Source organism: Hordeum vulgare, chromosome 5H (genome assembly GCF_904849725.1).
Source record: "Hordeum vulgare subsp. vulgare chromosome 5H, MorexV3_pseudomolecules_assembly, whole genome shotgun sequence".
NCBI lineage: Eukaryota > Viridiplantae > Streptophyta > Magnoliopsida > Poales > Poaceae > Hordeum > Hordeum vulgare.
Genome location: NC_058522.1, coordinates 28911626 through 28983155, shown reverse-complemented (window position 1 = coordinate 28983155; position 71530 = coordinate 28911626). Strand labels below are relative to the sequence as shown.

General features: G+C 46.7%; 4 protein-coding genes across 5 annotated transcripts; 1 reads left to right on the top strand and 3 right to left on the bottom strand.

The window, feature by feature from the left end:
• Window positions 1–15472: 15472 nt before the first annotated feature.
• On the bottom strand, window positions 15473–16185 carry LOC123395605. The gene has a single exon (XM_045090630.1). It carries the CDS (start codon window positions 15989–15991, stop codon window positions 15740–15742), a length of 252 nt encoding a protein of 83 aa, XP_044946565.1. The 5' UTR covers window positions 15992–16185; the 3' UTR covers window positions 15473–15739.
• A 25774-nt stretch (window positions 16186–41959) lies between these two features.
• Window positions 41960–53524, top strand: LOC123398006 (vacuolar-sorting receptor 1-like). The gene is made up of 7 exons (XM_045092515.1): window positions 41960–42542; window positions 49359–50054; window positions 50148–50236; window positions 50391–50460; window positions 50556–50639; window positions 51260–51336; window positions 51436–53524. The coding sequence occupies exons 1-7, from the start codon at window positions 42251–42253 to the stop codon at window positions 51691–51693; spliced, it is 1566 nt and encodes a 521-aa protein (XP_044948450.1). The 5' UTR covers window positions 41960–42250; the 3' UTR covers window positions 51694–53524.
• On the bottom strand, window positions 53363–55216 carry LOC123398007 (C-factor). Its single transcript, XM_045092516.1, has 6 exons — window positions 54899–55216; window positions 54646–54798; window positions 54453–54546; window positions 54276–54358; window positions 54042–54195; window positions 53363–53828 (listed from the first exon to the last, which is right to left on the bottom strand). The coding sequence occupies exons 1-6, from the start codon at window positions 55052–55054 to the stop codon at window positions 53596–53598; spliced, it is 873 nt and encodes a 290-aa protein (XP_044948451.1). The 5' UTR covers window positions 55055–55216; the 3' UTR covers window positions 53363–53595.
• A 4993-nt stretch (window positions 55217–60209) lies between these two features.
• On the bottom strand, window positions 60210–67663 carry LOC123452348 (serine/threonine-protein kinase tricornered-like). Of its 2 annotated transcripts, XM_045128989.1 has the most exons (16): window positions 67022–67663; window positions 65118–65292; window positions 64944–65027; window positions 64625–64866; window positions 64317–64554; window positions 63637–63716; window positions 63475–63559; window positions 63235–63366; window positions 63049–63162; window positions 62702–62749; window positions 62445–62529; window positions 62271–62327; window positions 61922–61935; window positions 61731–61792; window positions 61593–61681; window positions 60210–61055 (listed from the first exon to the last, which is right to left on the bottom strand). In XM_045128989.1, exons 1-16 carry the CDS (start codon window positions 67228–67230, stop codon window positions 60577–60579), a joined length of 2193 nt encoding a protein of 730 aa, XP_044984924.1. In that variant the 5' UTR covers window positions 67231–67663; the 3' UTR covers window positions 60210–60576. The 2 variants fall into 2 exon arrangements, with proteins under 2 accessions (XP_044984924.1, XP_044984923.1); XM_045128988.1 differs by lacking the exon at window positions 60210–61055 and having other exon boundaries at window positions 61498–62183.
• Window positions 67664–71530: the final 3867 nt, after the last annotated feature.

Sequence of the window (71530 nt, the reverse complement as noted above, 5' to 3'; positions counted from 1 at the left end):
CGATAAAAGGCAAAGGGTAATGATCTTTCCTAGTGGCTTTATTCAATTTCCTAAAATCAATCACCATCCTATAGCCAGTAATAATCCTCTGTGGGATCAATTCATCCTTATCATTAGGGACAACGGTAATGCATCCCTTCTTAGGGACGCAATGCACGGGACTCACCCAATCGCTATGAGCAACAGGATAGATAATACCCGCTTCCTGGAGCTTTAGTATTTATTTTCTTACTACTTCTTTATCTTAGGATTCAATCTCCTTTGATGATCAGCAACTGGTTTAAAGTCAGGATCGGTTTTAATCTTGTGCTGGCATAGAGTGGGACTAATGCCCTTTAGATCATCAAGAGTATATCCAATAGCAGCACGGTGCTTCCTCAGAGTTTTTAGTAACTTCTTTTCTTCATGCTCTGAGAGGCTAGCACTAATTATGACAGGATATATCTCCTTTTCATCAAGATAGGCATACTTAAGAGTATCAGGCAACTGTTTAAGCTCGAACACAGGATCACCCTTTGGTGGGGGTGGATCCCCAAGCAGTTCAACATGCAAGTTATTCTTAAGGATAGTATATTGTTCTAAGACAACTCTATCTATCTCATCCCTTTCATCCATATGCATATCATTTTCATGCTCAAGCAAGTATTGCTCTAAGGGATCAGTAGGAGGCACGGCAATAGAAGCTAAGGCAATAGTTTCATCCTTACTAGGCAACTCCTTTTCATGAGGTTGTCTACCAAACTTGGAGAAATTGAACTCATGTGACACGCCTTCAAAGCCAACAGTGACAGTTTGCTTCTCACAATCAATATGAGCATTGACAGTATTGAGAAAAGGTCTGCCAAATATGATGGGACAAAAGCTATCTTGTGCGGTAGCAAGAACGAGGAAATCAGCAGGATACTTTGTTTTACCACATAAGACTTCAACATCCCTAACAATTCCCACAGGGCAGATAGTATCTCTATTGGCAAGCTGAATAGTGACATCAATAGGCTCTATCTCAACAGGTGCAATCTCGTCTTTGATTTCATCATATAAGGATTGACGTATTGCACTAACACTAGCACCCACGTCACATAAACCATGATAACAATGATCTTCTATCTTAACAGAAACAACAGGCGTGCCAAAAACAGGACTATGTTTGTCTCTAGCATGAGGTTTAGCAATTCTAGCAGCATCTTCACAGAAGTGAATATCATGTCCCTCAACATCGTCGGATAGAAGATCTTTGATAATAGCAATGCTAGGTTCAACTCTAATTTGCTCAGGGGGTGTATGTGTTCTAATGTAGCCTCTACATATCACAGTTGAAGCTTTAGAATGATCCTTTATCCTAACACGGAAAGGTGGTTTCTCAATGTAAGCACTGGAAACAAAAGGATCATTATAGGCAATGACTTTCTCTTCAACTGGACTGGGTTTAACTGCATTGACTTCTAAAGGAGGATGATATTTAAACCACTTCTCTTTGGGGAGATCAATATGAGCAGCAAAGGATTCACACAATGAAGCTACTATCTCAGAGTTAAGTCCATACTTAGCGCTAAAGTCACAAAAAGTATTTGTCTCAACAAAGGATTTAATGCAATCAAACGTGAAATTCATACCCGACTCCTTACCTTCTTCAAGCTCCCAATCTTCAGAGTTGCGTTTAATTCTCACCAATAAATTCCATTTGAAGTCAATATCTCTCTTCATAAAAGAACCGGTACAAGAAGTGTCAACACTGGTGCGATCATCATGAGAAGGCCGAGCATAGAAGTTCTGAATGATAATTTCTCTCGAGAGCTCATGATTGGGGAATGAATATAACATTGATTTAAGCCTCCCCCAAGCTTGAGCGATGCTTTCTCTGTCACGAGGCCAAAAATTATAAATATAATTCCGATCACGATGTACTAAATGCATAGGATAAAACTTTTGATGAAATTCCAATTTCAACCGATTGTAGTCCCATGATCCAGTATCATCACATAGCCTATACCATGTCAATGCCTTATCCTTAAAATATAAAGGAAAGACCTTCTTCTTGACCTCATCCTCGGGCAAACCTGCAAGCTTAAATAAACCACAAACTTCATCTACATAGATTAGATGCAAGTATGGATATGATGTTCCATCTCCTGTAAAAGGATTAGCCAGCAGTTTCTCAAGCATACCCGAAGGAAATTCAAAGAAAATATTTTCAGTAGGTGCAGCAGGTTGAGGAGAAACTCTTTGTGGTTCCGTTCGAGGTGAAGATACCCCGAACAAGCCCCTCAAAGGATTAGTATCCATAGTGACAAGTGACAACAAATTTCAGCACACTATGTGAATGTTTCCTTACCAAGTTCCACTTACCAAAGGCGCTTCACTCACCGACAACGGTGCCAGAAAAGAGTCTTGATGACCCACAAGTATAGGGGATCTATCGTAGTCCTTTCCATAAGTAAGAGTGCCGAACCCAATGAGGAGCAGAAGGATCTGACAAGTGGTTTTCAGCAAGGTCATATCTGCAAGCACTGAAATTGTCGGTAACAAGTGATTGTGTGGTGAGATGATTCGTAGCAAGCAACAAGTAACATAAGTAGCAACGGTGCAGAAAAGTGGCCCAATCCCTTTTGTATAAAGGGACAAGCCTGGACAAAGTCTTATAGGAGGAAAAACACTCCTGAGGACACACAGGAATTTCTGTCATGCTAGTTTCATCATGTTCATATGATTCGCGTTCGTTACTTTGATAGTTTGATATGTGGGTGGACCAGCGCTTGGGTACTGCCCTTAGTTGGACAAGCATCCCACTTATGATTAACCCCTCTCACAAGCATCCGCAACTACGAAAGAAGAATTAAGACAAAGTCTAACCATAGCATTAAACTAGTGGATCCAAATCAGCCCCTTACGAAGCAACGCATGAACTAGGGTTTAAGCTTATGTCACTCTAGCAACCCATCATCTACTTATACTTCCCAATGCCTTCCTCTAGGCCCAAATAATGGTGAAGTGTTATGTAGTCGACGTTCACATAACACCACTAGAGGAAAAACAACATACAACATATCAAATTACCGAACAAATACCAAATTCACATGACTACTATTAGCATGACTTATCCCATGTCCTCAGGAACAAAAGTGACTACTCACAAAGCATAATCATAATCATGACCAGAGAGGTAATGAGTAGCATCAAGGATCTGAACATAAACTCTTCCACCAAGTGATCCAACTAGCATCAACTACAAAGAGTAATCAACACTACTAGCAACCTTACAAGTACCAATCGGAGTCGCGAGACGGAGATTGGTTACAAGTGATGAACTAGGGTTTGGAGATGAGATGGTGCTGATGAAGATGTTGATGGTGACGAGTCCCCTCTGATGAGATGAGTGTTGGTGTTGACGATGGCGATGATTTCCCCTTCCGAGAGGGGAGTTTCCCCGGCATGATCGTCCTGTCGGAGCTCTAGATTGGTTCTGCTCAAGTTCTGCCTCGTGGCGGCGGCGAATCCACGAAAAAGCTCATCCCTGATTTTTTTCTAGAAGAAACCCTTCATATAGCAGAAGAAGGGGGTAGTGGGCCAGCAAGCTGCCCACAAGCCCTCATGGCGCGGCCTGGGGGGTGGTCGCGTCGTGCAGGCTTATGGCCACCTGCACGCCCCCCCCCCCCCCCCCGGCGCTTCTTCGGCCGAGTATTTTTTATAAATCCGGAAAAAAAATCCTTGTTGATTTTTATGCTGTTTGGAGTTGCGCGGAATAGGTATCTCAACTTTGCTCCACTTTCAGGCCAGAATTCCCGCTGCCGGCATTCTCCCTCTTCATGTAAACCTTGTAAAATAAGAGAGAAAAGACATAAGAATTGTACCGTGAAGTGAAATAATAGCCCAAGAAGCGATAAATATCAACATGAAAACATGATGCAAAATGGACGTATCACCGGGCCGCCCGTTTTCCCTCTTGTCTCCGGATAACTACTCTACACGGCCACTTAACCGTCCCCGTGTTCGAGATTGTCCGATTCCAACCGCGCGGTTGGATCCGGGACGAAATTTCGCTAACCCTAGCCCCTGTCTATAAATATACAGCCATACCTACCTAAATTCGGACCAAACCCTAGCCATCTACCTCGTTTTCCACACCCCACCAACCCCAGCCATAGCTCCTCTCTCCCGTGTCTCCTTCTGAGCCGCCAGGCCGCCCGAGCCCACGCGCGGACCGCCAAGCCCATCTGGAGCCGCCGCTGGCCCGTGCAAGCCGGATCGGCCCCCGTCGCCCTGTTCTGCCCCAAGCCAAGCTTCTCCCGAGCTCCTCACGAGGCCCCGCTCCTCTGCATCGCCCCGCCGGAGCCCCGGATCTCCTCGCACCCGCAGCTCCTGCCGGTGGCCCCGCTCGCCTGCCAGACCTCCTGCCGCCTCCCCTGACACCCGCAGGGAGCCGCCGCGCCGCCGCCAGCCGAACCCGTCGCCACCTGATCTCCTCGCCTCGCCGTCGCCTCGACCCTTCGTTGCCGGGATCGGGTTCCCCAGGGTCGGATCCGCCCAATCTCGGGCTCACAGGGCCTCGCCCTCGCCTCCGTCCTCGTCGGTCCTCGCTCGAACCTCGTCGCCGCCGCCGCCGCTCTGTTGTGGGAGGACGACGAGGCCAGAAGCGCTCGTTCGCCCCCCGCGTTGACCGTGTCAGCCCCGTGGGCTTGCTGCTCGCCAGCAACCTAGGCCCCCAGACGGCCCAGCTGGCCAGCGCCAGATCCCGGCCAGGCGCGCCCCAGGCCCAGGCCGGCATCCTCCACCGCAGCCCCGCGAGGCCCAGCTCCACCAACCTCCGCCTCAGCCCACTGCCTCCTCCCTAAGCCCACGCCGAGCCAGGCCGGCCCAAGGTGAGCCCCGAGTCTATCCCTCGCCCGAGGCGCGATATATTAAGTTGTGCTCGAAGACTGTAGGCCATCTGTGTAGAATTCGTCCCGATAGGTTTATTAGAATTTTCGAATTAGTTATTTCAGGATTATATTAGATATTTCAAAGGCCCGTAACTTTTAATCCGTAAGTTGGATCGGAACGTATTGTATATGCACCTTGTGTAGAATTTCGTGTAGATTACGATTTTGCAATTTGCATAAATGTTTGAAGTAGTTTGACGTGCCGAATGCCTAGTTTTGCATGTTGTCCCAATAGGATTTGTTCCGTATTTATTTCTCGTGCGTATCCGGTTTGCTCGATTGCGTAGATAAAATGCACATGTTTTAGGAACCCTCTTGCCATGTATTTTAGAGTAGTTGATTGTATTTTTGCATGTAGGATTCAGTCACTAGTTTATTATATCGTGCTTAGGACATTATCTCGCATATATGTGTGGCGATACTATTGTTGTGCAACCCCTCATGTTATATATGTTTTCGGGGTAGAAAAGTCCATAGAATTTAACTGTGCTTGTAGTTTTAGCTTTTGAGCAAGTTAGTTCGCGTGATATTTTGCCATGTTGCCCTCTTGTCTATTTTGTGTTATTTAATCCGTGCATGATATGAAGGAGTTGTCAACTAGAGATTTTCCCTTGGATGTGTAGACTAGCCTCTAGTATTTTTGGTTGCAATAGAAATCCATGTTTAGGTATGGTTTGCTTGCTCTCAACTTGCTAGGAAATAGTGTTGTTTTGGAGGTGCTGAAATATTTCTAAGTCTAAAATCTGTTATATTTTGTTGCTGTCTTGTCTTGAGATTATCTGGTGATCTATAGCTCTTTTGAGGTTGGTGCAATGGAGTTATTTGTAGACTTTAGGATTCTATAGCATGCTGTAAATTTTCATGCCATTTGGAGTCCTGTAGCTATTGGTTTTGCTGCTATCAATACGCCTTCAGATCGAAAACTGCAGTTTCATAAACTGTTTGTGAGAAGCCATTTTGTAACTTCTTTTCCTAGTGTTCCATGCTTCCTTGCTAGGTGTTTTTAGTTGTTTGTTGTAGTGCTTCTTTCCCTCTATCGTCCCATGCCTTGGTTGAGCATATTGGAATTGTGTAGCTCGTAGTTGTGGGGTGTAGAAAATACTATGTGGCTGTTTTGGACAGATTTTGGTGATTTCTTGTTTAGCCCATAGTTGTTGAACCGTTGCCCCGTTTTGGACATGTCCTATATGAAACTTGCTTAGAATATCGTGTACTTTCATATTATCTTGCTGGTTGTATGTTTTGAAATGTTGTGGCTGTCATTTGCGCACATATTGCATTCATGCCATCATATCTTGCGGTGCTCGTATCTTTTAAACCGTAGCTCCGTTGGAGATGTTCTCTATGTGTAAATTGCTTGTAACGATGCTAAGAATCACGTGAACCTATTTGTTTTGCTGTTTAACAACTAATTAAACGTGTTAGTTCAGATATGGACAGAATTGTAAATTAATGTATGAGGTCATCTCGGAGATGCTATATGTCATTTCCAACCTCATTTAAAATGCCTAGATAGGTAGTTTAATTACACTTCACATTTTTCCATGTGTAACCACATTTAATATTGCCGTGTACCTAATCGGGATAGAATTAAATAATTCGTATGTGGAGTTTCGTCAATATGCAACTCGTTGCATATTGAACTTCACTTAATGTGTAGTGTTTGATTGTCGTGAATTGCCATGCCATGTCTTGCATGTATTCTCCGTTCATGCATCATATGTGATGTGCATCGTGTGGTGAATATCGTGTGTTGATTCTTGTTTCCGGTTTGCTTCGTCTCAATAGTGTTCCGCAAGCGTGTCAGAAAGTGAGGACCCGTTCGACTACACTGATTCGTCTGCTTCACGGAGTCATTCTTCTTCCAAGCGGGATCTCAGGCAAGATGACCATTTCCCCAGATACCATTACTATCATCGCCATGCTAGTATTATCGTTTCTATCGATTATGTCTCGTTGGCTACCACATGTTAAATATCAGCCTCTCAACAATGCCATGAAACCCTTCAACCTGTTCACAAGCAAACCACTGTTTGGCTATGTTACCGCTTGCTTAACCATGTGTTAGTGTTGCTAGTTGCAGGTGTAGTTTCTTCCATGTGACAACATGGGTTCCTTGTTATATCACCCTATTAAATGTTATTTAATTTAATGCACCTATATACTTGGTAAAAGGTGGAAGGCTCGGCCTTTCTAGCCTGGTGTTTTGTTCCACCTTTGCCCCCTTAGTTTCGGCTACCGGTGTTATGTTCCATAATTGAGCGATCGTAACACGATCGGGGTTGTTATGGGGACCCCCTCGATAATTCGTTTTAGATTAAGACTGGTCTGGCAAGGCCCAGCTTTGGTACTACATTTGCCTAAACACCTAATAAAATTGCATAGGGACTTTCCATACCCCGAGGATAAGTTAATCAACCCCCGGGCCAGTGCTCCTCATGAGTGTTGGTCCAAACTAGCAGACTATGGGGCCACCGCGGGGCACCCCGAGGTTTGGTTTCTCCTAGTGTGACCCATCCGTCGTGTCCTAAGAACGAGATACGCGACTCCTATCGGGTTCGTCGACACGTCGGGCGGCCTTGCTGGATTAGTTTTACCTTTGACGAAATATCTTGTGCATCGGGATTCCGTTGATGCTTTGGGTAATCTCAGAGTTGAGGTTTTCCACTAAGGAATCCAACGAGATCGCGAGCTTCGTGATCGAGGATTTCTATGCGGCTTGTGGTAATTTGTGATGGACTAGTTGGAGCACCCCTACAGGGTTAAATCTTTTCGAAAAGCCGTGCCCGCGGTTATGTGGCAACGTGGAAACTTTGTTTAACACTGGTTCTAGATAACTTGAAGTCAACTTAATTAAAATATGCCAACTGAGTGCGTAACCATGACTGTCTCTTTCGTGAGTTCCTTCTCCAATCGAGGACACGGTGGGGTTATGTCTGACATAAGTAGGTGTTCAGGATCATTCATTTGATCACCAGTAGTTCACGTCCGTTATGCGTAGATCATCCCCCTCTTAATTCTTGTACTCGTAAGTTAGCCACCTCATCTTATGCTTCGTCACTTGCTCCAGCCTCACCACTTAACCATACCTCGCCAATTAAGCTTTGCTAGTCTTGATACCTTTGGAAATGAGATTTCTGAGTCCCCTGTGGCTCACAGATTACTACAACACCAGTTGCAGGTACAGGTAAATGTTACTTGACGTGAGCGCGTTGATTGTTCATTTGGAGTTGCTTCTTATTCTTCTTCTTCATCGATCTAGGATGGGTTCCAGGCCGGCAGCCTGGGATAGCAAGGATGGACGTCGTTCTTCTTTTCACGTTTGTTTTCGTCCGTAGTCGGACCCTGCTCTTCTCCGTGATATTTACGTATTGTACTGCTGTGACTCTGATGTAGCTTGTGGCGAGTTTAAGCCAATTCTATGTATCTCATCTTTTAAGTACATGTACTTGTAACGATATCCATTCTTGCGAAACAACGAGATGCGCTTCTATCCCTAACGAGGCCCTCGTGCCAAATTGAGGATAGGGTCGCATCTTGGGTGTTACACACCCCTTATCCCTTTCTCTCTCTCCTCCCTCCTTCTTCTTCCTCTCGTCGGCTACAACGGCAGGGGCGAGACCACGCGCGCCGGCAAGGGCTCCTATGGCACAGGCCGTCTCCGGCCGAGGTCCGGCCACCGGCGTGACCGGGGCGACGACGCGGACCCGTCTTGGGGTGGCACGGTCGCCGAGAAGCTTGGAGACGACCGGCTTCGGGCACAGTGGATGGCGGCATCGGCCGGAGCTAGGGGCAGCACCATGGTTGCTCGGGGGACTAGGCGAAGGGGGGAAGGCTTGCGGCGATGGAGGGGGTTCTGTGGAAGGGGTTAGGCAGGGAAGAAGCGGTCGGGGACTCCAATTTGAGCCGACGCTGATGGCGGGCATGGCAGCCATTGGAGGGCAGAGAGCTCCTCGAGCTCGAGTGGGAGGGGGTTGGGCTGCTCGAGAAGAGGAGGGACTCGAGGAGGCTATTTAAAGGCTCGGGAGGAGGGTTCTGGGCGCATCTCGCTGGCAACCGAAGCTCCGAGATGCATGGCGAGGTGGCGGCACTCTGGTGGTCGGCAGATGCGTCCAGGGCGAGGAACGGCGGGGGGTAAAGACCGCACGATCACGGGCTAGCTACTGGACATGGAAAGGACTCGAGAGGAAGAGGAAGAGGACGAGGCCGAGGGCCCCAATGCACAGAGCTTGCATTTGGCACGCTCTGCCTGCGGTCACCGCGTGCACTACCATCTCTCGCACTTTCCCGCGTGCCCAATCGTGTCCAACAGATCAATCACTTCTCAAATGGATGAGACTTGGGTCTAGAATCAGCTGGGAGGCTCTAGGATAAGAGAAACTTGCACAAACAAGATCTGACAGCAACCTTTTTGTGATCTTTTCTGGAATATTGGCTAAAGAAATCTGCTGAATTTTGGTGTGTGGCAATGGTTTACTAATATGAGTGCCTTGGCAAAATTCCAGGACAAATAACCCATCCTAGCTAGCACTTCCTTCACACCATGACAAACTGGACAGAAATAAAGATGGAGAGGCTGGGGTCAAATGGATACATGGATTTGGCTCACATTTGGTGGAGAGGGTTTATTTGCATATATGGAGATGCTGGAAAAATTTCAACTCATTTGGGAATGCCTACATGGTACTTCCTTCACAAAGCTTTCAAATGGGCATAAACTTAGAAAAATTGCTGGGAAAATATTCATAACAGAGATTGAGCTGATTTCTTGTATTCATTAGTGATTTAGTAATGTAAACCACCATGAAACATTACAGCTCAAGGAGATAAAGGAATCAAGCACTTCCTTTGCAAATTGCCCAACTGGACAGAATTTGCAAATTGATGTTGTGCTCAAAATTTTAACTATGGGGCTTGGGATCTTGATGGAAATGGGGAATATAAGGATAGGAGAAGCTCCACAAATTATTTGGGATTTTTCCTGGCTACCAAAATGGTAGTTCTTTTAGAAAGTGCCCAAAATGCAATATTGGCATTAAATAGGAAAAGGCAATTTTCCTTTATTCAATGATGGCCAATATTTTATGGGAGCTCAATATGATCACAAATAATATCCACAAAAGTTTTCATAAGCTTTGGAGATGGATAGCTATTTTCCTGGATTTAATTCCTTAATTTGACAAAAAAATGAATCAATTATAAATGATAAATATTGCAAATGACTTAGCAATATTTTTGCATATCCAGGGTTTAAAGATGAGGGATGATCATTGGGAAAAGGTTTGGGAGGCAACAGGGCAAAAGAAATTGGGGTTCCTTTGAAACAGGAGAGATCAGGGTTTCCCTTTCGGCAATTCGGAAGGTAGGGTTTTGACGGAAAAACCCTAAGAAAAGATCTTGGGTGGAAAGGTTCGACTGAGGAGAATCTTTGGTTGGATGGGAAAGGCAAGGCTAGATGACCATCTTCACATACCTAGGGGTGAAAGAAATCCGATAACACCGAGAAAAAAGACGGGAGTCAAATCTTGCAAATGAAAAAAAACAGGGAGCGAAAACCAGGGTGTTACAAGCCGCGTATCTCGTTCTCGGGACACAACCGTTTATGCATAGTGGATGATAGCCAAATGACTCGAGTTGCCTTGAGGTGGCACCGCCGACTGCTTGGTGGGTGTGCCAACACTCATGAGGAGCACTGGCCCGGGGGTTGATTAATTATCCGCGGGTGCCCGCGGGTCCTTATGTTATTTATTAGTTATCAGGCAAATGTAAAACCAAAGTTGGGCCTCGCTAGACAAGCTTTAACTAAAATGAATTATCAAGGGGGTCCCATAACAACCTCGATCGTGTTAGGAGCGCTCAATTATGGAATATAATACGGGTAGCCGAAACTAAGGCGACAAAGGTGGAACAAAACACCAGGCTAGAAAGCCAAGCCTTCCACCTTTTACTAAGTATATAGGTGCATTGAATTAAATAGCAAGTATATGGTGATATAACAAGGAACCCATGTTCACACATGGAAGCAACTGCACCTGCAACTAGCAACGCTAACACATGGTTAAGCAGGCGGTAACATAGATAATCAGTGGTTTGCTAGGTTGTGAACAGGTTGAAGGTTTTCATGGCAATGTTGAGAGGCTGACATTTAAGTGGTAGGCAGCGAGACATAGCGAAAGCAACGAGACAACTAGCATGGCACTAATAGTAATAGTATCTAGGGAAATGATCATCTTGCCTGAGATCCCGCTTGGAAGAAGAACGACTCCGTGAAGCAGACGAACCGACGTAGTCGAACGGATCCTCACATTCTGACACGCTTGTGGGACTCCATCGAGACAAAGCAAACCGGAAACAAGAATCAACACACAATAACACCACGGCACATGCACGATATGATGCACACCCTAATATGATGCATGACCAGTTTCAAATATGCAAGGCATGGCATGGCAATTCACACAATCAAACACTACACATTAAGTGAAGCTCAATATGTAACGAGTTGCATATTGACGAAACTCCGCATTCAAATATTTAGTTCACTCTCGTTTAGGTACACGTCAATATTAAATGTTGTTAAGCCTGGCAAGAGGTGAAGCACAAATAATCTACCTATCTAGGCATTTTAAATGAGGCCGGAAACGACATATAGCATCTCCGGACTGACCCCACACGTTAACTTTGTAATATGTCCAGATTTGTCATAATCACATTTTAAGTTTGCTAAACAACAAAACAAAGTGGTTCACGTGATTCTACTCATTGTTCTAGTCCATTTATATATATGGCTCATCTCCCACGGAGCTACGATTAAATAACGACAAACTAAACCGTTTTTAACACATCGACACGCAAACCAATGCAAACAGCATACTAAACAGCTTTAACTATGCATGAGAGTTGGAAAATATTATTCTACACAAAATTCTACACGTTTTACACATCTAACTATGCACGGTTTTTAAACTACGAGCATTTTAAAATCAATGCCTTTTCTGAAATTCCTCGGTAAAAGATAAAATCGCACGACGTTAAAAAAACTACATGGGCCGAAACAAAACAGTGCATAGGGCGCAACATAATAAAAAACCGCTCACGTGAAGACTAGGGGCTGCTCACCCATGGGCCTCTTGGGCCGACAAATCTGGAGAGGAGGGCGACGGGCCGGCTCGGTTGGCGCGGGGAGCAGGCCGACTGGCTCGACTACTGCTGGGCCTCGCCCACGCGGGCGAGCGAGGCGCCCGCAGTGAGCGGTTTGTCCTCCTCCTCGATAGCCCGCACATGCAGGAATCGGCGGCGGAGGTCAATAGCTACGGCGATGCGACGACAGCGGGGCAGGCGCCGGGCGAAGCACGGGGCGGCCGGGAACGGGGAGATCTATGGGTCGGGGACCCGGATCCGGCATCCATCGGCGACGAGGCGGCATCCGGAGGCGCAAATCAGCGGCAGGGCATCTCCGGGCGACGGATCCTGGAGCGAGCGGCCCTGGCGGAGAGCGGGGTCGCGACGAGGACGACGGAGCACCAGCTTGCGGGGTCGCAAAGGGCGGGTTGCTCCGGCAGCGGCGGGGCACAGCTCGAGAGGAGCTCCGGCGGGGCACGAGTACCGCACGGGAGCTCGGGTCGGATCTGGAGACACGGGCGCACTCGGGCGCCTACGGGCTGTGACGTGTGCGGCTCGGGCCCGGGCGGGCCTGAGATCGGCCTGGTGGGTCGCGGCGGCGAGATGGAGTCCTGGGGCTACGTGGCAGCCCCTGGTTTGTTGCGGGCGGCGGCTACGGTGACGCTGGGTCAATCTGGATTTCAAGGCACAGGTGGGAGAAGGCCATTTCTAGACGTGGGGTGTCCATTTATAGAAGGGAAGGGCTAGGCTTAGGGTTTTCAGGGCCGATTTCGACCGCATGATCGTAATCGGATGGCTTCGGTAGCAGAGTGTGGCTAGGTGGGTCCAGTGACTCTGTAGATGGGCTATGTAGAGATGAGAGGAAATGGTGCGGCCCGTGACAGAGTTTTAAAACACCAAACATGCCACAATTAAACCGGCTATAGTGCCACTATATAATAAACGGTACATGTATGAAACGAACTCCGATTGCGATAAAAATTGACACGCGGTCTACCTACACTATATTAAGACCGCACGCCAAGTTTCAACCCAATCCAACAAAGTTTTATACACAGTTTTCAAAACAAGATTTTAACAATGTCGCGGGCGCGTACGTGTGTGCTTGGTCTCAAAACGCTCAACGACGATAACAGAGAGAACCTGCAACTAATAATGGATGCAGGTTTTGAAAACTGGCGGCAACGGAGTACCGATGCAATGCAGATGATGCTAATGATGCGATGATGAATGCTACACCCAAACGAATCACACACGAGAACGGAAATAAAGGGGAATCTTCTGGAACATGGTTCTTGGGCTTTCACGGTAAGCACGGGGAGGGGGCGGCGCCGGAGAGGAGGCACGACTAGGTAGTGACATTGTTCTTTGTGGCTTTGCGCTTTACTCGAACAATTGCTGCATACAAGTTGTTGTTATTCGTGAGCTTGACATATAGGTTGTCCATCTACTTGCATATCTAGATAACCTATATCTTATTGTAGCCCTTACAGTTAGAAAAATGGTAAAGATTGCTAGTCGCCTATTCACCCCCATCTAAATGACCATCCCGATCCGTTCAACCATGTATACATGATCAACACTTATTTAAGATTGATAGTTGGCTCCCAACGCAGGATGTTAATTACGTCTATCTCTTTTGAAACAACTTCACCCACAACTTCTTCGACCCCTAAGAACATGCCTTCTACCGTGTTCTTGAATGAGAGATTATACTACAACCCGAGCATCCCAAAAAGGTGTATGCACAATGAGGAATGACTGAATCTCGGCAACCGTCGCCTAGGAGGGAGCTAACTCTTTGATAAGTCTGAAATGTATCTACCTTCTTTATTACTTTGCTTATGAGTTACCCGCTAATTTCTTACCTCATGAATAATGTTGTTGTTACTAGTGTCATTATTCACAAAAAACAAAGTTTAATCTATTAATATGCTTCAAATGAAATTTAGAAATAAAATATGATAGGAATCTGTTGGTGAAGTGGACCAAGCTTGCGAAAAGGGAAGCAGTGGGGCACCCATGGCCCCCACGGGCCAGGCATGCACATCTGGCTCGTGGGCGCCACTATCTGCGTTAGGGTCTCGCCACTTCAAACTATATATTGATCAAACAACATGTGTGTGTGGTATTTTCCTATCGGGGAAGTCTTTGTCGATCTCCGTGTTACACGGATAATGATTGGCATGTGGTTTCTTAGGTCCAAGCGGGGTTTTATGGCATCAAGTCAGGGATGCGATGTTTGAAAACTTAAGTATGAATGATGGGCGAGAAAATATGCGGGAGATAAAACGTTATGAGAGCAACAACCTCCCCTTCAGCTTCCTTACGGATTCCCTAGCCTAGAACTGCACACCTATTTGCCACCTGACCAATGGACTTCTGCAACACCGGGATAGGGGATGACAGGGGCGGACCCACGTTGGGCTGAGTGGGGGCCCTGGCCCCTAGTCATTTTCTATTTTTACTACTATAAAGCCCAATATTTTACTAGTTAGACCCTTAGTTAGCCAAATATTAGTGTCCTAGTCACTTAGGCCCCCACTGGATTCTTGGGCTGGGTCCGCCCGCAGTAATGCTACACGCACGGGAGGGTTATGGGGCTTTTACGGGCTGAGCAATAAAGAATCTAAAACGGTTGATTGTGGTTTTTTTGAAGTGGACCCACCCCTTAAAATTCAGGAGGGCGGTACACGCTGGGATAAATTGATTGGAAGAAAAGGAGGTGAGGGGCCCACACTCCCTGAAAATTGGAGGTGGAGATTTGTTAACGGAGGAATTCTGTAAAACGCCTGTATTATTGGGTTGGTCTAGAATTAGAATTTTCTGGTTTAATACGTGAGAGAGGGGGGTATGTAAGATTCCCGTAAAAAACTGGAAGCCTACCAGAGATTGCCACCTCAAATTTATCCCGTAATAGACCTGTAAGAGTCCGTAAACGTAGCATTGCTCTTTTCTGAGAAAAATGCTACATCTACGGCCTCATTACAGAGATTTTACGGACCTTTCAACCAACTAAACTTGCCCCCTCCCTGATTTTCAGGGGGTGGTACACTCCCTCCCCCTTTAATCCAATCACAGATTGCCACCTCAAATTTATCCCGTAATAGACGTGTAAGAGTCTGTAAACGTAGCATTGCTCTTTTCTGAGGATGGTGCATGCAATGCGCTCGGCTATCCATTCTGTTGCGCCTTGTGAAAACCGTTGGATCATTGCTAGCCGCCATGTGGTGTGACGGCATGTCGCTTGGTGGCTTACTGCCATGTTAGATTTGGTAGTTTGCATACGCATGGGGCATTTTTTTAATCATTTCTTGTGCATAGGGTCTTTTATGCAAAAAGCGAATCAGGTGATCATCCCCAGATTCTCCATTACTTAACACGGTGATCACTGAACATACTCAACACACACACACATTTACCACACCAGCTAGTAATTGTTAAGCACACGGTGAGAACAACGGTTCTATTTATATCCCCGTGATCAAACGAGCACATGCATATAATTCACTACTGGTTGACCCACCAAGAAAGGGGATCAACGGGCGGGAGATTCACACATCACAGTTATCTGGACACACACAGAGCACATACAGTAATTACCAGTAGCACATACGTACTCGATAGTTGAGAAAGCAATTAATTACGCTAGCTGACGATCGAGATCACCGGTGGGTAATCAGCATCGACATTCAACAACATCAGAGCGAGGAGGAGGGGGCGCAGACGACGCAGGCGAGCAGCAGCATGGCGGACGACGCGGCGTCCTCCTCCTCGCTGAAGCAGCTGCGCTTGAACCGGCACGCGCCCTTGCCCTTGCTGCCGCGCAGCCCCAGCAGCAGCTCCTGCTGGTAATGCCGCCTCCCCCCGCCGACCGACCCCGCCGCCGCCGCCGCCTGGTCGTGCTGCTGCCTGCCCCGCCGCGCTCCCTGGCCAGCCGACCGTTGAACCATCCTGTATCTGTGTATCAGTATATGAGTATATCCTCCCGGTCTATGTGTTGTGCGCTCTGAATTTCGCTGGAGGTGGAGGTGGAGCAGGCTATTCAAATGGCGAGCGAGCGAGCGGCGTTACTTATAGGGGACGGCGGGCGTTGCTTGCCCCCGCGGGCCGGCGATATTGCGAGAATGCCATATGGCATCATGCTATCACCTATCAGAACGAGCTTTATTTCGAATGCGTTTGGAGGCTGCCGTGCCCGGCGGAGGATTTTGAAACGGCGAGGAGGCAGAGGGGTGTGAGCTGAACGGCGCGCGTGAACGTGGTGGGGCACGCAGCAACCACTGTTCATTCAACGGATCTTAGCTACGTGCCTACGTACCTGCTATGGGCAGCCGCTGGCGCCTGTCATGGCGTTTAATAATGTTTAATCAAATACTCCTACTAGATTACAGTATTACTTTTTCTAGCTTGCACTAGCGGAGCTTAGAGATTCTTTGTGAAGATCTTTCATTTTTGCTGGTTTAGATTAAGAGAGAAAAAAGTCTTTAGGGCCTTGGGGAATTGGCATTTTGTCATTTGTTACCAATTCATCGTTCTATACCTCCACCACTTTTTCTTCTTCAGGGGCGATTATTGGACCGATGCTCTATCGACACTAGATGGTTTTTTTGGAGGGGGGGCAGAGTGTGTCTGTGACTGAACTTGTAGATGACCGTTGCTTTATCTATAAAATGAGGCGAAAGCTTATTTTAACAAATCAATCACACTCTTTCTAAACTCACAAACAGTTCAATCATCGGCGACCTTCCCGAACACCTGAACTCGTCAAACCTTCGACTCTTGTACGTTTGGGATGTCGTTGTAGCGTTGCCCCCTGTTCCGAACTGTTCTCGTCGGTAGCCTTGCCGCGGCGCCCCCTTCTCCACCCCAGGGCCTGCATCTCCTTCTCTCGAGATTCCGTTGACGCAGTGAAGAAAATTAGGCACCTGCTCAATGCAAACATGTTTTTCGTAATATTACTTGTTCTTGCTTGGATTCCTAAATTTATAAATCATGCGTTCAACTCTTTTAATAAATATATAAAAGAATCGTTCAGGCGGAGCAGAGACAGTAAGAGCATTGTATATACTGGTGTTGACGTAGATTTTCTACTAATCATAACATAGAGATTGAAGCAGCAGACGGATGAGCGCAGGGCGATGGCGCCGTTGGGCGTCGTGGTGGAGTGGACGGATGTTCGGACTGACAAAGATGATGCGGATCTCTCTTCTAAAGATGAGTCAGTGGTCCGATGATGATGACGACTTCAAAAACGTGTGCATGTGGTGTGTGTTTTAGGTTCGATACATTATGTGAATGAAATGTCGACGACAACGGTTTTAGATATGAGGAGTAAGAGCACTCCACATTATGAAATTTATAGGTGTGAATGATGGCTTCGGATGAATTGATATGTTTTTATCAGACATTTATGAGTAATTAATAAAGATGACGGCACGCATCGGTCGATGCAGAGAGGTCGGTGTTTAACATCATTTTCCAAAAAAAAAAAAAAAGGAAAAACCAGGTGACTATCTGTCGGCCCCAGAATTCATATTCACAAATTCTTGACGAATTCAGCACAAGATCATATATCAATAGCTGACAAAAACCAAATTATGGGAGGCACATGATTGGCACGTTACATGCATGGCGAGGACCACCCATGTGGCTCAGCTAATTAGGACAACCAATTTTTGTGCTAGCATGATACTAGATGCCTTTGCTTTCATCATGAGCCAATCTCATCCATAGCATAGGTGCAGCTAATTAATTATTGCACCGAGTTTACATAGGAAGATCACTGCGCTTAAGTTTATTGCAAGTGAGAGTAGTACAATCAAAATATTAAACCGCGATGTAGTTAGGTCCTGTTTGTTTCAGAAGTCTCAAGACCTTTCTGTTTGTTTCCATCGACTAAACAGGGACTAGAGGTCATTAAATGACATGCAAAAAGATCATGTTACCCCTAGTAATGTACTAGAAGTTATTAAATGACATGCTAAAAGTAGGGGCACTGTTGGATAAAGTGCCAAAAAGTCCCAAAACGACCTTCCCACATAGACTTCTTTCTTTAGTCCCAAATACCCTCCTTTAGTCCCTAAAAGTCCCTCATGTTTGCTTCACATGGGACTAAAAGGGACTTTTTTTAGTCCCTACACCAAAAAGTCCGTGGAAACAAACACCCCCTTAGACGATATGCTCATCTCTTCGCAATTACAAACAGTTTTCGTAGGGATAGATTTGCTCCTCCAACGGGATCAAAAAGTTCAAACATTTATATTGAGATTGAAAATCTTGTCACTGGAAAAAACACAAGCCCCCGGGCTCTTCCCTCCCGAGGCGCTCCCGCAGGCGCTCCCGGGAGGCAATCCTTGATCCGCCCCCTCCCCTCCCCTCCCCCCCCCCCCCCCCCGCCCGTGTGTCATCGACAGCGGCAGTCTCCTTCATCTCCTTGCTTGGGGGAGAGCAGCGCAGGCCGGCCCTCGCGGCCGGGATGCAGCGCTGGTGGCCGGGTGCGGCAGCGCATCTGCGTGGGCAGTCAACGGAGGCGTGGCAGTGGTGCGGCGGGTGGCTTGGTGGTGGTGCAGGCCAGCTGGCGGTGACGGCGGCGGCGACTCCGTGCGTCCGGATCCACCTCTCACGCTGTGGATCGCGGGCGACTTCTCTCGCCGTGGCATGATGGTGTGGGGCGGCGCGACAACAGTGGTGTGGGCGATCCCTTCAGGCGGGCCCTTACGGCTGGACGGTGGCGCTCGGCGCGAGAGGGACTCCCTGATGAGCTAACTCAGTTGCGGCGCCAAGTCGATCCGGTCTCACTCGTCGACGGGCACACATTTGCGGATGGCCTCGCGGAGAGTTGTGCCGCTACCATGATGGGGCGACACGAGGGTGCTCTCTTCCCCTTTTCCCCGTGCTCGGCGGGGAGCTCGGTTTGAGGGATGGGTGGCCTGGACGCGGTAGCGTCACGTGTCGCTGGTGTGGTGCCGGTCCGGATTCATCCGCCCCCTTTCTCCCTCGTTCCTCAGCCACAGTCGGGTTGGCGTGATTCTATCAACGGAGCGTCTGCGTGTGGCTCTGTTGGTTGAGGGTCGTTGGTTGATCCAAAGCCGTGGCCTTTGTGTAGGTCTCGAGGATGTCTGGATGTAGGGTTGTGGCTCTAGCGATGGGAGGTGCGACGTTTGTGGGCGGAGCGTGCGTCTCAGATGTAGGCGGACAACCATGGCCTCGCGGGTGGCGTGGTTGTGGGTGGTTGATGGAGTTGGGGTGCGAGTGCCGGGGTACACCACTTGCCCAGTCCTTTGACTGGCCGACGGTGGCGGCGGCCGTTGTCGCCATACCCTTCTTGAAGGCTCCGTCGCGACGCTCCACCTCATGTCGTCCTACTCCGGGTGAAAACCTGACCTTCGCGGATCGGACGGTGGCGGCTATCTTGGTCGTACCCTTCTTGAAGGTACCCATTTGGGGGCCTTGCTTCGTTATTGTCTCACTCACTTCTCTATTGTTGTTGATGAGATAGTGTGTCGGTGTGCGGCACATTTGTATCTTGCCTTGGATGTGTATGTTATGTGTGTTGTTTGGTCTCTCGGTTATATTCGTTGATGGTTGCTTTATAATATAAAGCTTTTAGCGGATCTTGTCATTCCTAGCTCGGCAATGTTAGTCGGCAAAAAAAAAAAATAAAGGCGGCAGCCAAACTGTAATTTTGACAATCAGAAATTATTTTACATACAGTGATTTATTAATGAACTATAACCTCAATATATTTAGTAGATGGTTACAATTGAAACTACAAATTGCAAATGGAACCTTATTTGGTCTTGTACAGAACTAGAACCATTCTTTCGTGAAATTCAATTTCGCCAAGCTAAATTAATTGAATGCTTCGGATGCATTAATAATTTGTGTGTCCAAAGTGGATAAAATGTGTATGTCACAAGGGGCCACGTTGTTGTGAACCGCCACATGGCTTGTTGCCCAAACCTAAGACCCTTCAACAGATGCAAATGATGTGGATAGAATCTTAATTGAGTCCTCTCCTATAAAAAAATCTTGAATAAGTCCATTTAGAAAACAAAAATCATGCGATGTCTTCCCTAGGGCCGGGCATCGCTGGACGCAGGCTTGGAGACAGTACTACACGCTGTAGGCCGCCATTTGTTGACAACTCGATCACATTTTTTTCTTTAAACACATTACAAACGCAATTACATACGTACATGAATTCATCCTTATAAATACATGTATGCACACATATTTTTATAATTATTTTAGAGAAACTGAGGCGGAATATCTTGAGATTAATGAAGTCGTCGCAAACATGTTTGCCTCAACAAAAACATTTCTCTCCATTGAATGCACATTGCCAAAAGTCTTGAAATAAATTTAAAAAATTTAAACGCCAGTGTCAAGTTTAGAACTTAAAACCTTCCTGGCATGAGAACACCACTATCTTTTTAGTCATCCAACCACACGTTGATTCGGACAAAGTTTAATTTCTGAGAGGATGAAACATTTGAAATGGAGTTTGCGCTTTGGAGCAAGTCCGAAACATTGTTATGTTGGTCAAATTATTAATCTAGAGATACATGCATGGAAAACTAATAGACTGTATTGAAGGTAGTACAAGATAAAACAATTTAATTTAAATTTGTTTTGATTGGTTAACATTTCAAATTAAGTTGGTGGAGACATGAACAACCCCAGACAGCCCGGACGGCAGCCTAGGGCATGAGGCCCATCTCCTTTGTACGCCGTAGTGTTTACTGTAGCTAGCTTGCTACAGTGAACTAAGGCTGCCTGGGCCTGGTCCAGTTCGTCTAGGGCCTGACCCATTTTTGAATCCGTCACTGGATCGAGACACACGTAACGTATGCAAGCTTACTGTAAATGAAGTCGGTAGTGATTATTTAAAAAAAGTCGGTGGTGATCGTTTGGGAGCAAATCCGCGAAGTTGAATAATGTTGTATGCGGGTTGCCGGTCACGTCTGCTCTCGTTAGTTGCATGGACGCATAGGTGCATGTTCGTACGTCCATCCTCCATCCACCATTGAACCTAAGCTAAGCTAACAAGAGACACAGGTCCCGCCCAGCCGTTCAGATGAAAGGGGCATGTTCACAAGTTCCAGACAAATAAGGGTAAACAGTATTACGAGCATGTAGATGTTGATCATGAGATCGTATAGACACATTTCCTTGAGAAGATGGGGTGTTTCTGGAAGCCAGGCTGGCAGAGGCACGATGCAGAGTAACGGGATGAACGATGATGGCCATTGATCCATCTCTGTATGCGTGGACTCTTTTGTGTCCGGCCCATACATTACACGAAGGGAGTAGACATTTATTATAACTGTTTCAACTTAGTACTAGCTTTAGTATATACTAGCAAAAGGGCACGTGCGTTGCAACGGAAGAAAAAATACCACATGCTTTTAATTTTTTATAATCATTTTGATTTATTAAAATAATAAGCTAAATAACTAATGTAGTCAGTCATATCCTATTTTGTTGAGAAATCAACCCGTTCATTGTTAATTCCACCATGATGAGAAATTGAGCGGGACAAGCAAAGCAAAACAAAGAGGCTACGTGAATTGATCAATGGACTGTTATCTTATTTCACTCATAGGGTAGAGAATGTGGGATCAGATGACAAACTGAAGATGGTGTTCCATTCTCTGTCTCTACAACAATACAACCTTACATCCAATGCATTCATTTATCAACAAACAAATCCTCACAAAACAAAATTTCTTGCCGGTGCTTGACACACGGTTGGAGGCATGGGGAGGGGATCTCACCAGATGATGAGTTCCTGCCGGAGGAGGGGATACGATGAGGGGAGCAAGGGTTAGGCGCCTCTATCTGGCCATAAGGAGTCGTCGTTGCCGCGTCATAACCTCGGAGTTCCCCGTGTGAGCCATGGAGGCCCGCCTCCACCTGCAAGTGCTTCGCTCCGCCGCGCCTTATCCGCGCGCCACCGCCGTTCTGCATCGAGCAGACGCATCATCCCCAGTCACTGTAGCTGTCGTGTTGGTTTGATCCAAAAGCTGTGCTCGAGCGCCGAAACGGGGGCATCAAGCGGGCAGAGGTACAGCCGCGGAGGCGGGTGGGTTGAGATCGACAACAGTGGTGGTTGAGGTCGGCCGCGGGGGCGAGTGGTGTGGCAGCGGCCTGGGCACAGGCCAGGGTGGACCAGGGTCGACGCGATGCGCTCGAGCGCCGCAACGGGGACAGTGAGCGGGGAGAGATACGGCCGCGGAGGCGGGTGGGTTGAGATCGGCAGCGGTGGCGATTGAGGTGGCGGCGGCCTTGGCACAGGCCAGGGTGGCCGAGGGTTGACGGGAGGAGACAATGCGTATGGGTATAATTTTTGCAGCGAATCATTTTTTCTTTTGCGTTCCAGATAAATGATGGAGCGCGGGTTGAATAACAAAAATTACAGGTTTTTTTTTTATAAAGATGCTACGGTGGTTTTTCGACGAAAGCAATAGCCGCTTTATTATTAGGTATAGATATAGAAATTTGTATTAAACTTAAGATATTTATTTTAAAACGGAGGGACTAGCATATACCCTTCAAGTTTGTGCGAGAGTTTTTTTTAAGGAAAAGCCTTCGTAGAGTCACCATCCCAAACTACTGAAATATTTGACTCTACATCATATCTAGCAAGGTTGTGCGTCACATAATTTGTCTTCCGTGGACAGTGTTCCAAGGAAACTTCTCCAATCCGAAAAGCAATTTGGAAACAATCAGCCAAAATCGCAATGTACGGACTCGAAACCTGAATAACCCCATTAAAAGCTTGGGTAAGCTCTTAAGAATCAGTTTCAATAATCACCGGTTCGCAGCCAAACCCCTCAATCAATTTCAGGCCCATTTGCAGAGCAATTGCCTCACATGTTGTTGCATCAAGAAGGTTTTGTAGTGGCCAGCAGGCACCCGCTACAGCCTCTCCCCTATGGTTCCATACAATAACTCCAGCACCACCCGTTCCATTAGTCAGAAAAGAAGCATCAATGTTCAGTTTGTAGGAGTGATTAGGCGGTTTCCTGCATGAACTCACATGTTGTTCAGCCTTTGTGCTTCCACCACCGTAGTTAGAAGCTAAAGCTTGCATGGCAAAAGCAGTACGCGTCGACAGGGCCACTTGGACGCCTTTAACAATTTCTCTGCGCTGCCACCAAACATACCAAGCTCCAACAATGAACAGACTGGACATTGCGGGTTCACTGGTATGTGTCTATTTGCAAGTATTGAGAACCCTGGAACAATTCCGCGTAATGCCTTCCATGCAAAGATTTTTACCTTACTCGGGACATGAAGTTTCCAAAGGACATCCCACACCGGATTGCATGACGAGGGACCTTGACCATCAGCCCTGCTCAACCTGTGTCTATGGGAGTGATCCCCCTCGATGTAGTATGCCGAACAAACCGAGAAACGATATGGTTTTGTATAGTTCCAAGCTACGAAATCTTCGACCATATGCTCATTGAGAGGAATCCAAAGGATGTAATTTGCGTCTACAGGATTGAAGATATCTCTGATTAGTTCTTCGTCCGAACCACCTGTATCCGGGTTTATCAATTCATCAACTGTTCTTAGCAGAATGTGTCCTCTTGGGGTCTGGATCATGCGGGATGGGATGTTTGGAACCCAAGGCTCATCCCAAATATTTATAAATTCTCCTGAGCCCACTCGCCAGATATATCCTTTCCTAAAAGTATTTAAGCCCGCAATAATGCTTTGCCACGTGAAGCACGACCCCTTCTTCGGTCGAGCTTTGAGCAAATGACGATTTGGATAATGGCCCTGTTTGGATCCTAGGGTTAGAGTTTGAGTGGGTTAGATTTGAGTCATCTAACCCTCAAAGATCCAAACAGGTGGGTTAGAGTTGGTTAGATGCATCTAATCCACCCAAAAACTCCAACCCACCCAAGAAGTGTTTTTTTTTGTTAGAGTAGGTGGGGTCCAGTGAAAGAGAGAGGTTCAAAATAGCCAAATGATTAAAAAAGGCATTTATTGTCTATCTAACCCTCTCATCCAAACACCTTTAAAGTTAGAGTTAGTTCAGGTTAGTTCAAGAGTTAGAATCTAACTCTAACTCTAACCAGGTTAGAGTATCCAAACAGGGTCAATAATTTGCTTGAAGTACTTGAGCAGAAAGTGTGTGCGGATTTAAGATTAGTATGCATGACTCCTTCGCCAGCATTGCCAAGTTGAAAGAATGAAGGTCCCGGAAACCCATACCCCAATCTTTTCTTAGAATGCACATCCTCCACTCTTGAGTAATTAGACATCATTTCCATGATTAATTCCAGAATATAAAGCATGACGATACTAGCTACTAACATGTGAAACTCTAACATACTAGATGCAGTAGACAACATGAATAACAGCAACACAGTATAACAAAACATGTACGCATCTAACATATTCATCAGGCCAACGGGAACACGACGCACGTATCGAATGTTTGCAGATGAAGCAGATGTGTTCGGTGCAGCTATGTTGTTGACGATGACGTTGGCGATGACGGGACGAAGTAGACGACGCTTGAGGCGGCGGTACGCAGCACCGTCTGACTTGCTAGGTAGACAACCTTGTGGAAGCAACGAGCAGAGCGCTTCCCAAAAACTTAATTCGCCCTCTCCCGTACAGGATCACAAAGGCGACTGGTTCCGGAGACCTGCTCTCCCATTCACCGGTGGACGCCGACGCTCGAGATGGAATAGACTACGGTAGCGGCGCAAGGAACAAGGAGTGGCAAAACCCTAGATTGGTTTCGGTGTTTGTACAGTGTCCACGGCGCGTGCCTTTTATAGTGCGGTTCGGAAAACCATAACGGGTGCGACGTGGCCGACACTGCACATCCGAGTCGGTTGCAGCACACGATTCGGGAGCGACCCGAACCGGCCTAGCTGTGACGCGTCTGTCACGACTACGAATTCAGTTTTTCCAAAACAACAAAATAAAAACAAATGTTGTCTCGACTCGAATTCACGAGCCGAGCGAGCGGCGGAGAAGGAGGAAGGAGGAGTGCGCGAGAGGCCCTCCTCTTCTCACTCACTTACAAGTGCTACAACACTCCACCTTATAAGGTGGTGTACATCTCCTCCAACTTTCCATGTGGGACTAAACTTTCCACTCCCACCACTTGCTTGTACACATGGGCCGCTTTCAGATTTCAAGATTTGCTAGTTGGGCTGCCCCAAATATGGGCCCAAATTCTAACAATCCCCCACCAGATCTCAAATGCCCATTTGAAGATTTTGCCAGACCCCACGTCTTGTTTATACACCAGTGTTTCAACAAAGACTGTTAAGTTGAACTTCCGCCTAGAACCTTGAGCTACATCTATTGGCAACTTGAACAATGGACGAACCTTGAATTGCAAGTTTGGTGCTTTTAGATTTCACTCAAAATCATAACTGGTACTTGGCTGCGAGTAGACTACCCCGCGGGTGTAGCAATACATCATACTACTTGGTCTCTTCATGAGTTTACTAGAGATCACCCAAATCTCATAGACTGTGACGTTTTAACAGTCAGACTCATATAGGTGTGTTCTTTCAAGGTCGCTCTGTAGGATAGCACCTTTGCTATGAATAGCCAACATAAACACATTAAGGCATGTTGCCAACCTGCCATACAGCTCTTTGAGAGTTATGCATCTTCACTTAGAGAGGGTTTACAAAATACTCTCCTCAGTTAAACCACTAGCTTGTTCTTCCCAGGTCCTAATTCACGGGATCTCCGATCACATAGGTTGGGTTACCACTAGGGTATAATACTCACGGGTTTCATACCCATCTCCCTCGATGCACTATCTATCACATTACGTGATAGTCCCTTCGTAAAGGGATCTGTCGGGTTTTTGTCTGTTTGAATATACGTAACAGTAATTACTCTGAAGTTTCTCAATTTCCTGGCAGACTTCAAACGTATTTTAACCTGTCTTGATGACTTCCCATTATTCTTAGAACTAGTCACCTTGGCAATCACCGTTTGATTGTCATAATTCATGAGGATGGCCGGTAATGGTTTTTCAACCACCGGCAAGTCCATCAAGAGCTCACGTAGCCATTCTGCCTCAACAATGGTTGTATCTAAAGCAGCAAGTTCTGCTTCCATGGTTGACCTCGTCAATATGGTCTGTTTGAAAGACCTTCATGAAATTGCGCCACCTTCAAGAAGGAATGCATATCCACTTGTGGCTTAGAGATCATCTACATCTGATATCCAGTTTGAGTCACTGTATCCCTCAAGCACGGCAAGGTGTCCTGAATAGTGAATCCCATAACTCATAGTACCGTTCAGATAGCGCATGACCCTTTCAAGTGCACGCCAATGATCATTACCCGGGTTTGACATGAACCTGTTCAACTTGCTCACAGCAAAAGAGATGTCAGGCCTCGTCGCGCTCGCCAGGTACATGAGTGAACTGATTATTTGAGAGTATCTCAATTGATCTCTCGCTATCCTCTTGTTCTTTCGAAGTGTCATGCTGGGATCATAAGGTGTTGGAGAAGGCTTGCTATCAGTAAAGCCGAAACGGCTCAAGATCTTCTCAACATAATGTGATTGTGTTAACGTAATCCCACTCTCATCCTTAATAAGCTTAACGTTCAGAACTACACTAGCTTCTCCCAGATCCTCCATATCAAAGCACTTTGATAGAAAATACTTGACCTCGTTTATCACACTCATGCTTGTACCGAAAATCAGTATGTCATCAACATACAAGCACAATATAACACTATCGCCCCCACCATGGCGGTAGTAAACGCACCTATCAGCCTCATTAATGACAAAGCACGCTGAAGTTAAAGTTCTGTCAAACTTCTCATGACATTCCTTAGGTGCTTGCTTCAGCACATACAAAGATTTTAACAATTTGCACACCTTTTTCTCTTCACCTTTTACCACAAACCTGTCGGGCTGATCCATATAGATTTCCTCTTCCAACTCTCCGTTAGGAAAAGCTGTCTCTACGTCCATTTGATGAACGATCAGACCATAAGAGGTAGCCACGGAAAGTAGTACATGAATGGTGGTCAGTCTAGCAATAGGTGAATATGTGTCAAAGTAATCTTCGCCTTCTCGCTGGGTGTAGCCCTTGGTTACAAGTCGTGCCTTGTACTTCTCAATAGTACCATCAGGCCTTAGCTTCTTCTTGAACACCCACTTACAGCCCACTGGCTTGCAACCATATGGTCGCTCAGATAATTCCCACGTTCCATTAGAAAGAATGGAGTCCATCTCGTTATGGACAGCTTCTTTCCAGTCATCTGCATCTTGAGATGCAAATGCCTCTGCAATGGACGTAGGAGTATTGTCCACAAGGTACACAATGAAGTCATCACCAAAGGATTTTTCAACCCTCTGTCTCTTACTCCATTTAGGAGCTTCATTGTCATCCTTCTCAAGGACTTTCTCAACATGTGGTTGTTCAGAGCATCTTCATACCTTTGACGATCGCTAAGTGGAAGCGTTACTATGAACGCGGTTGATGGAGTCATACTCGCAGCGATTCAGATCGCGGTGGATTCCGATCTATGTGTCGAACTACGGCACATCTACGTTCAACACACGTGTAGCCCGGTGACGTCTCCAACACCTTGAACCAGCAAGGAGGAAGGAGAGGTTGAGGGAGAGAGCTCCGGAAGCACGACGGCTTGGTGGCAGTGGAGCTACGTGGTTGTCCGGCAGGGCTTCGCCAAGCACTGCGGAGGATGAGGGGAGAGAGAGTAAGGGTTGCGCCGAGAGAGAGTTTTCGTGTCTCAAATCAGCCCCAATACCTTGGGTATTTATAGGAGGGAGGGAGAGAGGGTGTGCACCCCTAGGGTTCCCTCCCTAGGGGTGGCGGCAGCCCTAGATGGCCAGGGAGGGCGAAGCTCTAGGTGGGCCTTGGGCCCCTCCTGCGCCTAGGGTTTGCCACCTCCACCACTCCTTGCACCTTGGGTTGAGAGGGGAGGGTGCACCTATTGGAAATATGCCCTAGAGGCAATAATAAAATGGTTATTATCATATTTCCTTGTTCATGATAATCGTCTATTGTTCATGCTATAATTGTATTAACAGGAAACAGTAATACATGTGTGAATAAATAGATCACAATGTGTCCCTAGCAAGCCTCTAGTTGGCTAGCTCGTTAGTCAATAGATGATCATGGTTTCCTGGTCATGGGCATTAGATGTCATTGATAACGGGATAACATCATTGGGAGAATGATGTGATGGACAAGACCCAATCCTAAGCGTAGCACTAGATCGTATTGTTCGTATGCTAAAGCTTTTTCAATGTAAAGTATCTTTTCCTTCGACCGTGAGATTGTGCAACTCCCGGATACCGTAGGAGTGCTTTGGGTGTATCAAACGTCACAACATAACTGGGTGACTATAAAGGTGCACTACGGGTACCTCTGATAGTTTATGTTGGGTTGGTACGAATCGAGATCGGGATTTCTCACTCCGCATGACGGAGAGGTATATCTGGGCCCACTCGGTAGAACATCATCATGAGCTCAATGTGACTAAGGAGTTAGTCACATGATGACGTGCTACGGAACGAGAAAAGAGACTTACCAGTAACGAGATTGAACAAGGTATAGGTATACCGACGATCGAATCTCGGGCAAGTTCTATACCGAGAGACAAAGGGAATTGTATACGGGATTGATTGAATCCTTGACATCGTGGTTCATCCGATCAGACATCGTGGAGCAAGTGGGAGCCACCATGGGTATCCAGACCCCGCTGATGGTTATTGGCCGGAGAGGTGTCTCGGTCATGTCTACTAGTCTCCCGAACCCGTAGGGTCTACACACTTAAGGTTCGATGACGCTAGGGTTATAGGGAATTGTTATACGAGGTTACCGAAAGTTTTTCGGAGTCCCGGATGAGATCCTGGACGTCACGAGGAGCTCCGTAATGGTCCGGAGGTAAAGATTGATATATAGGACGGATGGTTTTGGACACGGGAAGTGTTTCGGGCATCACTCGTAACGTACCGGGACCACCGGAAGTGGCCCCGGGGTCCACCGGGAGGGGCCACCAGCCCCGAGAGGCTAGATGGGACAAGTGCGGGAGGGAACCAGCCCCTAGGTGGGCTGGTGCGCCTCCCACACCCAGCCCAAGGCGCAGGTGGTGGGGAGAGGGGGCAACCCTAGGCGCAGGTGGGCCTTAGGCCCACCAGTGGTGCGCCACACCTCCTCCCACCCTGCCCACCCCCTCTCCCATCTGGTGGCCGCCGGCCCCTAGGGAGGGAACCCTAGGGGTGGCGCAGCCCTCCCCCCTCCTTCTATAAATAGAGAGGGGTTTTGTCCATTGGAAAACACAATTTTCCCTCTCCCTCGGCGCAGCCCTGCTCTTCTTTCTTCTCCTCTCTGCCGGTGCTTGGCGAAGCCCTGCTAGGAGACCTCGTCTCTCCATCGACACCACGCCGTCGTGCTGCTGGAGTTCTTCCCCAACCTCTCCCTCCTCCTTGCTGGATCAAGGTGCGGGAGACGTCACCGGGCTGCACGTGTGTTGAACGCGGAGGTGTCGTAGTTCGGCACTAGATCGGAATCACACCGCGATCTGAATCGTCGCGAGTACGACTCCATCAATCGCTAGTAACGCTTCCGCTTAGCGATCTTCAAAGGTATGAAGATGCACTCACCCCTCTCTTGTTGCTGGTCTCTCCATAGGAAGATTTGAATATGGCGTAGGAAAATTTTGAATTTATGCTACGTTGCCCAGCCCACTTTGGGCTGGTTCCCTTCCACCTTTTGGCCCATGAAGCCTCTTGGGGCTGGTGGCCCCTCCCGGTGGACCCTCGGAACCCTTCTGGTGGTCCCGTTACGTTACCAGTGACGCCAGAAACACTTCCGGTGTCCGAAACCTCACATCCTATATATCAATCTTTACCTCCGGACCATTCCGGAGCTCCTTGTGATGTCTGGGATCTCATCCGGGACTACGAACAACCTTCGGTAACCACGTACACTATTTTCCTATAACCCTGGCGTCATTGAACCTTAAGTGTGTAGATCCTACGGTTTCGGGAGACATGCACACATGACCGAGACATCTCTCCGGCCAATAACCAACAGCGTGGTATGAATATCCATGTAGGTTCTCACATGTTCCATGATGATCTCATCGGATGAACCACGATGTCAAGGATTCAATCAATCCCGTATGCAATTCCCTTTGTCTATCGGTATGATACTTGCCCGAGAATCAATCGTCGGTATCCCTATACCTTGTTCAATCTCGTTACCGACAAGTCTCTTTACTCATTCTGTAACACATCATCCGTGGATAACCCCTTAGTCACACTGAGATCAATATGATGATGGATTACCGAGTGGGCCCAGAGATACCTCTCCGTCACACGGAATGACAAATCCCGGTCTCGATTCGTACAACTCAACAGACACTTTCGGAGATACCTGTAGTGCACCTTTATAATCACTCAGTTATGTTGTGACGTTTGGTACACCCAAAGCACTCCTACGGTATACGGGAGTTGCACAATCTCACGGTCTAAGGAAATGATACTTGACCTTACAAAGCTTTAGCAAACGAACAACACGATCTAGTGCTATGCTTAGGATTGGGTCTTGTCCATCACATCATTCCCCAATGATGCGATCCCGTTATCAATGACATCCAATGTCCATGATCAAGAAACCATGATCATCTATTGATCAACGAGCTAGCCAACTAGAGGCTCACTAGGGACACATTGTGATCTATATATTCACACATGTATTACGGTTTCTGGTTAATACAATTATAGCATGAATAATAGACAATCATCATGAACTGGAAATATAATAATAACAACTTTATTATTGCCTCTAGGGCATATTTCTAACAGTATCAACATGCATATCGGGTACCTTGGATTTAACCACTAAAAATCTATAACCAATGCTACGCTGAGCATAGCCTAGAAAGATACAATCCACTGTCTTTGGTCCGAGTTTGCGTTTCTTCGGAATTGGAACGTTGACTTTCGCCAAGCATCCCCAAGTGCACAAATACGAAAGTGATGGTTTTCTCCCAACCCACTCCTCATAAGGGGTTTTCTCTTTGTTCTTGTTTGGAACTTTATTCAGGACATTACAAGAAGTCAATAAAGCCTCCCCCACCATGCCTTAGATAAACTAGTAGTGTCCAACATGGAATTCACCAAGTCGGTCAGCGTACGGTCTCAGGAATCCCGTTTGATTGGGGCGAATAGGGAGGCGTCTTCTCATGAGTAACACTGTGTTCCTCACAGAATTCATCAAAGATTTTAGAGAAATACTCTCCACCATGATCCGACCTAAGACGCTTGATCTTTCTCTCTAATTTATTTTCTACTTCAGCCTTATAGATTTTAAAGTTGTCTAAAGCCTCATCTTTAGTTTGCAACAAATACACATAGCAGAATCTAGTAGCATCATCAATTAATGTCATGAAATATCTATTTCCACCTTTTGTCAACACACCATTCATCTCGCACAGCAGAATGTATGAGTTCTAGAGGTTCCAAACTTCTCTCCTCGGATGCCTTGTGAGGCTTTCGAGGTTGCTTAGATTGCACACAACTATGGCACTTAGAACCTTTGGCAACGGTGAAAGTAGGAATTAAACTCAAGCTGGAAAGTCTACTCATTAAACCAAAATTAATATGACATAAATGAGAGTGCCACACATTAGCATCCGAATCCACACTGCCACAAATATGGTTTGCTGACTTATTACAAAAATTCGATAATGAAAAGTGGAACAGGCCTCCGCACTCATACCCTTTAGCGATAAATTGTCCAAACTTTGACACAACTACTTTATTGGACTCCAAGACTAACTTAAATCCATCTCTGCAAAGAAGAGATCCGCTAACGAGATTCTTGTTCATAGTAGGGACATGCTGCACGTTCCTTAGCTGCACGATCTTCCTCGAAGTAAACTTCAGATCTACTGTGCCAACACCACGAACAGAAGCATGTGATCAATTCCCCATTGAGACGGAAGAATCCCGTTCGACCTGATAAGAAGTGAACATAGGAATGTCAGCACACACATGAACATTAGCACCTGTATAAATCCACCAACAAGGAGGTTGAAAAACTGAAAGCACATACGGTAAATTACCATACCCATCAGTATTGCTAGCGGTCACCATATTGACATTCTTGGCCTTCCCTTTCTTGTCTGCACGATCTGGGCAGTCCACAGAGAAGTGGTCGGGCTCTCCACAAGTGTAGCACTTTAGCTCAGCTTTGTTCATCATCTTCTACTTCTTCTTGAAAGAAGTAGTCTTGGTGGGCATGTTGAAGGCAGGTTTGCTCTTGGCCTTGCTCTTGCCATGGTGATGGTTTTTCTGCACTATGTTGGCGCTAGAATGACCTTCACCACCTCTCTCAGCAGTGTCCTTAGCCCGAGCCTTCTCCTCAACATCAAGAGGCGCTATCAGGTTTTCAACCGATATCTCATGTGTCTTGTGTTTGAGAGTTGTAGCGAAATTCCTCCACGAGGAAGGTAGCTTCGCAATAATACAGCCAGCCACAAACTTGTCAAGTATACCACACATAGAGTGCTCAAGCTCCTTAGCAATGCACTTTATCTCATGAGCATGTTCGACTACAGACCGGCTCTTAGCCATCTTGAAGTCATGGAAGATCTCCATGATGTACAGTTCACTCCCATCATCTGCTACACCGAACTTAGCATTCAGTGTCTCCCAGAGCTCTTTGCCATCTGTAATGTGCATGTACACATCAAACAGCTTGTTGCTAAGAGCACTCGGAACGAGTCCCACAAAGACACTATTGGTTTCCTTGAACTTATTCTGATCCTCGTCAGATATAGTTCCTTCAGGTAAACCCTCACTAGCCTCGAATACTTTCAGAGATCGCAACCACATCATGGTCTTGTACTGCCATCTCTTAAATTCCACACCGATAAACTTGTCCGGCCTCAGCGCATCACATAGATGTCCCATGTTTAACTCAGGAAATTGCCTATAAAAATAATTAGGTTTTTGGATTGTTGAGTAATTAGGCACAATTTCCATGATTAATTCCAAAATATAAAGCATGACATTACTAGCTACTAACATGTGAAACTCTAACATACTAGATGCAGTAGACAACATGAATAGCAGCAACACAGTATAGCAAAACATGTACGCATCTAACATGTTTATCAGGCCAACGGGAACACGATGCACGTACCGAATGTTTGCAGATGAAGCAGATGTCTTCGGTGCAACTATGTTGTTGACGATGACGGGACGAAGTAGACGACGCTTGAGGCGGCGGTACGCAGCACCGCCCGACTTGCTAGGTAGACAGCCCGTTGTGGAAGCAGCGAGAAGTCGCGCAGAGCGCTTCCCAAAAACTTAATTCGCCCTCTCCCGTACAGGATCACAAAGGCGACTAGTTCCGGAGACCTGCTCTCCCGTTCGCCGATGGACGCCGGCGCTCGGGCTATGTGTACAGCACCCACGGCGCGTGCCTTTTATAGTGTGGTTCGGAAAACCCTAACGGGTGCTACGTGGCACACGCCGCACATCCGAGTCGGTTGCAGCACGCGATCGCGATCGAGTCGAGCGAGCGGCGGAGGAGGAGGAGTGCGCGAGAGGCTCTCCTCTTCTCACTCACTTACAAGTGCTACAACACTCCACCTTATAAGGTGGTGTACATCTCCTCCAACTTTCCATGTGGGACTAAACTTCCCACTCCCACCACTTCCTTGTACACATGGGCCACTTTGAGATTTCAGAATTTGCTAGTTGGGCCGCCCCAAATATGGGCCCAGATTCTAATATCCACCAGGCCACCCAATGCATGTGTTTATGCTCCTCCGTGTCTCCCCACCAAAACTCAGCCATTGCATTAGTCATTTCCTTACAAAGCCTTTTGGGGATATTCAAAACATATATTACAAAAATAGGAATTGATTGTATGACTACTTTTAGTAATATTTCATTTGCACCCATAGACAAGAATTTTTCTCTCCAACTTTTAAGCCTTTTGACGATCCTTTCCAGGAGGTGAATAAAATTGTCACTCCTATCAACACCAACCATGGCTGGAAGGCCTAAGTGTTTGTCTAACATAGCTTCAGTCATGATGTTGAGTTCCTCACACATTTCCGCCTTTATATCATTATGACTAAAATAGATGCTGCATTTTGCTTCACTCACCATCTGCCCTGAGCTTGCATAATATTGATCAAGAACCTGTCTCAATGAGGTTGTATTAGTCATGTTGGCTTTCACAAGGATAAGGGAATCATCAGCGAATAATAAGTAAAAAACTGATGGTGCATTTCTGCGGATCCTCACACCTTCAATGCCACGAACCTCCTCTCTATGAGCGAGAAGACTTGACAAACCTTCCGCATGAGTTATATCTTTGCTTATAGTGAGATAAAATCTCCCCTCGCATGAAGGGTTTTTGTGTAGCTATAGCTCGGGCCGACCCATATCGAGTTTATTGGTTGTATCTACGTTCTCTTAGGTTTTAGTTATGTTATGATGAGCTTTTCATTCGTATATCATCTTGGGATGTTGTTCGAGAGACAATAATTGTTATAAGAGGAGTGGGGTTTTTTCTTTGAGGGAAAAGACTTTTGATCTACTCATCATCTTTGTTAAGGCAGTATGAGAGGAGTGAAGTTGTTAGACCATCTCCAAAAGACGCGCGTAGGCGCGTCGCGTAAAAAAAATTACAGCACGCACAGCAGTTGTTTTTGCGCACGAGTAGTCAGTTGCTTCACCGAACGGTGGAAATTTTAACGCGTCAACGTGTCGCTTCAGCAGACGCTGTAAAATTGAGGGCGCGCGTCCAGCAGAAACAACATTTTGCATTCAATGTGAAAGAAAGAAGATCAAACAAACACAAAATAATTTGTGAAAAAATAGTTTATTTGTTATTACAAATGAAACAAATAATTAAACTTCAATACAACAAATAGTTTATGACCAATACAACAAATGTTTAGCACAAAAAACATACAACATCATGTGTTTTGTCGCCCATTCCATGTCCACCACTCATCAACTAGATCTTTCTGAATCTTCGCAAAACAAACTAGATCCTTCTGAAGATCATCATTCGTTTCGGCATGTCGAATGGCATGATAGGAGGCAACAAAGCAGGCCACCCTCTTGACCCTCCTGCACACTCGCATGGGGTGTCCCAACAACTCATACTGAGAATAGTTTAAATCTTGCCCACGCTCGTTCTCGATGGTCATGTTATGCATGATCACACAAGCATTCATGATGTATCAAAGGATATTTTGATCACGAAATTTAGCCTGTCCTCTCACAATAGCAAATTGGGTTTGCAAAATCCCAAAAGCTCTCCACATCTTTTCTAGCCGCCGTCGGAGCATTATGGAAATCAAGATTTTCTTACCTTCCGGTTTTTTCAACGGCTTCACAAATGTTTGCCACCTTGGGTAGATGTCATCCGTAAGATAGTAAACATAATTGTATGCATGACCATTTGCTACAAACTGCACCGCTGGCAGTTCACTATTTGCAATACTATTCATGAGTGGTGACCCCTAACAACACTGATGTCGTTTAAAGATCCCGGCATTTCAAAAAAAAGCATGCCAAATCCAAGTCTCCTAATCGGCCACCGCTTCAAGGATTATAGTGCCACCTTTTTTCTGGTCGTAGAGTTATCCATGACATGCCTTAGGGCACTCCTTCCAACTCCAATGCATACAATCTATTAAACCAAGCATACCTGGAACCCGCAAGCTTTATTCATCTCCAAAAACCTTGTGGCGTCTTTAGCATTGGGAGCTCTCAAATATCCCAGACCAAACATTTGCACGATTCCAACCGCGAAGCTCTTGACACACATGATGGCTTGGCTCTCACTCATGGCCAAGTGATCATCAATTAGATCCGCCAGAATACCGTATGCCAACATACGCAAAGTTGTGATCACCTTTTGAAAGGTGCTATGGCCGAGTCCTCCGGATGCATTCCTTCTTTGCTGAAATAACCGATCATGGCTTGTCAGTCTCTCCGCCATGTGTTTGAAACAACTCTATGCTCATCCTAAAATGGGCCCGAAAGTAGGACTCGGGGTATGTGGGAATCTTCGCAAAATAATTCCTCATCAATCTGTTGTGGGCTTCGATCCTTTCCCTCCACAATTTCTGACGACCAAAAACCGAACCACCGTGCTTCAGCTTTTTGTTGATGTGCATAGCTAGGACCATTGCGAAGTCCTCCTCCTCTTCAAGATCAAATTCTTAATCGAAACAATTGTGGGACGAACTCATCTATAAATTTAAATTCAAACGAAAATTTAAGACTACAAACAACATACTCCAAAATCATCTACAAAAATGAAGTTTGGCAATACATACCTTGTAAGCGTTTTGTCAAACACCTTGTGGGCGCCGAGCTGCAAACCCCCGTCGGGCGCTGTAAGTCGGCGAAACGGGGCGCTCCATGGGCGGCTGCGGCGGAGGAAGCAGCGGCGGCCACCGGGAAAGAGGGGGAAGAGGCGTGCGCGATGGGGGGGAAGCGTCAACGGGTCGTCGAAGAAGATAAGGAAGTCGCACGCGAGTGGATATTTCAGATCCAACGGTTGGTGAACATTCGCGCGGGCGAGTCGTTGTTCGGGCAGCGGGAATGGACGTTGGAAAAAAGCTGTGGTGATGCAGTTCTATTCGACGCGCGGAATGGTTTTTAACGGGCGCGCGATTTTTGCACGCCTCCTGGAGCTGCCGATTCGGTCATGCTAAAAAGCCGTTTTTTCAGACGAGCGGCTTATTTAATGCGTGTGTTAGAGATGCTCTTAGATGCATATACATTTCGGTCTCAACGTCGGTGACGGTTGCGTGAGCCCGTTACAATATCTTATTCCACATTGAGGGCCGTGAAATTGCTGCTATAACATGCGGATAACCTTATTTGACACTCTTTGCATTAAATAGTCGGGGCAAACCCACAGGGGCGAGATCATCTTGACTGGCCCATCTCCCTCTGCACACAGTTTTGTTTTTTCTTTTTCTGCTTCGTTTTTCCGTTCTTTTCTTTTTCCGTTTTTCTGTTTCTGTTTTTTTTTCTTTTTTCTGTTTCTGTTTCAAAAGTGTTATGGAATTTGAAAAATATTTCAGAATTTGAAATAATGTTTCAGAATTTGAAAAAATGTTCAGGAGTGTAAAAAAGGTTTTGGAATTTGAAACAATGTTTTGGAATTTAAAAAATGTTCCAGAACTTGAAAAAATGTTCCGATATTTTGAAACAAATGTTCTGGAACTTGAAGAAATGTTTTAGATTTGAATAAATGGTCTGGATTTTTTTTTAATGTTTCAGATTTTTTTATAAAAGATGTTCTGCAATTTGAAAAAATATTCCAGAATTTGAAATCATGTTCCAGAATTTAAATAAGCTAGGCCGGCCCAGTTGGTGGCGAGCCAAAGATGGGCTGTCCTAGTCGGGGGCGCCACCCCTATGCTGCGTGCGAGTCCTTGCCACAACGCGCGACGAATAGCAGGTCCCATAACATGCAGATCTCACTACTCTCAGCTCTTTGCTCTGCTCGCTCCTTTAGCTTTTTTGGTCGCTCCACTACTAGCTTAGGAAAAAATGGCTACGTATTTTTCATTTGAGAAGGATCACTAAATTAAAAGAAGTGGTGGATCTAAAAAATATTCATGGATTTAAAAAAAATATGACAAACAAAAAACTTGAAATTTTAATAAACATCTTGGATTTCTAAAAATATTACAAACAAAAAAATGAAATTTAGAAAAATGGTGGATCTAAAAAATATTCGTGGATTTAAAAAAATGTGAATTTGAAAAAAAAATTCACAAATTTTAAATTGTCCAACTTTGAAAAAGGTCATCAATTCTAAAAAAAATTCATGAACTCTATAAAATATTCTATCCATACTTTTTAAAAATGTTAACAACTTTTAATAAATATTTGTGAATTAAATATGAAAAAAAGAAGGAAAAGATCACAAAAAAGCAAAAAAAAAAGGAAACTACTAAAACCATTGGAAAGAAAAAAAAGAAATGGAAATAATCAGACAATACCTTCTCAAAACCAGCCAACTGAACGACACACACCTTTATAGTCGAGGCCCATAATGCCTCAAAAGTTTCTGACACACGAGGAGGCTCCAAATCTAGAAAGCTTAGTATCTTTAATAGATTCATTTGGTCAGCCTCCCCCGCTCTCATTTTCTTCTCCATAAGATGAAAAACACATGCAAATGGCATCCGGCCCTCATCTCAAACATTTCTTTAATTCATGGGCGGTCGTTTCTTCTCTATACTACGGTCTCATCGATCCCACCTCATCTGATCTGACGCCATTGCCTACTCCCCTCTTACCAGTTCACCCTAGCACTGCTCAGCATCCATGACATGTCATCTCTCTTCCTTTGGGGGTTTAGATACTGAAACTTTATTTAAAATGTTATATTTGTCCTCCTTAATTCTATACTCTTATTAATCGAAATCTAACTTTTTTTCTGCGTTTAAGCTGATCGAGGACGACCATCGACCGCAGATATGGACTGAGCTATCTCACGACCTTCTCAACCCATACCGCATAATGAGCGAGCCCCAATGAAGAAATACGCCGATTCCCAAAGCCAGACCGCCCGTCATGTTCCGATCGAACCTAATAACTTATGTACAAACAACGAAATGACTCGAAAGAAACAAATTTATTAAAAATATACCCCGTCAACTTCTATGTGAATAACATTGTAATTTAAGTGTTTAACTTATGGATGAAGAAAAGTCGTTGAAAACGTACCTCCGATAAGTTATGTCTCAATAGCATGATACTTTATGCTCTATAGACCGGATTACTTACATACAGATAGTGTAGTAACTTTTTTTTTGAGTGAAAATAGTGTAGTAACTTTTGATGCTAAAAAATAATTAGTTGAAACATACCCGGTGACTTTTGTGTGATAGCATATGCAGAACATACACTAAGATATCTACCAAGGTACTCCTCCCTTGCAAAAGTGTTAATATAACATTTAGGAGGTACAAGGGTTTACCGAAATAGGCTTTTTTTGACGGGTGAAACTTTGTATTACTCAGGTGGAAATACCACAGTCTGCATTACAATGTTCGATAATCTCTGATAAACCAAAGTTGAGCCAAAGTGTTGTTCTACTCTTCATTCTAGCATACTTTGCCAAAAAATCACTAACATTGTTTTGATACGATGAACATAACTAAACATAGTCCTACGAAGGTTCTTCAGATGCTTGATTTCTTTCACCAGTGTGGAGAAGATTGATCTATCAATTGAGTCACTCATGATCATGTTCAAAGCCTCCCGTGAGTCCATCTCTACCTGAATAGGTAGTTCTGTTCTCTGAATAGCCAGCAAAAGACCCTCCATGCATGCGCTTAGTTCAACCTCCAATGCATTTCTGCAGGAAAAGAGCTCCCTGCATGATGTGTACATGATCTGACCCTTGCTGTCCCGAAGAACCATACCGGCGCGTGCTCACCCATCGGATGTCCAAGAGCCATCGATGTTGAGCTTAGCCCAGCCCTTCGTAGGCAAAACCCACACAATGTTTGGAGTAGAAGGCGGGATCACCCGGGATCTAGGCAACTGATCATAAGCAACCACTTGCTTCCCCTTTAGCAGTTCCTCCTCTAAATATTTTAGTGATAGCAGTGACTCCAAGTATCCCATCAGGAAGCATTTAGGTGCCTCCATCGGAGGAGGTTCCTTGTAGTGAGTAACCTCATTCCGATTGTGCCACACCCTCCATAAGGTCATCAGTAGCATGCCTCTCTCTGTCACAGAAAGTGGGTGAAGTGCATCCAGCAACCATTCAGTACCCAAATTCTTTAAATCTCCACGCTTAGGCAGTCGCCAAACAGAATCCATACACTCCCAGAGCTGCACTACTAGAGGGCACTTGCAGGGAGCATGGAAGGTGTCTTCCTCTTCCCTCTCGCAGATTGGGCATAAACCAGCCGTTTATAAAGTGTGTTTGAATTTATTCTGCCAAGTTAGGAGGGAATTCACCACAACGCGCCATGCAAAGTTTTTGACCGTAGGAGGCACAAAACTTCTCCAGATAAGCTTCCAGCACGCGCGCCGACCATCCGGAGCAGCACTTGACAATTTCGTCGTTGTTCTATATGTTTCCTCAAAGGCGAACTCATAAGCTGATTTCACAGTGAATACTCCAGATTTCACCGGACCCCATGCCAACACGTCCTCCTCTAGCCTAGGAGAGGCTCGGATTTTCAAAATCTCCTCAACATCACAAGGCAGAAATGCCTCTTGAAGCAGATTATAATTTCATGCACCATTATGTTGGAGCAATTGTGATACATATCGATATTTGCAGGTGCCCTGAGATCATATGGGTCTGTAAGAGAAGGGTCTAGGGATCCAAGGATCCCTCCAGATTCTTGTATTATTCCCATTCGCTACTCTCCATATTAGCGCGTTCTTAAGAAGATCTAGGCCATGACTGATTGCAGCCCAGGTTGAGGAGGCATTTCCTCAGAAGACCGTATCCTTCAGATTACCATTAGGATAGTATTTGCTCTTGAGCAATCTTGCACACAAACTGTCAGGTCGAGTCAACAATCTCCACGCCTGCCTAGCCAGCACAGCTTGATTTAAAATGTGGTAGTCTCTGAATCCGGCATCACCTTTGCTCTTCGGTCGCTGCAATTTTTGCCAAGATTTCCATCGAAATAGGCTTTCACCCTGCTATATTGATATAGCAACCACCCTATACAATTGTTGGGTCTCAGCGCAAGCATGCCCAAAAGAAACAAAAGAGAAACTAGAGAGAGAAAATGCCAACAACGTCCGATCAACAAAAAACGAAGATGACTCGCAACTGATGCGCTCGTCAGAGAATTCAACCACGCTCCTAGCACTTCAAAATGCTGCCTACCAAGCAACACCTTCAAGAAGGAACGCGACGACTACGACGCTGCTACCCGAACAAGTCCTAGGGTTTCCCCCGGTACGCGAGGGGGCGTGGGGAAGGGGTAAATCTAACGCCAATCAGGAAGGTACGGCGGCGCCCGCGGGCGTCACCGCGTCGGTGCCGTCGGTGCCGGACAAGCCGACAAGGATTTCTGCCAACCACGACCCCGGACGATCCTTCATGCTCCATCATACATGTCATCCACCAATATGCGCCACCACAGTCTTGCAGTCACCATCATCATCTCACCGTGGCAAGCGTAGCGAGGCCGACGGGATCGAGAGGGAACATCCGGGAGCGGGGAGCGCCAGGATGAGAAGCCACGCGGGAGGGGACAACCTCCACCAGCTTGAACGGTAACCGACCGGACGCAACTCAGGAGCAAATCACGCAACCTACCTGGCCAAGCCCGAAACAGGCTCGTGAAGCTCCCCGCGCCGCGCTGCAGTGTGTGTGCCGTCGTTTCCGCCACCACCAGCACAAGCCACACATTCGTCTGCCGGAGACGACGTCGGAAAGCCCACGACAGGCCCACCCAGAGTGCCACCGCCAGTCATCGCGCCGCCCTGCAGCCAAGCGACCGCGCCACCACCATCTCGCACCCGGAGCTGCGTCGCCTGCAAGGCCATACCGTCGTTGGATCCATCGCCGGCCTGTGTACACCGTCACAGCCGCCACCACCCGAGCTGCCGTGCTGCGCAAGGAGGGAAGCGGGGCCGCCGCCGGCGGCACCACGCGAGCAAGGGCCGGTGGCCAACACCGGCGGTGGGATTAGGCGATTAGGAGGAGGGGGCGCTCTGGGAAGAGGAGGGAAGGGGGCCCAGGCCGCCTTGCTCAGGGAGGCGACGCGGAGACAGAGCTCGGGGATGTTCTCGGAACAAGGGTTTAGGACGCTCAGTTGCAAAAGTGTTTACTAACTAGTTAGAGTAAGCTTACATGCAAAAACAAAACAAAACAAAAAACTAGTTAGAGTAAGCTCTGGGGAGCATTCTAGGATTGTACTCTTGATAGTATCTTGGTCATCCACGACTTGCATAATTTAACTATCGCACAAACTCTTTTGTTTCTCCAAAACACAAGAAACAACGCCAGGGAATTCCCAAGACGTCCGTCGCTGTCATCCCCGACATTTCGCTGCCGCCGGCCGCTCTCTTCCTCTGTTTTCCCCGCCGTGTCTCTCGTCCTCTTCTCCATCCATCACCTGAACATAGTTAGAAGAGCAGGCGGCTATCACCACCAGCTCTGCAATCCGATCGACACAGCCGAAATGCTGAGGCTACTGATCATTGGTGCAGCGATCTTGGGCTGCTGCCATGGGCAGTCCGAAGTGTCCCGGAGAAAGAGCCGTCTGAGGGTGATGTCGCCGCCGGAGCTCGAGGGCGCATACGGCTGCGCCAGTGCCGACTTCGGTTTCCCGCAGCACGGTGGCTCCATGACCGGCGTGGTCGTCTACCCAAGATACAACGGGCAGGCTTGCAGCAACTTCGATGAATATGGCATCTCTCTCCGTTCTCGCCGAGCTGGCGCACTTCCTGTTTTCTTGCTCGTCGACAGAGGAGGTAAGGCGGAGTAAATTTGTCCGTTCTTCTTTTTCATTTCGTACTATAAACTTATCATCTTCCACCGCTGGGGAAAGAAAATCTTAATCTCATACTACTGTTTTTCATCGCCTGCTGGCTCACACTCCCCGTAGATAAGACACAAGCGATGGTAAATAGTCTGGAATTGTACATAATCTGGAATTGATATATGCTGTATGGAGTGCAGAAAACTGCAATGTATTTGTGCTTGTATGAAATTGCTACACGTCCTCTTGCGCTACACCAACATTTATAATTGAGCATCATCCATATCAGTTGAATATATCTCGTGCTACCATCTTTTATCAGTTGCACCTACAATTCATAGATGCGTCGGTGAGCAGTAGATACGGATCTAGCCGGCAATCACAAAGATAAGATGTGAAAAAATTGAAATTCTCGTCCTGCTAACAGTGTTATGAAGATTCTATATTGCCCAAAGTAAAATGCAGACCTTCGGCATGAATTTGAACTTTCAATTTAGGACGGATTTCCAAGTAATACTTCCTCTGTCTCAAAATAAATATTTTAAGCTTAGTATACAACTTTATACTAGAACTAGTATAAATTAAGATGGTTATTTTAGGACGAATGGAGTACTTGGAGGTGGTGGTAAGTTATACGTGACATGGAAGGGTGGCAAACGGGCAATCTAAAAATAAATGCTTAACTTTTTTTTCCCATTACTATCACAAAAGTAACATTTTTATGCAACCTTGACGTCTTCTCATATTATCTCCGGTTAAGACAACCAAGTACCGCATCATTAGGTTCAAAAAGGTAGAGCGAGCTCCTTGGTCGCTCCCACGAGCAGCCAGGAGCGAAAAGTAGAGGTCGCCCGCGTCGCACTCCTCCGCCTCGGCGACGCATGTGCCCGTGGGGCGCGGTGGCGGCGGGGTCCTTCTCCTCCTCTAGCACGGGGTGGGCGGCACGGGATGGCCACCCCGGTGGGCACTCGGGGCACGACAAGGTCATGCAGAGGCCGGCCAGCGCGGATCTGTTTGGTGTTGAATATATATTTGTGCATATATATTGTGTTATTGGGTTCTCTTTTTAGTCTCTTGTATAGTTAAGGTAAAGGCTCATCTTGTATCTATATATACGTGTCTAGTGCATCCTATCAATATGAAGTGTTGCACAACCCTAAACCTAATCTTCTACATGGTATCAGTTTCCTTCACGATCCCGACCTAGCCGTGTTGCTGCCGCCGCGCCCTCTCATGCGCCGCCGCCGCCGCCACGCCATCTCCAGCGTCGCCGTCGCCGCATCCCCACTCCACCGCTTCCGCCACCACAACCCTTCATCCCCCGACACCACCATGGTATCTCCGCGTTCTTCGATCTCCTCCGGCAGCAATCCGTTTGTTGGGCCGGACGTTACCCTCGTTAGCGATCTCAACATCTTCGACCGCGTCTCGATGATCCTTGACCAGTCCACCGGCTCCTACTCGGCCTAGAAGAGGTACTTCTCTTTGGTGTTCCGTGAGTACCTCCTTCACGGTCACATTGATTGCACCGTGGACTCGGCCCTCATGGTGAACGACAAGGATTGGATGATCCTCGATGCCACCATCATCCGCTGGTTCTACCTCACCATCTTCAAAGATCTCTTTCACACGGTGGTGTGTGGTGAGGACGACGCCTACACCGTCTGGACCAAGCTCGACGGCCTTTTCACCAACAACAAACTCCACCACAAGGTCCTCCTCCACGAAGAGTTTCATGGGTGTCAGCAGCTGGATTCATCCATTGATGATTTCTACATGCGCCTCAAAAAGCTTGCCGACGAGCTCCGTGATCTTGGCGAGACCATCAGTGATGAGCTCCTCATCAGCACCCTCACCGCCGGCCTCAACGACGACTTCGGGAACACCGCCTCCAACCTGACTCTCATCCCGGAGCCGACCTTCGCCAAGGTAGTGGCGTACCTCAAGCTTGAGGAATGCCGCCTGAAGATGGCGCTAATCAGGGCCACGCAAACGGCTCTCACCACCGCCACCCGCGGTGGACCTGCCCCCCCCCCCCCCGCGCGCGCGGCCGGCTCCCCCACAGCCGGCCTCCCGCAGCCGGTTGTCCCTTGGCCGCCGCAGACGGCCCAGTCTGGGAATGGCCGTCGTCGCGTTGGTCGGCGCGGTGGGCGCCAGCAGCAGCTGAACGACGCTTCGGGTGGCGTGCCTCGCCCTGCACAGCAGCAACCGGCTCCATGGTACGCCGGGCAGAACACGTGGACCGACGTGGTGCACACTTACTCCATGCCAGTTCTCCGTGCTCATGCTCGCGATCTCCTCGAACCCTGGTCGTCGTCGCATCAGGCATTCTAAGCCGCGCCCCAGCCGTACGTAGCGTCGTACGGCCCTCTCTCACTCAGCCAACCAGCCGAGTCTGGAGGGCAGCCGGCGCAGTCCGACGGGCTTCCACCGGCCCCCTGGGAGCCGTCCCTGCTCGCGGCACTGCACTCCGCCCCTACACCAACAAACTACGCTGGCGGTGGTGACTGGTATATGGATACCGGTGCTACGGCCCACATGGCCGCTCATCCCGGTACTCTCACACCTCTTATCCCATCAACACCTCTACTCGCATCACCGTCGGTGATGGTTCTTATCTACCCATCACTCATATAGGACACGCTTCTTTTCCCTCTTCCTCCACACCCCTCTCTTTATCCAACATCTTAATTTCTCCTGGCCTTATCAAAAACCTCGTTTCCGTTCGCTACTTTGCACGTAAAATCCTGTTACTGTTGAATTTGACGAGTTTAGTTTTCTGTCAAGGACGCCTGTACCCGGATGGTGCTTCACCGATGTGACAGTCCTGAAGATCTCTACTCTGTCGGCTCCACTGCCTCCTCCACCTCTGCCACTCTTGTCGCTCTCGCCACCCGGGTGGACCTTTGGCACGCTGGCTTGGGTCATCCCAACCCAGCCACTCTTCATCATATTCTTCGCAGGCTTTCTTTCACATGTAATAAGAACGAGAATCACTCTTGCCACTCTTGTTGCCTCGGCAAACATACTCGTCTCCCTTTTTTTGCTTCTTCTCATGTTGCTTCATACCCTTTTGAGGTAATTCATAGCGATGTGTGGACTTCTCCTGTTGCAAGTAATACGGGCTATTCCTACTATCTTGTCATTCTCGATGACTTTTCGCACTATGTGTGGACCTTTCCATTGCGGCGCAAGTCCGATGCCATCACCACCCTTGTTGCATTTTACTCCTACGTCTCTACGCAGTTTGGGCGTCCCATTCTTGCGTTCCAAACAGACAATGGGAAGGAGTTCGACAACCTGGTTGTTCGTACTCTCCTCACCACACATGGCACGATTTTCGTCTCACTTGCCCCTACACTTCACAACAGAATGGTCGAGTTGAGCGCACCCTACGCTTCTCTTTCATGCCAATGTGCCTCCACACTTTTGGCCTGACGCCCTCGCCACCGCATCCCTTCTCCTTAACATTCGCCCTTGCCACACTCGTGGCAACTTTGCCCCTCACCATCTCCTCTTTGGCTCCTCACCCTCCTATGCTAAGCTTCGCATCTTCGGTTGTGTCTGCTACCCCAACATCGCCGCCACTGCGCCTCATAAGCTTGCACCGCGCTCCATCGGTTGCATCTCCCTCGGCTAACCACCTAACACAAAAGGATACCGCTGCTATGATCCCGTCTCCCACCGTGTCTTCACCTCGCGACACGTTTACTTTGATGAGAAGGTGTTTCCATTTTAGCATGTACCTGCAGCTATCGCATCACCGCCGGACACCGGCGGCCCTTCGACACCCTCGTCTAGTGGCCGGTCTCGGTTGGCTCTTGGACCACCGCCAGGATTCACCGCTCCTCGCGTCGTGGACCGGACGGCCGACTACGCCTCTTCAACAACCACGAATTCGGACTCCTCCACGGCCGGCACCTCGACAGTCGGCTCCTCGGCAGCTGGCCCCTCGGCAGCTGGCCCTTCGGCAACCGGCCCCTCGGTCGCCGGCCCCTCGACAACCGGTCTTTCGGCAGCCGACCCCTCCATAGCCGGCCCCTCGACATCCAGCCCCTCAGCACCCGGCTCCTCGGCTGCTGGCCCCTCGGCAGCCGGCCCTCGACAGCCGGCCCCTCGACAGCCGACCCCTCGGCAGCCGGCCCCACGACAGTCGGCCCCTCGGCAACCGGCCCCTCCACAGCCAGCCCCCTGACACGGGCTCGGGCCAGTGTCCATCGTCCGAACCAGCGATACTCCAGCGATGAATATATCCTTGCAGCAACCAGCTCCGAGCTGTCACTGCTTCCTATTTCTGTGTGGGCCGCGCTCCGTGATCCTCACTGGCTAGCAGCCATGCAGGAAGAGTTCGACGCCCTTCAGCGGGATCGCACATGGACTTTGGTTCCGCGGCCCCCTCGCGCCAACATCATCAGCGTCAAATGGGTCTTTCGCCATAAGACCTGCCTAGATGGCACTCTCGAGCGCTACAAGGCTCGCTGGGTGGTCCGCGGTTTCCGTCGGCGAGCTGGTGTTGACTTCACCGAGACGTTTGCGCCGTTGTGAAACCAGGCACGACCCGCACTATTCTACAGTTGGCGGTCTCGTGTGGCTGGCATGTTCATCAGATGGATGTCTCCAACGCCTTCCTTCATGGTCACCTTGCTGAGCAGGTTTACTGTGAACAACCCACTGGTTTCATCGACGCTACTCTTCCCAGTCATGTGTGCATGTTGTCCTGGTCTCTCTATGTCCTGAAGCAAGCTCCACGCGCCTGGTACCAGCGTATTGCCGGATTTCTACAGACACTCGGCTTCCGTGTTACTCGCTCAGACGCCTCCTTGTTTGTTCTCCACCACGGCGATACGACTCCCTACCTGCTATTATACGTCGATGACATCATCCTCACGGCCTCCTCAGCAGCCCTTCTTCAACAGATCACTATGCGGCTGCGTGACGAGTTTGCCATCAAGGATTTGGGTGCTCTTCATTACTTCCTTGGCATTGAGGTCGTTCGTCGACCCGACGGGTTCTTTCTTCATCAACAGAAGTATGCACATGAACTGCTTGAGCGCACTGGTATGCTCAACTGTCATCATGTTGCTACTCCTATTGACACGAAGGCCAAGGTTTCTGCTCAGGAGGGCACACTGGCGTCGGATGCTCCATTCTATCGCTCCATCGTTGGTGCACTTCAGTATCTGACGCTCACCAGACCAGACTTGCAGTATGCTGTGCAGCAGGTGTGCCTTCATATGCACGCCCCTCGTGACTCCCACTCGACTCTCGCAAAACGGATTCTCTGGTACATCCGTGGCACGATGTCCCTCGGACTCACCCTCACGGCATCTCCCTCTTTGGATCTGGTAGCCTATTCTGATGCTGACTGGGCCGGTTGTCCTGACACACGACGCTCCACATCCGGCTACTGCGTCTATCTCGGTCCTTCACTCATTCATGGTCGTCCAAGCGACAACCAACTCTTTCGTGCTCCAGCGCAGAGGCTGAGAAAAGAGCAGTCGCTAATGACGTGGCCGAGTTTTCCTGGCTTCGACAGCTTCTCCAGGAGTTGCATCATGGTGTCACCAAGGCCACGGTTGTCTTCTGCGACAACGTCTCTGTCGTATATCTCTCTGCCAACCCAGTTCACCATCGCCGAACGAAGCACATCGAGCTTAATATCCACTTTATGCATGAATAGGTCGCCCTTGGTCACATCCGGGTCCTTCATGTTCCGACCATACAACAGTTCGCCGATGTGATGACTAAGGGACTGCCTACTTCCACCTTTGAGGAGTTCCGTTCAGTCTCTGTGTCTCTGGCGACGCTTCAACTACGGGGGGTGTTGAATATATATTTGTGCATGTATATTGTGCTATTGGGCCATCTTCCTAGTCCCTTGCATAGTTAAGGTAGAGACCCATCTTATATCTATATATACGTACCTAGTACACCTATCAATATTAAGTGTTGCACAGTCCTAAACCTAATTTTCTACACATGGTGAGGCTCGCTTCGCGGCGCGGGGAGGCTTCCGTGGCTTGGATGAGGCCGTGGAGGAGGCACGGGGCCGCTCTTCAAGTCCGTTTGAGCCTCGGGGGCCTGATGGTCACACGCATTGCTTGAGCTGAACGTACCACCTCTGAACGTGTCACATAATGTTGTTTAACACATTTCACTAGTTGCTGGTGATGATCCTAGCTATAACCAGCCAATGCATTATATATTATAGCATTCCAATAAAATATATCACTGCCTTATCCACTTGGCTACATCCGCCCCTTATCCAGCTAAATGGTTTTTTTCCATTGATCAGTATTCTATTTATTATGACCTCCGTACTTTGATCGAGATATTGGACAAAGGATACCACTCTTTAAAAAGGAAAAAAAAAAGGGTAATCAGCTGTGACACGAAAAAAACAAATCCTTTTATAGCTCATTATTTATTGGCAAAGATAGAAAAAGGTCAATATGGAGGAGGAAAAAAACAATAGTAACGTGGTCCCGGGCATTTAACATTCTACCCACAATGGTTGGCCATACAATTGCGATTCATAATGAAAAGGAACATATACCTATTTACATAACAAATCCTATGGTAAGTCGCAAATTGGGAGAATTCGTGCCTACTCGACATTTTACGAGTTATGACGATGCAAGAAAAGATACTAAATCTCTTCGCTAATACTATTACTAATGTACAATTTCATAATCATTTCTGTAAACCAATGCATTAAAAAGTATATATGCATACTCGACCTTTAAAATTTTAACCACATCTACTTATGATCGGATGGAGAATGATACAACACGGTTGCTTTGAACAGACTGTTTCTTCGCAACCAAGGTGAGGAATGGGCAGAAAGCCGGAGCAGCAGCAGTTCTTGTTGCTAATACAAAATCTGAACCATTATTTGCAATAGAAGGAGCAGAGAGCAGAAGCGCAAACAAAACAGATGATTTACCGGATATCACCATTCCTTCAGCACTTATAACCAGGAGCCTGGGGGACAGTCTCAAGAAAGCAATTGATAATGGCAACTTGGTTACTATAAACTTGGACTGGATGGAGTCCCGACCGTACCCTGATGAGCGTGCTGAGTATGAATTTTGGACAAACAGTAACGATGAATGTGGTCCAAAATGCGATGACCAGGTTGATTTCCTGAAGAGGTTCAAAGGTGTGGCCCAGACACTCGAGAAGAAGGGCTACACACAGTTCACTCCTCATTACATTACATGGTATTGCCTAGAGAGCTTTGTCTTAAGCAAGCAGTGCAGGTCCCAATGTATCAACCATGGGAGGTATTGTGCACAGGACCCAGAACAAGGTTTCAGCAAAGGGTACGATGGGAGAGATGTGGTGATTCAGAATTTATATCAAATTTGTGTGTTCAAAGTTGCAAAGAAGACTGGGAAACCTTGGTTATGGTGGGACTATGTGACCCATTTCGCTACTACGTGCCCAATGAAGAAAAAGATGTACCCTCATGAATGTGCTTCCCGAGTAATCAGATCACTTGGTATGCAAATGTTGCACCAGCCACTCTATGTTTCAAATTGCAGCGCAGTTATAAACTTACAATAATGCTGGTGAATGTGTATGTGTTCTGCAGGCCTTAGTCAGAAAGCGGTAGACATGTGTGTTGGTGATCCTGACGCGGACAAGGATCATCCTGTGCTAAAAGCTGAACAAGATGCACAGGTTACTAGTTAAGCACTACCTTAGCTTTCGCATTTACCAAGCTACTCCCTCCGTCCCATAATATAAGAGCGTTTTTTACACTAGTGACAAAAGCACTCTTCTATTGTGGGACGGAGGGAGTAGTTCTGAATGCAGCATCTTCTATTTTTCACAGATTGGCAAGGGTACTCGCAGTGATGTTACTATGTTACCAACACTTGTAATCAACAATAGGCAATACAGAGGTCAGTGTTTAGCCCTCCAAATTCAAAAATGGAATAGCTACACGAGGTGTGGTGACTGGTGAACCTTAACTGCTTACTGAATCTTTATTTCCCAGGGAAACTAGAAAAAGGAGCAGTTCTTAGAGCTCTCTGCACCAGCTTCCAGGAGAATAATGAACCATCGGTTTGCTCAAATGAAGGTTTGATTTGTTGGTCCCAATGATTTTTCATAGTTTTTTATCTTTACCATGAATAATGTAGAAATATAAAACATTAACTAAAAGGGGTAGTATGTAAGCAGTAGTGGTATGGACCAACAGCCCATGGGGCTAGGATGGTCATCACACACATATGTCTCTTTTCTGCTAAGTTCCCAAATCGTACCCTACTAACTCCATGCATTACGGCATGAATAGTACTTCCTCCGTTCCCTAATATAAGACCTTTCAGCTATTTAAAAATATTGACTGCATACATGCTAAAATGAGTGAACATAAATACTAAAATGTATCTAGATACATATGAATCAAGAAAAAGCTAAAAGATCTAATATTAGGGAACAGAAGGAGTAGTAGAGACCAGGGTTGTGAAAAAACTCGTACAATGCATTGTGTACGATAGCAGCCTACAATGGACTAGTATAATGTTGTAGACACTACACAAATATATGTACAATGGTATAGACGGCAACAAGCTTATAGACGTAGAATAGTAGGTAATATATTTCTAATCTACACCGTATCACCTAAAATTCCATACGACGCCTCTTATAAACTACTGATGTAAGCTTATTGTAAATTGTCTAACGATCAAGAAGAAGACATACAAACCAATCAATGCTTGGACAACAATGGCGGTTGTTGGCAAGATATGGCTGCTAACGTGACTGCGTGCAAGGTACATGTTCTACTGTTCTATTTTCTCCAGATTACGTTACTTCATGTGCTATTTTTTTTTTCTGTTTAGCTTCATGTATGCTGTTTTGTGCACATGTAGGACACCTCCACTGGAACAGTTTGTGAATGTCCAGTTTTGCAAGGTGTGAAGTACATTGGTGATGGTTACAACCACTGCGAAGGTACAGTAGTAATTTTCAATATTTATCTTTTGATAGCTTTTGTGTGTTCTTTTGAAGTAATGTGCAGAAGATGCTCATTTCTCTGTGGCAAAGATAGCTACCTAGACAATCTGTCCATCTTCCTGTCCATAGTTTCTTTTATAGAAAAGAACAGGGGAAGTACACAGTTAAGTTAACGGGGCATACCCTTTTGTATCAAATGGTAGGACTAGAGGTATTATAGTGATGGAGTTGACACACTATAGCACTAACAGGCTTTGTAAAACAATTTTGATTGGTCACAACATAGAAAATCCTGAGGTTAAGTATTGGTGCAAAGCTTCAGCTTTTAAATATTGTGCAGCGCTATCTTTGGTCATCTTTTCCCACTCTGCTTAACTATTTCTACTGTTCTTTAATGTGCAGCTCCCATGTATGTCCAGATAGAGACCATCAATCAAGACTGGCCCCAGCCAATCAAGATCCGTAATACCTATACATATTCTTCTTATTTAGTGAGTATTTTTCATCACCTTTCTTACGGTACCATGATTCTCAAATGGATGAATGCAAATAGCCATTTCAATTGAACTATATAAGAGGATTTATTAGATTGTTCAATCGAATGAGAAATTCTCCAAAGTGCCTTTTGAGTTCGTAATATCTCAAGTATCACAACCTTGATAATAATTGGAAACTATATCTGTTTATACTCTATACCTAAGAAACCAATTTATCGAAGAGCCCTATCCTTTATAAGAACATGATGTACAATATTAAATAAGCTTACCGTGTTAGCTTGGTAATGGAAAAAGAATGCTTTAACTTGCTAGCCCAAAACTAATGCACACAAATACTAAGGCATATAGAAGGTTACTGACACAGTATTGTTTTCTGTGGATCCAGACAGAGGTTGTCCATAAGGCCATTTACAACCTCTTTTCAGGTACATGCATAGACATTCGATAACAACCATTGGTGTACTTTAATGTTATATGTACAACTGATTAATCATATTAATGTTCTTTTGTCAGGAATATTTGCGGCACATAAGGTGTTCTAATAGGATCTGCAAGGTATTGTGGTGATGTGTGATATTTTTCAGATTGATACAACATGTACGTTTGACAGTTATGTGAAGAACATGGCATGAAGGTGGTTTCTGTCACAAGTGTGGTGCTTGCTCTTGCTATTGTGTAATGTCATAATCTATAGCCTTATATGTTTGTCTCTGGTGTTTTAAAATATTAGATTAGCTCAAACTATAATGCTACGCCCTTTTTCCACCTTGATCATTGAGAGACATAGCTACTTGGGATGCAAAATATTTATGAGTTGCCGCTTTACCATGTTCCTAAGAAAGGCAAAACACAAGATCTCATGCCATAACAAATTGGCAGAATTGGCCCCTAGACAACATTAAAACTTGGCTTTTTCCACAGGACACTGAAAGAACATGGATTTGTCGAAATCCATTACAGTTTGATGGTTCTTTCCCACAAGACAGACAGCCTTTATAATATTCAGATTCGATCAAATCGACGATGATTTGTACAAATTAGCCCCACGCCCATCAGGATTCATACTAAATCGGCCAAGTGCCAAACGAATTCGCAGCCTTACTCTTCACTCACAAGGATAGCACGAATTGGTCGACTTGAACGTTAATGCTAGTACAGAGATTAAGGTGGGATCTAACCACAAGTTGCGTATGACTTAATGGGACAAAGAGAGTCACAGTATGAAGAGGTTACTTCTGACCAGAATTTGCTTAGTGCAATTGACATGTACTGGGAGAAAAGAAAGTTCCCACTGCAAGTGTGTGTACTTAATTTAGTAGACTCTAGGCACCAGTGCTTATACATATACAAGGAAACAAGTTTAACTTGTAAAGTTGTACTCAGCGCTAAACATCATGTATGCATAATTTTCAAGTAGTTTGGGAGAAAAGGGAAATATACTTCACATGCTTTTCATATCAGAGATCTTACTAGAGGTGGGTTCAGGCATTGAGTTTAAGGCTAAAAATAAACACAGGTGGTTCTGAAGAAGAAAATTAGGGTAGAAATGATCACTGACTGGAAAACAGTGGTCAGTGGTCACCAAGGAATTTCTTGGCCATCCCAAGCGAAGAACTTCCCGTTGTCAGTCTTCTTGGCATTGTCGATGATGGACAGGAGCTTCTGTACAGAGAACTCCCTCGTGAAGAGCTTATCCTTGGCCACATTTCTCTGGAACGGCCGTGAGAGATCGGTGTCGACTGTTCCTGGATGCAGCAAAATGCAGGCGATGTTGTCCTTCTTGCCCAACTCGACTGATGCAGTCTTTGTCACTGCAAAGACATGACCAGTGCACGCAATTCAGAAATCTAAGACAAAGAAAGGTGCATACATAATTGTGGGATGACTAGTTTGCTCTGGATCAAATTGACAAAACACTGCATGAGGGAAAACTATCACGATAACAAATTAACAAGAATGGTATGGACTACCCAATAACAAGCTAGTGAAATCTGAATGGAGCATGCATCTTGCTGTTAACATACATTGATTCAGTGCTGTTTTAGAAGCTCTGTACGAATGCCAGCCTCCCAGAGCATTGTCCCCTATCGAGCCAACCCTAGCGCTCATATTCGCAACCAACGAGAAACCTTTCCCTGTTTCCAAGCTCGCACCGATCTTCAGGAACGGGCGCATGTGCTGACATGAACGAAGCTCAGTTCAGAGACCGGGGTGAGCACAAGACAATTCGGAGCGGAAAGAAAGGCTGTAATCGCTACCTTGATGACCAGAATAGGACCGACAGCATTGACTTCGTATGCCAGTAGCAGGGATGACTTCTGAACTTTGCTCAACGAGGTCTCTGCAACACGAGATCAGAGCAGCCTGGTTTCAGATAAGCCATCATACTCACCGAATGCAAGCTGGAAAACAGTGCTCCAATGTGAGGTACAGACCTGGCTGTATAACATTTGGGATCGAAAGGATGCCGGCGGCATTGATCAGCAGGTCGAGGGATCCGTGGGTCTCCCCAACTGCGGCCGCGGCGGCCTGCCATGGAAAGGTTCGATCCACTCCTGTTATCACCGTCACCTTTGGAAAATGGAAATTTATGAGGGGGGAGAGAGCGGGGGGAGGTCACCCCGTTACCTCTATGGTGCTCTCGTCGGTGACGTCCAGCGGCAGCACGGTGAGGCGCCCCGCGTGCTCCCGCCTAAGCTCCTGGAGCTCGGCGGCGGAGTCGGGGGCGCGGCACGTCGCGACGACGCGGCCCTGGTCGCTCCTCCGCAGCAGCTGCCTCACCTGCCGCACGCGGACGCGGGCACGCGGTGAGCGAATCGGAAATACGGAGGAGCGCAAGGATTGATGTGCGCAAACAGAACTGGGAAATCGTGGTACTCACAAACTCGAGGCCGATGCCGCGCGACGCGCCCTGCACCATGGACACGCCGGAGGCGGGAGGGGCGGCGGCCGCGGACGAGAGCGCTCTTGCCGGCGACGGCAGCGACATCGCCATCCTCGCCGTCGCCATTGCTGCTCTGAGCGTATTCGCGCGCATGGTCCCTGAGAAGAGAGGGCGTGGTGGTGGATTAATGGCGCCTCCTCCGCACCATCACATGGTTGGGTTGCAGTAATGGCGGGGCGGATTCGGGCCGGGCCGGCGAAGGCGAAGGCGACGGGATATGCGCGGCTGGACGAAGGCACACGTCCAATCTTTTCCTCCTCTTTTTTTTTTTCTCTTTTCTTTTGCCTTTTCTCGGGGGCGCTAGCTACGCTACTAGCCGCCGGACTACCGGCGCGATTTCAGATCGGTCCATTCCGGAGCCGTTTGATCGTGCCTGTGGGTACGGTCAGAATCAGCCTCATCCTACTTCACCCAGCCCCGGTTCCAGCATCGCCGGCTCCAGCCGCAACTCCAATGGAGCCACCTAAAAGAACAACGTTTTTTTTTCATTTTTTGCTCGTTTGGATTGTCCACTGACCTGTTCATGTTCCATTTTTTAATGGATCGACACATGCACCAAGTGGAAAGCAAGTGGGCAATAACATTGTGGTATTAAAATAATAGAAGAGAGGTGGGCGGGGGTGAGCTAGCAAATTAAATAAGCAGACAGAGGTGGATGGGTGGCTATGTAACAAGTAGGCCAGGCCGGCCACATGCGGATACCGAAAGGACGTGCACGCGTCCGCGCCGACACATTTCAGTCTCAAATTTAAACGGAAATGAGTCGACGCGGACGCAAAGCGGACGCGTTTTGACAATGGGTCCGCGCGTTGGATCATCATTTTTCTCCACACGGATCCAAACACACGGCGTCGGACGAAATGGGTCGCCCCATTGAAGTTGCTCTGAGAGTTGTTCCTTCTTTTAACAAACGAAAAACATTCTCTTGTTCATTCCTTTCCGTTGCTCGAACAAACGTTCGCTCGTGTTACTTTCTGATGTGACAATCGCTATTATCCACGTCAAAAAGGTTATCATGAGGCTCATGATAGGAACAGGCCGGTCCGGGACTGGGCTTGGACTTGGCCCCGTGACCTTAAAGTCAATTTCAGGGGCCATGGGTCGATCAATTCTAACAAAATCATGTGGTTTTGTTGGTTCATTGGATACACGAGAATCAATCCAAAAGTCAGCTATGGTTTCATAGTTTTTTAGTTATGTATACATAGAGAACATTTTCTAACTGATATTATAATAAGATAACAAATAATAATTACCTAAACAAGTATGATAATACAAAATAAATAGAAGTTACCAAGAAAGCATCAGTCCATTTTCAACTCTTTTCACATTCAGTACAAAACAATCACATTTGTTGTATTACAGGTTTTATGAGCATCTAGCTACATCTTTCAAAAAGCAGTGATTACATTTCGAAACTTCAACAGATTATATAGAAAGCTGACATCTTTTTGCTTCATCATCTACTGGAGGTTAAAATCAATTGCCGCAAAAAGCTTCAGTTCTCGTTGTCTGTATTTACAAGGAAATGTTACAAGAGTAATTATGTGCAAATTTATGAACAGAAATTAAAAACAAAGACTGATGGACAAGCTGCTGGTCATTCTCGTACAAATATGTCTGAAAATGAAAAGAGATGTCTGGTCAGGCTAATCGTCGGGTTATTTAGGGAGGAAAGGGGTAGTGGTAGAAGATGAAAATACGCAGATCTTGACACCTCACATTTGAATCATCTTGCCAGAATATCTGAAGTACAAATTTGCGAAAATGTTCTACCATACTCTGTGTGTGTTCCAGATTTGTATTGCATGCATTTTGCCTAACAGCTGCAGTTATAGATGTAATGATTTAGAACGAGCAATCGAACTACAGTACTGTTTTTCTTTAAAGAAAAACTGTAAGGAAAACCCCCCATCTATCTGCTCTTCATGGATTCGAACACGGCAGCTGCCCTTAAACCAGTATCATAGCACAATCACCACCAGACCAACTAAGCTCTTGTTAATATGCAGACATGCAGTTATCAGTACGACAATCCTTATTATCATTCTCATTATGTTTATCTAGCAAACATCATTATAGATCGCTAAGACAAAGACATGTCAAATACCTTGCAAATCTAGTATAATGTCATGAACTGAAACCAAGCTACGCCGAGTATTAGCTGCAGAAGAACAAAAATAAAAGATTCATGAATTTGCATTGAAGCATTAATAAGAAACAAAGAAAAAACTCGTCTCGTATGGCTTTACCTGTGGCCCTTATCCAATCTTGTAGGCAAACAAGAGCTTCAAGTGTCGTTGGGGCCATTCAACTTCGAAAATCTTGAGAGGACTCTCTTCCCTGTGCTGAAGGCGGACTAGGATGCCACCGAAGAAGCAGGGGCCGCCAAGATATCTGCGGCCATAATATCTTGCTCTTCTTCTTCATAGTCAATATCTTCTTCATCGGCCTCATCTTCCTCAAAATCAACCATAAGAGTGTCATGTGAACGTCCTGCTGAGTAAAGGACAGAAGTGTTAACATTGCAGTTAGATAATAACTTATCAACTCTTAAGTTGCATCCCTAGGAAAAGAAAGATTAAAAATGCTCACCATGATAAGCTTTGCAAATGTTTGTCGAAGAAGGAGACAACCCTGGAGGTGGTTGAGCCCTTCTCACTGTCGCAGCGGATATCAACGATGACCAGCGGATATCATGACAAGCAACTAGCTAGGTGCCTAGGTAGGTCACGCGACGCAGATGGAGCGGAGCGGTGACCAGGTGATCAATCTGGCTGCTCGCGAGGTCGGAGTCGCCGGTCGATGATGAGGTGGTCGAGCCACCAAGGCCATGCGTGAGCGGCGCAACGTCAGGACCGATGGACAGATGCAACCGAGCGAGGTGGAGGTGAGGCAATGCAGGATCTTGATCAAATGAGGGCGATGACGGCCGACGTAGAGCGACGGGCGGGCAGACACACGAATGATAACCGGGATGGGCCGCCGCGTCACACGAGGCCGCCAGGTCGAAGAAGAGGTCGGAGTCGCACAGTTGTGGGAATAGAGGCGCGCGGATGTCGTGACGGCTGTGGGCGACGTAAACCAATCTTAGATCGAAAAACCAAAACAGAAAACACCAATCAAAGCGACTGGCGAGAGAGAGAGAGAGAGAGAGAGAACTCGGATCAAAAGATCGAGGAAAAGACTCTCTAGAGCAGCCGGTAAACACGACCGGCGGACGAACCCTAGGTACGGGTGGCGCGGCCCCCGGCGGCGATCATGGAGGCCGACCGCCCCGGTGGCGGTGCGGAGCGGAAGCGGCGGTGGTGGCTAGAGTTTGGACCGGTTAGGTTGATACCATGTTAGAGGGGAATAAATGGATTGGTACGAAATATGATGGATGTTGTATTGAGGCACATAGACAAGTATATATAAGAATACACACTTGAAGGAAAGAAGTCTCTCCTAGAGATAAGGTAGGAGACGGGTTAAAAATCCTAAACTATTAAATACATTTACACCAAATATATATCTAAGACATATGGTCTTTGAGTTGGCAGAGATTATTGTTGGATTTGAGATCGCTTGATGTATGTCTTGGTACTCAATTTGCGAATTCCCGTGGTGACAATGGGGTAATCTATGCATAGGGGACAACAATTTCATGTTATGTTCACCGCTATATATGAACTTTGGAGTGATTTTTTGTTGCACATTGAGGGACGATCATATAATTCTATTATGTTAGCATTGTTGAGAAATTGTACTACTGAAGTATGAACCCTAGTCCTTATTTTCAAGCATTTATACAATATTTTGCTCGTTGATTGCCACTTGCTACCTTGCTATTTTTATATTTTCATATTACAAAAACATATATCCACTATCCATTCTACATTTGTATCACCATCTCTTTGCCAAACTAGTGCACCTATCCAATTCGCCATTGTATTGGGTGTGTTGAGGACACAAAAGATTTCTTGTATTTGATTGCATGTTGTTTGAGAGAGACCATCTTCATTCTACACCTCCCACGGTTTGATAAATCTTAGGTCATACACTTGAGAGAAAATTACTACTGCCCTACAAAATTCTACGCTTGAAGGCCCAACATGGTCTAGAAAAAATAAAGTTGTGTAGTAGACATAATGCTGCTGCCCGATGGGGTGACGCAGCAGTAGCTCGATGCTCGATCGATGGACGGGCGCATTGTACTATGGGACGATCTTCACATGACCTGTGGAGGCATGTGCAAGCGACTAGCTAGGTAGGCCACGCGGCACAGATGGAGCGGAGCGGTGACTAGGTGATCAATCTCGCTGTTTGCAAGGTCGGAGTCGCCGGTCGATGATGAGGTGGTGGAGCCACCAAGGCCACGCGTAAGCGGCACAACGTCAGGGCCGATGGACAAATGCAACCGAGCGAGGTGGAGGTGAGGCGATGCAGGATCCTGGTCAGATGAGGGCGATGAAGGCCGACGTAGAGCGACAGGCGGGCAGACGCACGAACGACGACCGGGATGGGCCGCCGCGTCACACGATGCCGCCAGGTCGAAGAAGAGGTTGGGTTCGCACAGTTATGAGAATAGAGGCGCGCGGCTGTCGACGACGGTGGTGGGCAACGTAAACCAATCTTAGATCGAAAAACTAAACAGAAAACGCCAATCAAAGCAACTGAAGAGAGAGAGAGAGAAAACTCAAATCAAAAGATCGAGGAAAAGATTCTCTAGAGCAATCGGTCAACACGACCGACGGACGAATCCTAGGTACGGGCGACGCGGCTCCCGGAGACGGTCAGGGAGGCCGACCGTCCCTGGGGCGGCGCAAAGCGGAAGCGGCAACGGTGGCTAGAGTTCGAACCGGTTAGACTGATACCATGTTAGAAGGGAATAAATGGATTGGTACGAAATATGGTGGATGTTGTATTGAAGCCCATGAACAAGTACATATAAGAATACACACTTGAAGGAAAGAAGTCTATCCTAAAGACAAGGTATGAGACGGTTACAAATCCTAAGCTATTAAATACATATACATCAAATATATATCTAAGACATATTGTCTTTGAGTTGGCAGAGATTATTGTTCGATCGCCGGTGCGATCGAACTTCGTGGCCTCCGCATCTTCTCTTTTACTGATTTTTCTTTTTTGCAGGGTCCTTTTTCTTTTACTGAAATTAACCTAAGAGGCCACATTTCTTTACACAAAAGAAGTATACACATTTTTTTCTCTTTACGCATATAAACCGATCACATGTCATGAGAGATGAAATGGAAGTATAATACACAGCAACTTACTTTAGGCAGCACGACCTCTTTACATACGCTTTAGATGGCCACGACACAAGACTAAATGCAAATGTAGACATTTCAAACCCCCAGCTTAATTAGCTGGTTAGCTAGAACAGATACAAAGCCATTAGCTATGAAAGCAGCCCCTGCCTGCCTATAGGAACGAACCCAAGTATACATATCTTCCCATTGGCGCCCGAGAATCTTAGATCTCGCGCAAGGAAGAAGACACAAAAAGAATCAATCAAATCCGTCAGGAATGGTTCATGCGGCGTGGTCGATCGTACGTACGTACGTACTACAGTGTATAGCAACCGACGAGACGAGTCGATCGCAGCTGGGCTAGCGCGTGGCGTAGAGCTGGGCGAGCTCCCTGACGGCGTCGTCCTCGCCGCCGGCGCGGAGGTCGGCGGCGTTGTCGAGCATCCACAGCAGGTGGTCGAACAGCACGACCTCGCACCTCACGGCCACCACCGGCTCCTTGGCCTTGCCACCCCTCGCGTCGCCGCCGCCGGCGGCGTCGTCGGCGTCGTCGATGAGCGCGGCGATGAGCGGGTGGCGGAGGTGCCTGGCGCTGATGACGTACCGCCGGCGCGAGCCGCCCACGAACACCACCGCCGACGCCGCCTCGCCGTCCTCTCCGGCTACGACGTCGTCCCTGGCGGACATGGAGCGGAGGTTGCTGTAGGAGCTGGAGGAGGAGGAGGAGGACCGCCTGCTCCCCGCCCGCGACAGGCTCTTGCACCTGCGCAGCACCACGCTCCTCAGCCTGTCCATCCCATGCACGCGCGCGCGCACGCACGCACTGGGAAGTGGAGGATCTGCGGGCCGATCGAGAGCGAGCGAGGTTAATTAGGTGCAGAGGGAGGGGAGGGTGGCACGTCGCGGGGGGGCAGGCAAGTGAGGTAGCCCATCAGTGCTCTCACCGCACTTGCATTGCATGGGGGTTGGCCTAGTTGTTGATGGGAGTGCACATGTAGGTAGGCCTTGACCTGCATCGAACATTTGATGCGCTGCTGAGTGGATCGAGTTGTTGGTCACTAATTAGTAGTGCAGCGTGTGTTTAGTGGCAATTAATTAAGGGCTAAGCGTGGTTGCTAAGAAACCCAAAGATAGCGCAGACGATGATCGCGTAAAAGCAGTTCTTTCTGCTCCAAGCGACCGGATTTCCTTTCAGGTACACAAGCCACTCTTGCTGCTCAAGGACATGCATAACCATGCATGCGTTAGCAGTGCATCCACATGAAAACGTTGCTGCGGATATGGACTCGAGAACAGTTTATAGCTATATAGACGGCAAAGTGAACATTCTTTTACAGGGTATCCTTGGTGGTACAAAGTTGCTCGTTCCTCGGAACTTAACTTCTTTACGTTGTCGCAAATCTCACGACTGGAATGCGGGAATGCAGATTTCTGCGCCCAAAAAAACCTGGCAGCATAGCATGACATGTTCCAGCGAAAGAAACGAACCCCGTCCCTGCACAGGATCCATCCATCCATCCATGAATTTACAACAGATAGCCTGGCTCTCTGTATGTCGACCAAACCTGCTCAGGATCTTGGATTCGTCGGGAAGGAAATGAGAAAATGAGGTAACAATGTACAGGATGTGTGCTCCAACATACAAAATCACTTGGAGCACCTCAAACGGCTTGTTCGAAAGCAAATTCTGGGGACCTATAGATACTCTTAAGATTTGCCCTTCAAAATAGCCGCTTCAGCAGCAGACTGCCGTCCATCCATATGCAAAGGACCAGATTCTGTGGGCGCTTTTCTGTTTTCGTTTACAGGAGACGGGTACCAGAAAACACACACCTGTTATCTATGCTGTGCTTGGGAATCTTCGGAGGAGATGCTGGAGTGGGGTGAGGGGCTCTCAGGCAACTCTAGCGGTGGCGGCAATAGGCCCAAAAAACTGCTTTCAGGTTGATCGTCACTTTCGGCACACTCTGTACAGATGTCAGTGGATGAAGCATAAATATTAGTGACAATGACAGACCCAATATCTTCCGAGAGTAAGGACCCGGAAAAATTACCAAATAATGATTTGATGGTTGGTCGTTTTGGCTTGTTATTCTTCTTCTTTAATTCAGCTGCAAAGCCAGACAAGAAAATCACGAGTTATGTATTGTGCTAAAAAATATGTCCAAGCCACTCTTTGCGAGGAACACGGTGAGAAACAGGTGAGCAGGAAAGGAAATATATCCAACCTATTCCTGGAAGTTCAGGATCGTTCACTATTTCAAAGTTCTTGTAAGTGTAACCAACAAAATTCATGTCCTTGGAAGAAAGCATCTGCATGAAAGAACATTGGCTCAGGACCTAGGAAATGCTCTGAAGGGATCAAAATTTAATGCTAAGTGCAGTAACATTTCAACGAAAACATGCACTAAAAATGGTCTGAAGGTCTTCTGACAACGCAGAACACCAAAATGATATGCATTCCATTGATCTTTGTAATAAGTACCTTTCTCCAAGGACCTGCCTTTGATGAAGTTTGCATGGAAGGCGCGGTCTGGAACAAACACCAGATGCACAACAGTCAGCACACATTGAATAGAACAGAATACAAGAACTTAGATAATACTATTGCACCGGCCAGTGTACCATTTCTGGCCACCTCAAAGTACATTTTCTTCATAATATAAGCTAAACAGGAAGCATAAACCCACACCATAAATCCTAAAGTAAATCCTCTATTTGCTCTGCTCTATGCTGCCCCTAACTGATCTCAGTTGCTCATGCTGATAACCTATCGGGGTAACTACTTGAGAACTACATGCTAGCCTAAGTAGCCTGAGAATAATAACTCACCTCCTCAAAGTTCTCAAAATTTTGGGTGTCCAACTCATCAATAACTTCAGGTATGAAAGCTGCTTCCATCTGATATAACTTTTCCCATTCAACACTTCTAAACCATGGATGAGCCTGTAGGAAGGATGATGAATGACTAAAAATTCAAAACTCAAAGTAGAAACAATTAATCTGAACGATTTTCACCTTTATCTCATGTGCTCCTTTCATCCCAAGTCTCTGATCCACATTACATAATAGCTTATTAATTAGATCTTTAGCTTCTGGCGAAAGTCTGGCCTCTTCAGGAAATTTAAGATGGCTCCTCCAATTTACAATCTGCACAATTGGGCCCACTCAGTGGTAACAAGAATTCACATACCAAAGCACGATTCTTATGGAAGTGCCTGGCACCATAATTGATGTAAAACCACCATTCAAATTTACCTTCCTACATGTTGACATTGGATCTTCAGAATAAAATGGTGGGTAACCCACAAGCATCTCATACATAATGGCCCCAAGTGACCACCTATAAAATGTAAATGTGAGAAAGAAAACATCATAATTTAGACATGCATTGCACAAGTTAAGAAGAACAAAACTAACCAGTCACATTCCATTCCATATCCTTTCTTCAATAGGACTTCCGGAGCAATGTAATCAGGTGTACCGACAGTTGAATAAGCCTGAAATTCCAGGAAACAACATATATAAATGAATGCAGAGCCAAGGCAGTGATATCATGTAAAATATTACAGAGCCAGAGCAATGGTGGCGCACAGACAGTTAAGACACATCAGCTATTGGGTGTTAAACAAATGGCCACTTTATTGTCTGCTTAGAAACTTCGTTTAAACATTCTATCATTTAAATATATTTCATATGCTAATGGAACACATTGGAGAAATTCATTTCCATGTTAGGCTGTATAAAATTTTCACCGTGTAATGCCACAGGTTCAAATGAAAAATATGCATTAAAATCTTCGAATGGTTTTTCATCACTCATGCAGTATGTTTCACGTTGAGAACGCCTGGAAATTCTTGACTTATTATAGCCGCATTGAATGGGATGCTTACTATTCTGCAAGAAATGTTCATGTGCAAAATATTGGACCTAGAACTCCCTACTAGGGGATGCATACGAATTAAGCAGCACATGGCTAGATGGCAGGAACCAATGTATTAGTCTACTGGACAGTACTCTTAGTCAACGTTTGAGTTACAGTAACCACCACACAAGTTATAAGTGGAATGTTTCTACATTCATGCAAGTATATAACTTACCAACATTCGGCGATTCTTCTGCCAATGCAATAGTTGTTCCTGTTGTGTTCGCCTGGGAACAGCAGTGCTACTTAATGGCTTATCACCATCTGCCGATGGATTGGTGATATTTCCCGCTGCACTGTCAAGTTCAGTGAGATTTGGAAAGCTGCTACTGTCTAGAGGCTTGCATAGGCCGAAATCTGAAAGCTTCAGATGGCCAGTTCGATCTAACAATAAATTGTCAGGCTTGATATCCCTGAAAAGATGTAAGAAAGAGTTAGTTGCAAGTTGCAGTTACTATACAGTTTATGGTGTTAATCTATTACCTATGAATATAGTTATGCTTGTGAATGGATTCGATTGCTAGTATTGTTTCTGCAACATAAAACGAAGACTCATCCTCTGTAAGTGTATCCTTGCGCATGAGCAGAGTCATCATGTCACCACCAGGAAGGTACTCCATAACAAGGTACAGAAACTCATCATCTTGGAATGAGCAGTAGAGCTTAACTATATAAGCACTGTCAACTTCTGCGAGGAGGTTCCTTTCAGCTCTCACATGCTCAACCTAGAAATAACACGTTAGAAAATAGAACATTTTGCGACAAAACCTGATTTAATACTCAGTAAGCAAACATGAAGTACCTGGCCTCTTCGTAACATTTCAGACTTCTTGAGCTTTTTCATTGCATATACATTGGATGTAGCTTTTTCTCTACAAAGTCTCACCTGTAGAATATCAGTACAAAGCAGAGGTAAGCAGTAGCAAAGTACAGCAAACAAAGATTTCCTCGAGAAATAGAAAAGAGCCTTTATCACCTCCCCAAAAGCACCTCTCCCAATAATGGTCAGCAATTCAAAATCATCAACGCCCATTTTGTGCCTCCTTAGGCGCATGTATTCTGTCTCCTTTTTCTCTAAATCCTTCAGGATACTGTTTTGCTCCTCTTCAGATACATCAGCATCAGCAAGCTTCTTCTCCAGCATCCAACGCCTACAACATAACTACATATTAAGATGCAGTGATGGATGGCACGAAACAAGAAGTCAAGAACAAACACTCAATGGCATGCAAACCAAACTTAGACACAAAACCAATATAAAGCGGTTTCGCCAGCAGGTCACAAGAGAATAAATGCATACAAGCCCAAACTATGGCAATAAAGCTTCTGTGAACAGCCTTTGTGCGCTTTACGCTAGAGATTTTCTGTTGCATGCCATCTTCCTTTACCAACTTTGAGCCTGGTTCCTAAAATTGACAGTATCATAACGCATTGCTTTCATCAAGTACAATAGCTTGTATAGGCATTGTGTGAAAGAACAATTAAGACATATATACAGCAACATTTATATTGAATGCTTCATAGTTCAATTAATACATGCAATTATTACAGAACACGTGTGTAAACTTTGTTGTAGAACACACCAACAGCAATTAGGTCAATCAGCGTACCAGATTTTCGTCCAAAACAGGAGGTGATGAACCATTTACCAGCTTCCACACTATTTTGGTCTAAGTGGCACACCTACCTTGCCTACTTCAACCCTATTTTTACTCCATAGCACTACAGCTATACACACCAACTTCTGTGTTGCTATGCAGTGCAGCTTTATCTTGACGCAGAGTCTTTGCGTATATATACAGTACTCCCTCCGTAAAGAAATATAAGAGCATTTAGGTCATTAAAGTAGTGATCCAAACACTCTTATATTTCTTTACAGAGGGAGTAATATTTATTCTGAATGTTTCTTGGTCCAATTAAGCCTAGTACATGGACATTGATTTACCGGTATCACTTATGGTAACCTTATTATTATAGAGCACTTATGTAAACTCTGTTGTAGAGCACACCAGCAACGATTAGGTCAATCGGCGCATTAAATTTTGGTCCAAAAAAGGAAGTGCTTCGCCATTACCAGCTTCCACCCTATCTTGCTCCAAGTAACGCGCCACTTTACTAAACAGAACTACAGCCATGCATATCAACTTCTGCAATGCCATGCAGTGCGGCGCTATCTTTAGTTATCCCACATTTTTTAATCATTGTCCCACCAGAATCCTAGCAATGTTATGCTACCACCAAGGGAGCACATAAACTAAATGCACAGCCATAGAATAGCAAGAATACACCTATCGTCCAAAATTAGGCGGCGGCGGCGGTCACATGCCATGCAGCACATCCAAAATTAGATATCTGCATCATAAGCACCAGGCGCATACACTAGAACGGTAACGCCAGTACGGCATTCAATTGTCAACCGCAACGGCTAGTCTGCGAGTTGCGAAGTCAGTAGCACGACGCCACCATGACGCAGCCAGCTTAGAAGAGCCTTCGACACAGATCATGACAAACTAATGGAAGGCGCAACGGATCGACTAAACAGGGTGCCAGTTCATGGTTGCTGATCTGATGCTGCTGCATCAGGACACCCACGGGATCCCAACCCAACTCACACACATCCGCCATTGTGAACTGAAGTCAGCATAATTCCACCATGACGCAGCCAGCTTGAAAGAGAGACAGTGATCACGAGTGCCCACACAGGACACCGGGTTCGAGGCTGCTGCCTACTGATCTGGTACCTCCTCACCGGGACACCCGGGGATGAAGCCCAGCTCACGCGCATTGCCAATTCAACGCCGGAATGCAGCAGGCGATCCACCAGAGGAGGCCGCGTGATCCGCGGGAACGGGCAGGGAGGTGAGGGAGCGAGGTACTGACCTCTCCTTGCGCTCCTGGAGCGACCTCATCTGCGCCTTGTAGTGGTTCTCGATGCACTGCTTGGCGGCCTCCACCTTCTGCCTGGTGGCGCTGGAGAGCACGGCGTCGTCGTCGTCGTCGTCCCCGGCCATCTCGGCGCCGGGCGGCGACGTGCCCGGCCTGGCCCTGTCCTTGTGCAGCTTCTGCAGCCAGCTCCGGGCGGAGTCCATCGGCGGGCGGCGGGGCGGATCGGGGGATCAGTCAGGGTGGCGCGACTAGGCCCGCCATTGTGGGCGCGGAGGTGGGGGCCGATTCGCGCGGGATCTCCGGATCTGGTGGGGATGGTGGTGGGGGTAGGGTTGGGTTGGGTTTGGACCTGTGCGCGCGCGCGGCGGGGGTGCGGGCGCAGGAGCACGAGCTCCGCGCCGATTCGAATCCGGTGGGGGGGATAGGAAATTCGTCAAGTGGGCGCGCGGTGGCAGGCACAGGTGGTGGCGGAGTTGTTCTATTCCGCTTCGATTCGGTGGGGCTGGGGATGCGGGAGGCGCGCCGGGGAGAGGCGGCGCGGGCACCACCGGAACCCCGCCGCCGATTGCTTTACGGCTTTGTTTTACTGCTTCGTTGGAAGGAGAGAGGGAGTGGGGGGAGGTGGTGGGGTTGAAGGCTTGGGAGGGCGCGCGGTTTGTTTGCTTTTTTTCTACCAAAGACCCTGCCAATGCCGAGTTTGTTTTAAGAAGTGCAATAACACAGTGATTAACTAAAGAAAATGCTCCTACCGTTAAATGACCGGGGGTAATCTGCCCAGCGCGCCGGCCCAGATTTTCGGCCGGCCGCGCGCGGGCAGCAGGATCCACCAACCCCGCATCGTCCGTACCGTTGAATCCGCATGCAACATTTTTCTTCCTATGCAGCAAAATTTCGATGTCATGCAGCAAACTTTTCAACGGTTGCAACAAAAAACAAAAATTATAGCAAAAAAAATATCTACGTGATCGTAGCAAAAAAACGAAGTTGATGATACGTGGTAGCAAAAGCCAAACGCCGGTTGTAACAAAAATTTACATGACGTGTATGCAACTTTTTAGTAAACGGTTGCAGCAAAACATGATGCCGTTGTAGCAAAAGGTAAAAAACATCGATTGTAACAAAAAATCCGACGAACTAGAGTTGCAACCAAATTTATATGCAACTTTTTTTACTGAGACAAAATATAGTAAAAAACGCTTGCAGCAAAAATAATGCAGGTTGCAACATTTTTAGACGAAAAATGTTGCATCCATTGACCGAAGAAACGCGCGGCTGGGAAAAATGTTGCAAGGCCCGCGCGCTAGGGGGTGACCAACGCGTCGGTCCGATCGGCGCGCGGGTGGGAAACGGTTCTTTAAATGTCTCTGATTTAGTACAAGTACAAGGACGATACTTCATGTGTTCTAATAAAGTTAATATAAAATTAAGTCACTTAATTTGAGACGAAGGAAATAGATGGCAAAAAAGAAGATTAATCATAATATTTATCTTTCAAAGATTCATTGAGAAGGACAGTTGTCAAGTCTCTTTGCATGTCTTATCGAAAAAAAGGACCTAATGATTATTCATTTGCTGGGATCGGATGTAAAAAAACTCCACCTATGTTGCCTCGCCATAGCCGGTCTTAAACCCGGATTAAAAAAGGGTTATGATAGACTTAACGAGTTAGAGTTAAAACTCAGCCACTTTTATGATGGAACTTAAAAGACCAAATAACTAGCCATGGACACAGGTGCATGTAACTTGTTATCTGTACCTCAAAACAATGAGGTGGTTGCGAGATCTTATGGATTTTAGCTCTTGCCTACCCTATTTTTTTGGAACTAAAGGCTTTGTTGTTGTTGTTGTTGTTAAAATTACAAGTAAACTGTTGTAGATATGGATTTGAAGAAAAAGGGTTTTCCCCGTTTTGTACTAGAAAGCAACCAACACCGATACAACCAACGATAGGTGCTGGCGTGGAAACAGGACAATCATGTCCAAAAGAAACGAGAGAAAAATACAAAAGAAACAAATGTCGACAACCGCGAATCAACAAAAACGGAGAAGCCTTGCGGATGTTGCGCCCATCGAAGACCTCCCACCAAGCTCCTAGACTCTGAAGCACTGGTACCAATCAACACCTCCAAGAAGGGAAGCAACGATGACGATGTTGTTGCCAAGGGTTTCCCCCAGTACTCGGCGAGGAGAAGGAAAGGGTAGCCCCCGATGCCCTTTACGAAGGTCCGAAGACACCCTCAGGCACCACCGCATCGATGTCGGCCAGGCAGACAGGGATTTCTCCCGGTCCCAACCTTCCCTGCGGACGCGCGGGATCCTACCACCATACCGATCACCACCTCGCGCCAACATAATCTAGAAGCTTCTCGCGTCGTCTCACCGATGCTAATACGTGAGGCCTGAAGAAAAGAGACGAACCCATGCCGGAAACCAAGAGTGGCAACACTGTAGACACGCGGGAGGGACCGACCTCTACCACCGAGGTAGTAGTCGATCAGGCGCAACAGCAAAGGCTATTGGAAATATGCCCTAGAGGCAATAATAAAATAGTTATTATTATATTTCCTTGTTCAAAATAATCATTTATTATCCATGCTAGAATTGTATTGATTGGAAACTCAAATACATGTGTGGATACATAGACAACACACTATCCCTAGGTCATTGATCAAAGATGGTCAACCCTAGAGGGGGCACCACCCTAACTTGGGTTGCAAGCCACCCCTTGGGCCGCCGTCCCCCTAGGGTGGGAACCCTAGGGCGCATCCCCTCTTCCCTTCCCCCTATATATATATATGGGGAGAGAGGGCTGCAACACACCTGTGCCACGTTGCATCCCTGTCTCTCCATAGATCAGTTTTCTCCACTATATCGGTTCTGGTATTGCTTGGCGGAGCCGTGCCAGAACAACTCCACCACCACCGACCGACATGCCGTCGTGCTGACGGAGAACTCATCTACCTCTCCACCCTCTCTTGCTGGATCAAGGAAGTGGAGATCGTCATCGAGTTGTATGTGTGCTGAACGCGAAGGTGCCGTCCGTTCGGCACTAGATCGGGATGGATCGTGAGGGATCGCGGGACGGATCGTGATGAGATCGCGGGACGGGTCGTGATTGGATCGCGAAGACGTTCGACTACAAGGGTATGTAGATGGACCCCCCCCCCCCTATTGTAGATGTTAGTCTCCATAGATTGATCTTGGTGAGTGTAGGAAATTTTTTGTTTCCTATGCGGCGTTACCCATCAGAGGCATACCAGTCCCGCAGGACCACAGGTACGGTCAGGCCCTGAAGGTGGGCGTGAAGCCCTGCCGCCACGATACAGCAAGCGCGCCATAGTTTCGTCGACCCACGTCCGAGCAAGAACACATCTCCATCTGAACAAAAACAACATCACGAGAGGACCAAACCGGCCCTCCTAAAACCTAGATGGGGCCCAAGGGTCCAGATCTGGGCCGGGGGCGATGCACTAGATTGGCACACCGGCAGCCACTACCATGCCGCCAAGGGGTAGCTCCACCACGGACAAGCCACCCGGAAGCTGCTGGACAGCCTATCGGTCGAGGCGCACCGCCATCCAGACGCTCCCCCGAGCAGGAGGCCAGGATGCGGGGAAGGGAGGTCCCGTCGCCGCCGACACCGCGCGGGCCTTGCCCGACAGCTCCCTCCGACGGCGACAGGGAGGGCGGGGAGGATGGGTGCTGGGGACTTAGGCGAGGAGTATCTCTTATCCGATTCCATCACCCTACCTTGTCATAGTTGCATGCAATTAATTAGTCAGGCTAGTTAATTATGTGTGTTGATTATCGATACAATTAATAGATCCGTTTAATATGAAAAGTACAATCGAGCGTTGGACGCGAGGTTCACATTATATGAAGAATATAATTCTTTGGATGCAAAGATCATATTAATCATGAAGAGTATTATTATTTGGACACGAAGACCATGCTAAATATGGAGTATTATCGAGTAGGATCACATTATTATGATGAATATTTTTTTCAAGATCGTGTTAGTTATAAAATAATCAAGTGTTGAACGGAAGAATCACGTTAATTACGAAAGTATCATTCTTTGGACGCGAGTGTCACATTAATTACGAAAAGTATTATCAAGCCTTGAATGAAAGGATCACGTTAATTATAAAAAGTTTGACACTAAATCGTTAATGCCATAAAAATTTAGGAACCTAGCATCGAATTATTTCAAAAATCAAGTCATTAATACAATTAATTAGTCAAATTACTTACATGTGCAACTAATTAAGACCATTTAAGAAGGGACTTTTTTCACCAAAACAATTACTCCATCTGTCACAGTTTAGAAGGCACAGTTAAACTTGCGTGCGTTTTCAAAATAGACAAGGTTTAAGGCGCGAAAGCAATTACTCTTATTAATTAATACTAGTACTAGTAATGCATGCGCCCTCCCAATTTGCTGCTCACGCGTTAGTACTAGTATTTTCTCAGTTGATTAGGCGCATTAGCATCTACACCTGC

Coding starts and splice junctions, on each gene's coding strand:
- LOC123395605 (XM_045090630.1), bottom strand. CDS start 15,991: ATGGTTCAACGGTCGGCTGGCCAGGGAGCGCGGCGGGGCAGGCAGCAG.
- LOC123398006 (XM_045092515.1), top strand. CDS start 42,251: ATGCTGAGGCTACTGATCATTGGTGCAGCGATCTTGGGCTGCTGCCAT. Junction 42,543..49,358: donor CTTGCTCGTCGACAGAGGAG/GTAAGGCGGAGT, acceptor TGCTTTGAACAG/ACTGTTTCTTCGCAACCAAG. Junction 50,055..50,147: donor CCGAGTAATCAGATCACTTG/GTATGCAAATGT, acceptor TGTGTTCTGCAG/GCCTTAGTCAGAAAGCGGTA.
- LOC123398007 (XM_045092516.1), bottom strand. CDS start 55,054: ATGCGCGCGAATACGCTCAGAGCAGCAATGGCGACGGCGAGGATGGCG. Junction 54,547..54,645: donor CCGACGAGAGCACCATAGAG/GTAACGGGGTGA, acceptor TTTCCATGGCAG/GCCGCCGCGGCCGCAGTTGG. Junction 54,196..54,275: donor GTCCTATTCTGGTCATCAAG/GTAGCGATTACA, acceptor CGTTCATGTCAG/CACATGCGCCCGTTCCTGAA.
- LOC123452348 (XM_045128989.1), bottom strand. CDS start 67,230: ATGGACTCCGCCCGGAGCTGGCTGCAGAAGCTGCACAAGGACAGGGCC. Junction 63,560..63,636: donor TATGGAATGGAATGTGACTG/GTTAGTTTTGTT, acceptor TACATTTTATAG/GTGGTCACTTGGGGCCATTA. Junction 61,056..61,592: donor CGACAACGTAAAGAAGTTAA/GTTCCGAGGAAC, acceptor ATCGGCCCGCAG/ATCCTCCACTTCCCAGTGCG.